The sequence below is a fragment of the Bradysia coprophila genome, unplaced genomic scaffold (genome assembly GCF_014529535.1).
Source record: "Bradysia coprophila strain Holo2 unplaced genomic scaffold, BU_Bcop_v1 contig_232, whole genome shotgun sequence".
Classification (NCBI taxonomy): Eukaryota; Metazoa; Arthropoda; class Insecta; order Diptera; family Sciaridae; genus Bradysia; species Bradysia coprophila.
The window spans coordinates 10,322,534-10,384,922 of NW_023503493.1; the positions used below are offsets into that span (position 1 = coordinate 10,322,534).

Here is a 62,389-nt window from a genome sequence, read left to right on the forward strand (position 1 = left end):
CTTGCCAATGTTTGTTCAAGAAAACCCAATTGCAGAAAAAATAAGTAGAAAATCTGCCGCGCAGCGAAAAAAGAAATTCAGAAGCAAGTAAAGATGGAAAGTTGAATTAGCAAAGATTTAAAGTAAAAATGTAATGTTTCAAATATCCCAGGGTCGCCAGTTTATCCACGGCGGGCTGCGCCTCACCTGGCTACGGCTACGGTTCTTTTCTACACTTTCTCCTTACATAAATCTGTTTTGCACTCACCTTGTTCTTGTTTCTAAGATTTCGAAGCGATATTTACGTGGATTACCGTCCTGCTTGCAGAACCGTTCATTTTCCATTTGTTTAAGATCTTTGCACAGCCATCCATCTGTTTCTTGTGTACCCCTCATCACGCTTCGATACCACTTATGCGAAAAAGAGTGTGAGCACGTTGGGAGTATGCAACCTGGTTGCCAACTACCTCCATTCACGTACAGATCAAGTTGTCCAATCGGATCCCACCTACCTGTGTACGTACAGGAAGTTAAAAGTTAAATTATCTCCGCTCATTGTGCCTTGTATTGTTTCCATTTATCAATTCGATTAACAAAATTTTAATCTTTAATTATAACAACAAGAACGGGTGTTCATACCGAGCGATCCTCCATTCGTGTGAATGGTTTCCACAAATGAAGCATCAGTATCGCACAGTCTGCGAGGGCATTCATAACTTCCAATATATGGACCAGCTGGATCGAGAGCAGTAATATGCCGTAATTTAATTGAATTTGGTCTACTTTCAGCCATATATTTCCCGACAAAGCCGTCAACATGAGCCCCTAAACTGTGGCCAACGATGTGAATAGAATTCGGATCGGATATGACGTTATCTTTAATTGCCGCCATGATAAATCGTCCGACTGCACTTCCAACTATTGAGATTCGAGGCAACACCCGCCAATAATCCAAAATCCATGTTCCGGCTCCCCTAGACCAATCAATTCCAATTAGATTGAGCTTTGTCGTCAAATCAGTCCCATATCCTAGAAATTCGTATTTATACTTGATTGTACAATAAGACCACATTGCAAGCATATTTCAGATACACATCGGTTACTTTTTGTGTGTACTTCAGGTTCGAGGTATGTGGGGAATACACTCTGTAAAAACTAATTTTTTAACATCTCCCTCAACCCTCGCAACTTTGCATGCGGAAACCCCCAAAACTCTGTAATTCTTACAACAGATATGGATGGTAATCTTGCTGCGAACTGTTGAAAAAGGTGAATGATTTATATCAAAAGCCTGAATGCGTAAACGTAACGCACATTTCTCAATAACAACGTACGTCTCGCCGTACGTACCGTACACCATAGAATTTGAATTTATTGTCTCACCAAGGGAAAGAGAAATCGACACCTAATGTAGAATCTGATTAAATTTTCGAATAAATGCAATTAATTGCAAGGAACGAATCAGCTGCTTAAATTAACGAGAAGGAAATGTCATGACATGTCAAACGCGGCATTTTCGATAGATGCACCGTACGCGTAATTGATTAAAATTATTAACAGTAACGTTTTCATTGTGCGCGTCAGTACTGTTTAGTTTATATTTTTAAATGGGACCTCAGCTTGAATGTTTCAGCTACCACACTTCGCTTGATTATGTCTGAAATTATTGATAATCTAGATAGCTTACATATAAATCGAATGGGCTGTTATAAAAAAACTTTCTATGTCACAAAGTCAGCGTTTTTTTTACTTTTATATGCTTTGTAAAATTATTTAAAAAAAAAAATATATTTCTGTTTTTTATCATTTCTAAGACCTTTCATGGCCTTTTTACTGTCATTTCCATTAATTTTTTTAGCACCGTACTTAGTACGAAGGGGCTCATAGGATTACGATGGAATAGATGACGATTCCGCAATAAAAATTTTGTCTGTCTGTCACGTCGATATACTCCTTCGTGAGTTCGGGCCGCCTTAGTGTTTTAAGGTCTTTTGTGGATATTTATGGCAAAATAAACGATGAAACGACAAAAGATAGGTAAACTGAAGAAAAAAAAAATCTTTCAACGGAATGGAATATGAGTCCACCAAGTAGTATTTTAACGCGACTAAATTGTAAAGTATAGTTTCCTTTTGTTCTATTTTACAACTGTCATGTAAACGGAGGCTAAACGGAGTGCTCTTTTTAAGTGGAAACTATACTTAATATAGTCATAATATAATCATTTTCATTATACGGTACTTGTCAACGTAACCCTACTTAATTTTTCGTCAAGTAGTCCTCAACCTCAATCAATTGACGTTAACTGCGTTTACTGATTTTTATATGAAAATCGTTCGTTCGATTCATTCGATATTTTTCGACATGTCTTACAGTTGGGATCGTGTCTGACGTTTACAAGGTCATGAAAATGATCTATGTTCGACCGAACGGTAACATATTCCATCAAATAGTAAAGCATATCCTTGGAATATTATTTTGGGTAATACACTCTGCAGGCATATAATGCGATTCGGTAGTATCTTATCCAATCGAAGTACATGTTGCGTTAATATCCGTCCTAGTGGTATTGTGAAATTCCATCAAGAAGTATTTTAATTGATATTGGTTAGAATATTATGTCACTTAATCGTATTACAAAAACTGATCAAATGCCATTTCAATCGACCTGCAATTTGATGGAATATATTACGATTTGGTTGCACCTAATTTTTCGGAATGTCATTTGTTAGAATTTAAATATGAACATACAATTCTTTGAATTCAGGTGTACACAATACAATGTAGAAAATTGTAATGTAGAAAGTGGGTTTTACTAGATTTATCAACGAGAAGTAACAGGCAAACATAGCTTGAGAGAATTTTTAATGGAATCAATTTTGTCATTGAATGACTCTCAGTATGAACTCAACTAGAACAGTTGTGTTCTTCAACATATATTATTGAAGCATCAACATTTCGGCATATCTTGCCGATCGTCAGTCAAGTCATTCAACTTGATATGTTGATATGGGTACTGAACCGAATATTGTAAGTTCTATATGAACAATATTCGGTAAAACTGGGGCTAGTGAATTTTAACTGAAATGACGGTCTCTGCCTTCTTTACATGCTTTTGTTTTCGACCCAAGGGAAAGTGGCTTATTACACACCGAGACCAGTCCAAGTAAATTGTGACATTTCAAGCTATTTTAACTAAACCTGAACCGATTTCGATGGACCTTTCTCCCATATAGAACCGAACGTTATACTTGCACAATTATATTGACACGAAATTTTATTTTTAGAAGATTTTTGGTTAATTCTGCGGCTAAGTAGCGAAAAGTCATCTCGATCCAACGGCTACCGAAATTCCTTTTGTGCATATGAAAACTGAAGATCAGTGTCATTCGAAAACTACTAGGAGATGCGGGCAAACAGGAAAAGTATCCCCTTCACAGACCTTTAAACACTCAAATTGTGGCAACAACAACTTTCACATCGTTAACTATTTACAACAATTATTTCATCTGAAGATTTAAGTAAGAAAATTTCACGTGCATCTCCGGAACTTTTCGCTCAAAAATTATGGCCGATATGTAAAATGGAAGGGTATTGACGAGAAAAGTTTTAGCACTTGAAAATTGGGTTCGTGGAAAAGTTGTCAGGAAAACTCTTTTTGTGCAATTTTCTCACTGAAATAATTGTTGGAAATAGTTGACGATGTGAAAGTTGTTGTTGTCGTCACAATTTGAGTGTTTAAAGGTCTTTGAAGGGTATACTTTTCCTGTTTTCCCGCATAACGTAAGTTATGTTACACACAACATTCATACATTCTTTCCGCAAAAAAGTTCTTTGTGTTTGGTTGTCTACCCCCTATATTATATCGATAAGTGCAACTGACATTTTCGGTGAGGTTGCAGCCATCAATTTAAAAAAAATATATTTCTGGCAATCCCCCCCTGTAGAATTGTTAGTTGCTAACAAAAGTTGTGGACAAAAATGTAGGATCTGTCAACTCTGCGCAAGAAATGTTAAGAGAAATTGTCGACTACTTCTGCCTTAAAGCATAAGTAGTTAACGATTGTTGGTTGACAAAAAGACATTCAGTGCTGCCATCTGCTACTTTTTTGTCAACTTCTTTTATCTGTCTACTAATTCTACGGGATAAATTGACTCTTAATTGCAAAATCAAATTGATAACAACAGTCAAACTCGCAGTTATATTGATAACACCAATCACTACCAAATTATCATTACGTTTCTGAAAGTACCATACAACGAGCGTCTGATTCTGACAAATTTTCGTAAATCACGAGCTTAAGTAATTAATGTGAATAAATCAATCAGTGTACAAAAATGTAGTGGGGTCATGAACATAAACAGTGCGCGCACGGTGAGCTTGAACATTTTTTATTCGACTTCTCGTGGACAAGAAATGTTTTTTGTGGTTTTTGTAGAGGCAAGTTTCTACACCTGAAAGTATGCAAACTAGCTAAAAATACTTTTTGAGAGAAAATAGAAATCATCCGCGTATTATACCACCTTTTAAATTCGCTGCGACATCGTAGAATGAATTTTCTTTAAAAAAAAACTTACTACAAAAGATGTCCCACAGTAGGGTCCAAACAGTCTTTGAAGCTTCCCGCAGGACAATGAGAATGTGAGGTCGTTGTGCTATAGAAAAAAAGTAAAACTTCAAACTAGCAGCGTTCCAGTGGGTAAAATTTACTAGCCAATTTCTCACATCTAACTCTTTTTCGTTCAAATGGTTTCCAAGTTCTGACTATTATATTACAATCACAGCAGTTCTCTGATTTCTATCGTATGGCGTGGATGGAGTGGACAGTTCTTTGTTCATGAACATACGTCTTTGCACGATGAGGTCAGTAATGAATTACTTTCGCAGCACCCAATGTAATCGACTATTGGTTTATGTCTTAGGTTGTGATTGTTTACTAAACAATGTTTAGAGTTACCTTTCTCCAAGAATTGTGTTCAAATCGGTTTATATGCACTAAACCGATGCCATCACGTAACAGGAGAATAAAATTTAACTAAACAGCAGCTCAACTTCAATTGCTTTGTTTTAATTGCAAGTTATGAGAATTTAGCTCGGAATTTACATGTAACAACTTTTACCATACAACATACAACTATACTTAACGCTTCGTATTCATAACGTTGAGTTAAAATCATTGTCTGACCGATTGTTTCTGCTGTATTTTTGCTTTGTTTTTGACATAGTTTTTAGTGAAAACGTGATTTGCATTCCAGAGAGTAATGTTTCAAACAAATGCAATATGTTTACCGAATCCTATTACGCCACTCGTCATAACCGAGATTCACATCGTATCAAGAGACTTGAATTTAACGAAGCAGCAGTTCAACGTCCATTCCTTTGTTCTAATGGCAGGTTTTGAGAATTCACAGGTATCTACATAAATGGAAACATGTTGCAACCACAGAGTAAGTTATTTTCAATATTTTACAGTCAATGCCTGTAGTGGACTAGTCATTTGAATGGGATGACGATAGCATCAGTGAAAGCAATTTTACGAAATTATTTTCCCATCGTACATCATCATTTTTGAAGTACTATGGGAGCTACTAAGTTTTATGAACGATCTGTGACACTTACAAATCGAAGAGGTGAGCATGTTTGCCAATAACTATACCTTAGGATACCAAATGCACAGAACCATTTGTCCATATATGTTGTTTGTCAGTAAGACATTAATTCACGCCGTAAGTGCGGTCGAAATTCAAAATGGAAAGTGCGGAGGTCTTTCTAACGTAGCGTCATTTTCATACAATGAAGCGTTGAAATGTACTTTTCGGTTCAATTTTTAATCGAATCGTTCACTTAAAATTCAAATTTTAGGCACAATTACGGCGTGAATTCAATCAGAATTGTAGAAACTCTCAGAAATATGACCGAATCTGGCGACCAATCTAGCAATCTAGCAACATGTCACACACTAAGTCAAATGTATATATACTTGTCGCAGAAAACACAGATAAAGGATCCTTAGTTTCCTACCTCAAGCCGTAATTCTTGTACGCACTAAGTTTACGTACTCACTAGGTTAATTGGATACACTAGGTTTACGTCCGTATAAGTTTACATTAGGTTTACGTACGTATTTGGTTTACTTACTCTCTAGGTTTACGTAGCCGTTAGGTTTACGTCGTTTACGTCCGCATTAGGTTTACATTAGGTTTACGTACGTATTTGGTTTACTTACGCGTTAGCTTTACGTACGTGTTAGGTTTACGTACGCGTTAGGTTTACGTACGTGTTAGGCTTACGTACGAACTAGGAATATGGTAGTAAATAAGTAACACGGCAGCAAACCGCTACTTTTCAAACTAGAATTTTTTATTTCAAAATATCATGCTGCTTCATTCAATAGAGAGCAATGTTTTCACTCTAAATTCTGAGAATATTCCTCTTTTTGACAAGATTCTCAATAATCTTATTCAATATATTAAATAGCCTCAATACAACGTACACACACACTTCTCGGAGGGTATATCCACAATATATGATGTTCACCGAATCGTATAGCAAATATCAATCGATCCAATAGTTTTACATTCTTATCTGTACATAAAAGCGTTGTCTAAATAACGTATGTAGAGCAAAATGTTACACACTCCCAGATTCAGTCGTTGTAGTTATTGTGTATAATGGAATGTGTTATTATCATGCATTTCTAGTCTCATAAATGCCAGAAAAATATTTCATATCTTCACTGTAATACACTTAACTGCACCCATTTTCAAAATTGAATAACAGACATTTCTGTTGAACAGCCACAAATGCATTTGATAAACCTCGAGTAATACGTCTTCCATGGAAATCATGGACATAACAAAAAAGGCAAAGAATTTGGTGTAGCGATCTGTAAGACATCGCTGACATTTTGTAAAGCTCAAAAGAAATTCTACTTTAACATATGGCAAGAAAGAAGCGGACACAGTAGTGGAACAGAACTTGCAAAACGAGACAATAATCCAGAAGACAACTTCTTAGTGAACTATAATCCACACTTGTTGTTAAAATATCTTCGTTCCAAATAACTAAATCATATTAAAACTGCTCTGCCATAGACACGGTATCTAACACTTATTTCCATACTTTCTTAAAAATGAAGAAAAAAGAGAGTGGAACTTCAGCTCGATAAATACTTTGTGAATGGTGGCATTGTATTGCAGTTGTAATCTGTCCTAAATTCTTTAGTGCTTTTAAGCCTTTTGTGTATGATTGCATTATTCATGCCGAGTAAAGTATGCCGCTCAACCAAAAAAATAGAAAAATAAAGAAAAACGAGAAAAACTATCACAAGACTTTCGTCTGGTAAATAATAATAGTATTTGGCGTGTCAGAGTGTATTTTAAAGGTATAATACCAAGTTTTAGAGCAATTTCGTTCAATAATGCAACCGAGACCAGACGCTGTTTTGAACTTTATTTTAATATAATACAAGAAGTTTTTCGTTGTTTTGATGGTAGTTTAAACCTGATACGAACAGATTTTCCTTTCACATGCAGCAAGCTTGGTCTTTGGTGGAGAAACTTATTTTTGTTTTTGCTTCAAGTTTTGCCGACATTTATTATATTTAATATTATCGGTGAAACCTTTCTCAGATGGTGAATGGCGATATATCCGCCAGACAATAACAATGCCATTAAGACTCAACACTCAATCCATCTAAAACGAGCCATCAGAACAGTCGGAGCGTTTGCTGCGACTGAGCCCCGTACAAACCCGTATATCTATTGCGTACGTGACCCTAGTGCGTCTGTCACCCTACTTTGACCGTAAGCCTATGCGCCGGTTAAAGTAGTTAAAGTAAAATTATTATGTAATGTGTACATCTTAGAAATTGCGCATAGCGCAATTACGAAGCCCCGTACGACGTTCCTTTCAAATAAAACAAAAATTTCAAATAGCCCTAAAATTTTAATTTATTGAGTATAAATACACGTAGGGCCTAGTATCGGCCTCAGTCCGAGGATCCAAATTTATTTTTTTTTTCAACTACATTCTATTCGGCCTTTGATTACCTTCCAAATGAAACAAAAATTACGAAAAACGGATGAAATTTGCTCGAGTTAAATGTAAAATACACATAGGGCCCTAGTAGCGGCCTTAGTCCGAGGACCCAAATTTAATTTTTTTTCAACAACATTCTATTCGGCCTTTGATTACCTTCCAAATGAAACAAAAATTACGAAAAACGGATGAAATTTGCTCGAGTTAAATGTAAAATACACATAGGGCCCTAGTAGCGGCCTTAGTCCAAGGACCCAAATTTAATTTTTTTTTCAACAACATTCTATTCGGTGTTCGATTATCTTTCAAATGAAACAAAAATTACGAAAAACGGATGAAATTTACTCGAGTTGTATGTAAAATACGCAAAGGGCCCTAGAAGCGGCCTTAGTCCGAGGACCCAAATTTTTTTTTTTTCAACAACATTCTATTCGGCCTTTGATTACCTTCCAAATGAAACAAAAATTACGAAAAACGGATGAAATTTACTCGAGTTCAATGTAAAATACACATAGGGCCCTAGTAGTGGCCTTAGTCCAAGGACCCAAATTTAATTTTTTTTTCAACAACTTTCTATTCGGCGTTCGATTACCTTCCAAATGAAACAAAAATTACGAAAAACGGATTAAATTTACTTGAGTTCTATGTAAAATACACATAGGGCCCTAGTAGCTTTTCAGTTCTAAGGCCCTAACTCACGGTCCACTCACCCGATTTTAAAAAACTTTTTTTTCCTGGATTGGTATTGACAATACCTATCATTTGCCGTGTCATTTACATTTCCATCGTTTATTTTGCCATAAATATCACTAAAAGACCTTAAATCACTTAGGTGGCCCTAACTCACGAAGGGCCGACCCGAATATGCCCATCTTCGAACTTAGCCTCACTATTTTGACTATCTTTCAGGGAAATTTTTTTTTTTTGAAATCGGATTTGATTTACTCAAGATATCGACGTGACAGACAGACGGACAGACGGCCCAAATTTTTATTGCGGATTCGTCATCTATGAACATAGGCAAACACTTTGCCCTTACCGTCTGCTTCGAATTCCATCAATTACACACGGCATCGTAATCCTATAAGCCCCTTCGTACTTCGTACGGGGCTAAAAAAATCTGAGATTCGTTATTTAGTTATTTGTTTACAGAGTGAAGACATTAGGAAATTCCAACAAGAGCGATGTTTCGCTCGAGTTTGAATTGCCTTTTTATTCCAGACGTGAACAAAACGCTTTTTATGCGTCAATATTGTGTTTTGCCGTTTTTTCCACGAAACGAAAACATCGATTCGCCATACCATATCAACTCAATAGTGCAGTGTGTAAGTCGAGACTTTACATTGAATTATTGAATTGCCAGTCGTGGGTTCGAAAGTCAACACATGTTATTCTATTCATCACATTGTTGTCCACAATACCAACGTATGATTGAATCGGCAATTCGCTCTGCGGCTAGAATTTAGTACCAACAACATCTCTCTGTACTGCTTGTAGGCCTCGTTTGTAAATGTCATTCAGTCAGCTGTGCCAAAGCCTGTGACGGTGTTGTGTTGTCTTTTTTTTCAAAGACATGAACAAAGTTACACTTCGAATGAGAAAAGCTCTATTTTGTCCCTACGGGAGAGAAAGTGCTGTACTTTTCTCACTAGAAATGTCATTCGACCAGTCGTCAAGAAAACACAATTTTCTCTGATTACTGAAGGGACTTATGCACTAACCGTCACAAAAAGAAGAATTATGTTAAAAGTAAAAAAATCATTGGTCTGTCGTGATGACATGACGCAACTGACCTTTCAATATAAATGTTTGTAACAGAACATTCCAATAAGAGCAAAGTTTGCCGCCGTAAATCGCTCTAGTTTCTGTTTTCCACATCATTTTTCTCCCATTTCCTTTGTTGTAACAGCTTTTTGGGGTTCGATTGCTCAAACCCACTTCAAAAAATTGTCGTTTGTGCAACGCGGCTAAAGCCGCACAATGATATCATACGACGGTAAAATGCTGAAAACAACATAATAATTTGCCGAAAACGGCCTGACAAATGAACGATTTCGTTGATATACATAGGTAAAAGTAACACAACAACATTTAGCGAATTTTAAGAAATATAAAATATATTTTGTTACATACGATTTGCTTGTCAATTGGAACATCGAAGAACGATTTGATATGTTCGTTTTACGATTAAGCTGTTTGCGTTGCGAATGTGTTATCTTGTGGACATTTTGTACGATTTCTGAAATGTTGGCGAATTTAATGGTTTTTGGTGAATTTCTTTCTCCGTATTCTTGTAAGTGGGCTTTTTCTGTCGAGGAAATGTAATATCAGAGATTGTTATATGAAATGGTAAAAGATCTTTCATCGGGTCTTTCATCGATTTCCTGAATCCATGTGAAAGTAGTCTGTCAGATCTCACAACCTCACAATTCGAAGACTTGTGAGCATTCGTTTATTTCCTTGTTAAACAAAGAAATTTAATTTGTCTGGCACGACAAACCCACCCTCAACTCCTTGCAGAAAAATGATTCATAGGACAAACAATCATCAAACGCGTTATTGACCTCATCCATGAAATATTAATAGTAGCTAGCTGCTTCAGGGCCACTCAAGTCAAGTTACCCAAATTCACTCGATAATACAGATAATGATAAAAATTGAAAATAATTTCAAATTCTAAAATTTCAGTGTACAAAACTATGTTAACCATTCAACAACATTTAACAATTTGAAACTTTCATCCACGGCAAAGTTTTGAAATCTCTGCTGAAACGTAATCGAAATGCTGAACAAAGTTGTTACAATTATCTTGAATCGTATGACTGTTTCGGTATTCGAAATAGTATATGTAATTGCTGTAGAGTGTAGCTTAGGGTGTTCCCGCAACCCGCATACACGTAAAATATTCTTGTGTCTCTAGCCACAAAATATTGTTGGTGTGAATGAAGCTCTTGAGATTTGTTTTTAAAATTTAAAATGTGACCTCGAAAACTCAAAATCTCTTATTACCTTTGGTGAATGTAATTAAACGAGCCAATCAGTATTTTTGTTCACCACAGGCCCTACGTTGTTCTTTATTATTTTTCGAGGTGAAATTTCAAATTAAAGAAGAACTTTAGAACTTCATCAACAACATTTTGTGGCAAGCAAAATACAAGAATGTTTTACATGTAAAAATTGCGGGAACACCCTAATGTTGCTGGTATAGACTCATATGACTTCAACATATTTATTGAAGGTACATTTCAACTGTCAACTTTATCATTGTAACGAAAAACTACCTTCCAGTAGAACGATTCCATTGTATAAAAGTATGTTTCGTTCCTAGTTCGATATTCAATAAATTTTTCTGTGGAAGACATTTTGTTCTTGAAATTTTTGAAATTTATCTGTCTGATGGAACTATAAAAAATAAAAGCAAACATTAAGCTGGAATCGCAGTTCACCGTTTTAGGTCTCCGCAAGCGCATTAACAAAACGGAAGCTCAAAGTTGTGATCTACGTGGAGACGTTAAGATCCTATAATTATAACAATTTATGGGTGAGAATACCTAATGAGGGATTCTTTTGAAAAACGACCTGCCGAAATCGGACCCATTTTCCAGTGGACTATTTTATTTGTGCCTCAATAGGTATAGGTCTCTAGAAGCCAAAAATATTTTTTTTTTAATTCATCGATGTAGATAGCGAGAGCTGATCGAAAACCGAAAACTTGCATTTTTCATCTGGAAATTCCTCCTGCTACACGAAACGTACAAGGTCGTGTGAGGTGTCATTAGAAAGGTAATTGCATGTACTTTCGGGCAAATAGTCGATCATGGAAATACAACCCTGAGGAGTTGCGAACAGTTGAAAGTATGGGTAAAAGTTTGACGGTTCCTGTGCATTCGAAAAACAACAAAAACATCAAAAAAGTGTTTTCCCTAATTGCTACTGGTCTTAGCTTTCTAATGACACTAAACATGCATAGGTAGTGTATCGATTAATGTGGCTTTGAAGTATAAAGAGGTTTTGTTCCGCTAGAATCCAATATCTAGGTGATATTTCGAACCCGAATAAATTTTCTTCGGATCTACAGGTTTATGCAGGTCGGATTCGGGTTAGGGTATCCAAGACACTACTCGCTCATTCACACTGTCTCGATTATAATCGATTAGCCGAATTGAAACGAATATAGCTTTTTGCTACATTCTTTTGAATCCCAATGGATTTTAAATGTTAACAGCAGTACTACTGTACACAGAGCTGTTTGACAAAAATTCTTTTGCTTTCAGGCCTTTTCCAATTGTTTTAATGTTAACTTGCGAAATCTACGCAATTTTGTCGATTGATTCATTTCAATCATCAAAATTGCGTAGCTTTCGCAGCCTACACAGTATCAATCTAATACGACGATGTCAATACTAGAACATTCAAAAGTCGCCAACACCTCTACCTTGCGAATTTATTTTAGCTCAACCTCTGCGATTTGGGGACTTTTTCCTGGTATTACCTTGTTAAAATCAATATACCGTTAAGGCGTGGTAATTGGAAATAAGCTCAAAAGCTTTGTAAATAATAAATCACTTAACGGATGTTTTGTTTCCGATTGACACCAGTCGCCAGTCTCCAAATATCCACATTAATCTTATGCACGTTTTTTTTTTTAATAAAATTCTTAGCGAAAAAAACTCTCGTGTCAATTCTTGTAAGTAACCTCACCAAGTGCATAAAGGAAAATCCACACACAAAGGAACTACATTATAATAACTCTGTTACTTACAGCCATAAATAAAAATTTTTATGGTCTAATTTATTTGACAAATTATACTCGCTATAATAGTGCTGGAGCTTGTAAAGTATGGCAATAAAATCACTCTTTTATCTTCGTAAATATTCTTCAAGATGGTGTGTTAAAGTGTTTCTCCCAGTGACACTGAGATAGAGATATAACGATGACTGTGTGTGTAGGACTATAGGAGACATTTATATTCCATAAATATGCTAGAGGTGGACTATTAAAAATTTAAATCTGTATGTGCACTCTGTGCACAATGCTTTCATTGGGAGTTTCTTTTTACTTCTTCAATTTAATTTCAAGTTGACGTTCTGCAGCATCATATAGGATCATATATAGGATAAGCGCAGCTGACCAGTGGAACTTAACTGGTGGAAGAGCGCTGAGCGCCGATGGTGTGCAATCATTTAAGTTTACAACCTTTCCTAAAGCTGCAATTTATACTAATTTGGTGATGAATCTTATAAGTTGTAACAGCTGAGCGTACGTTTTGTTGCAATGGTCACTACCTTTATGTCTTACTACCAGTCTCTTAATATGTTACCAGTACAGTAGTCGGCCATCAGAAACAATAGTTATTCGACGGCCAAAGAGTGGTGCCAATACACTAACTGAGTTTTTTTTATCTACCAGGCCCGACCTTTTGGTTTGGTCAGGTTCCTTGACTGACAATAAACTTTCCGTCGTAATATTCTACGTCAATCGACTTTCATATTCAAGCTTCTTACTGTAGCTACACAAAACGACACGATGGAGAACAATCATTTTTCTTTTGTTGTACTGACAGACTTGACAGAAGAACAAAAGGAAAATTTGGATTAGGTCTAGTAGAGTAGTACAGTTAGATACAGTTGGACATAAGCCTACGGTAACGGTGGTTAAGTAGCTATTGTAATCAACAAAAATCTGAAGAATCACCGAATAAGAAGGGTGCATCAGTCTCCGAACATGTATCAGTAGTCGAGCATCTATTGTTCTTTTGAAAACAATGAAAGAACAATATGTGTCCGACTACGGTACATGTGCGGAGACTGGTGCGTCTACCTTATCAGAAATCAGCAGCATTTTGCAATAACCATGTTCAAAGACATTTTTTAAATGGTAGAAACCTATTTATTACAAAATGGTGTCCAAATAAGCTGTGACACCCTCAGGGTTACTGTTTACTTAGAGTAAAGAAATAGAAAAATCCTTGGAAACATCCGTCCGATTAACTATGACTTACAAAGTTCGCGGTCTCTTATGTTACATTGACTCGCACCGAATTCCTTTGAAGGATTAGATTTGTGAAATTTGTATGGTTACCGTTACTTTAAAATGGAACGCTCAGACGGGCTTAAAATCAGGACAATCATTCGAAAGATTAACCATTTATTCCGAACGTTTGTCTCTCTTTGTTTCGTTTCCCATTTTCTGCTGTAATTCATTAGCAACTTAAATTCTCCAGCGAGCTAGCTTATATAGAATACAATTCAACGAATTATCTTCAATACAGCAAAATTTAAGCCATTGCTTACTTTTATTGTTGCGAAAAAAAAAGACGGGATCCACTTTCATACATTACTCTAATGGAAAATGACAAAAATATTGAATAAACATGAGAGTTCATTGCGCTTTCTTTCACAATTCACAACAATCGTGTAGAAACATAGTATCTGTACACGTAAAGAGAGGCAAAATGTATAGAACAAAATATTTCTGTTCCACACGAATATTTTCTATGTCATCTCATACTTCATAACATTTACAACAAAACGCTATCTTCGTACGTATACACATCGTAGTATCATAAAATAAACACATTCAACCAACTCCTAAATTGCCGTTCCAATAATACACCCCGAAAAAAAAGGGAAGAAGAACCAAACCACCGACGACGAACTCTGTGTGTGGATATAGAGAGAAAGACTCTTTTTTTGTATTATTTCCATTGGCATAATTCCAAAAAACCCTTAAGAAAATTATTAGTTGGGATATAAGCGCACCGAGCACCCGAGCTCACAGTTAGAATAAGAAATATGCTTCAGTTATTGAAATAAGAAATGATAAAAATAAATAATTTTGTAAAAATATGTTATTTTCCTCTACTTTTCCTTGTTATGGCATTACTATTATTATTGGTATATCTTTTCCTGAGTATATACAGATGTTTATAGCATAATACACATGCGGTTTGTATACGTCGGTTAGACAGAAAATCCGTACTCTCATAGAGCTATATTCTAAGTGGCATATATTTGCTGTTACAAAATAAATAAATTGGCGACGAACAAAATAATATTATTCGCTGTGTGTGAGTGTATAGAGAGCTACAGAGCGTACGGATAGGTCGTTATTGAAGTTAATTTCAGTTAAGAGAATTTCGTCTCTAATGATAGTAAACAATTAGACAAGGAATTTTATCTGGTTGTGACATTGCCTGCATCTTAATTGTTTAATTTATAAATGGTATTCGATCGGATAACAGGGCACTTCCTTTTCAATTGGAACGTTAATTACTTAATTGTATTCGGCGGTTGATTGTTCTTTCCACATTTTTGCTGTGATTTCTGGGATTTTAAGTTTAAGTTTCCGAGCGAACAAATTGAAGTTCTAGTGAGATTGCACACAGGATAATCGTGATTTTGAGTTAGGTTTTTTTTGTCAAATATCAGTAGAAACATAAAAAATAAGAAACTTGTGTCATGGGCTTTCCCTAAATATTTGAAAATTGGAAGAAGAAAGAATTACAGTGAACGACATCTCAAATGTCTCACTGTCATTTTTTTCAGAGAATGTCATTGTGAATTTGCAATGACACAATAAAATTCTCAGAAAAATTTGACAGTGAGACATTTGAGATGTCGTTCACTGTAAAAAAAGAAAATCTATGAAAATAGTACTTCCCACTCAATTTCACATCCAAATCATATCCACCCTTAGTCAAATATAATTTAAGATCATTTTTTGAAAAAGTGAAACCAATAGAGCACGCAAAAATGTGTTACTTTTGAAGAAAAAATTGTTTTTCGGGTGATAACTTTATCCCACGGATTGTGTAAATGTATGTAATCTTCACAGGTTTCTTCAAATGGGTTAAGTTTTGACTCACAAACCAATTTTTCCTTTAAAAGTAACTCACCTGTGCAACACATCTTTTTAAAAAAGATTTTGGTTCAGAGAAATCATCAAGAAACGAATATTTTTTCGCCTAAATGTAGGCTACAAATTTGCAAAGGGTCCATTGCTCTTAACGTAGAAAATCGTCGTTAAAGCCAAGTATACAACCATCTATGGAAATGATATTTGGAGCTTGTGTGGAAGAATGTATGAAAATGTCATTTCACCGACTGATTGTATATTTGACTTAAAGTCGTGAACCATTATATGAAAAGACAACAATGGCATTACCAACGAACAATTACATGTAATACAAAATCCTAGACTCAACCTAATATCCGATTCAATCAGATGTCATTATTGTGGACAACAACCTCATGAAGCGAATTAGTTGTGTTGCGGTTGAGTTTCGAACCCACAACTGGCAATTCAATAATTCAATGACAAGCCTTGACTTACACACTGCGATATTGAGTTGTCACATTCCTTATTTTGACATTAACTATTACTATTACATTACATTACATTTGTTGCTTCTCTTGCCTGGATACAGTAGGCCTCTTCATACAAAAACAATCATTTCAAATTATCTCGACGCAGACCATAAGATTTTGAAGAACAATTTTGTAGAACAAAGTATCATGCCCGCACGTAACGCAAGTCCGCTACTGCAATAAATTAGTGACTAAGGAACATAGTAACACAGTAACTTTTTTAGCACTACCTTGGCTCCAATGACCCCCAAATATATTTAGATATTTAGAATCTGGGCATTCCGAGTTTGGAATGAGGAGGAAGTCATCTAAAGGTGTCAAAAAAGAACTTTTGATATATTGAAAAGAAAGTTGTTGGAATTATCTTTGTCCATGGAAGTGTAAGTCAATGGGGAAAATTATGGATCGTCTGAGCCAATTAACTCAGCTTCCTAGTTCTTCAACTCGATAAAAACTTTTCGATCTGTCAGTTGGATTCCGTTCGTAGTTGCACTTTCAATAAGTCTTCATTGTTCAGTTCACGAGCGCAATACTTAAGTTGCGATTTTATTAGCAATATCTGCAGAATTTGTTTTTTGTGAATATTCGGTAAAATCAGGCAACATTAAAACACATCACTAAGTTCTTCTTCTCCCTGTTGTTCTCCTTGATACCAATCAGGAAAATGAACTGGCATATTTGCGTATTTTATTTGAATAGCATCGATTTGTGCTCCGGCCCATATTCTGATTTCCACTGGTCTATGTCCAAGTAATGCATAATATTGATCATCAAATGGTTCACCACCATCACCACCGTGACCATGTCGTCCAGGACTCGCACCAGTGGTTCCTGGTCTGACACACCGGATTCCAAACTGATTGATTCCATTGGAACTTCTTCCCAATATAGAGTTGATGTACATACCAGGCTCACAGATATCTCGATATTGAGTGCCGCCACCACCTCCACCATACGGTTGCATAGTGGTTTGGCCTAACAGAGACACACACGTAAATTGGAGGAAATCTAACATAGAACCAGCCCTGTACGCAATAGCAGTAATAACTCCTTCGTTTGGACAAGCGAATGCGTTCATTCCTCCACCATTTCCACCATGTTTTGGTCCCCATTCCTCTCTATATTCTATACAACAAAGGAAATAAAATCTACGTAAACAATGCCTAAATAGAATGGTTGAACTTCGTAGACTTACGATAGCAATTAGTGCATAGTGGAGCTAGATAAGTGTTTCCATAATTGATTTGAATTGCATCCAAAAAGTCTCCGGATCTAATTGTTATTCCAATGGGCCTGTTACCAGCGGAAAAGGTCAAATCATCAAAGACTGATCCACCCATTCCGCCAAAGCTTCCACTGTCTATTCCATGCGTGGTCATATCAGTATCATGTCTGCAACGAATTCCGAGTCGATCTAATCTAGCGTCACTCCTCCCGTATATCGAGCTAATATAGTATCGTTCAGGACACCCAATATTTCCTGGACTGCCTCCACCACCGCCATACGGACCAAATGTAGTTCGACCCGCCCATGATGTGCATATAAATGAAAGTTGATCCACTTTCAATCCGACACGATAGTTAATATCTGTAATAGCTCCGTTGAATGGACATGAAAAACTTAATTCATGACCACCGCCACCTCCATGTATTGGTCCTGTGTTTGCGTTCTTTGCTAAAATAATCGCTACAATTAGTTTCGTGTTGCGTTCCAATTAAAACATTTCACAATTCGTCTGGGAACTATTGTCGATAAGAATTTTCCAACTTACGAGTTAGTAGAACAACATCTTTACCGGCTTCAGCAAGTACCACTGCTAAAAGGGCACTTGTAATAATCACTATAATCATTACTATTTTTTCAAGATAATGCAATTCTTCAGTGGGAAATTGGTGTAAATTTCAATAGTTGATTCAGTTAGTTACTGGCTATTGGTAAAAACACAAAGCAAAAAATTTCAATATTTTAAAGCGTTCGGAGATGATATTATTGTCGCTGTGTTCGCACATATCGGTCTATTTCGATGAAAAAAAAAAATTCTTAAATAGATCGAGGACGATCGAAAATCGAATCAAATTTTAATAGCATAAAAAGAAGATGCATAAATAAGGGGTACAAGAAGTTGGATTGATTCTTACCTTTTGCCAAACTCAATCACAAGCTTGAAAAGAAAAATTCACTTTACTACGAACGCTAAAAATTTTCCACACTTAGTAATATATTACTTCCGCACGTCTGGCCTGTTATTGTTATTGCTGAATTTATTTATCATACACTTCGTTATATATGCGAAAGATTGTGATGACATTTATTCCGTATCGTCTTTCCCACTTTTTATCTTTTTTTATTGGATGTTTAGCAGAAATATAGTTACACACCATAGAGGTACGTACCTAGAGTCATTACGAGCAAAATTCAGTGGAAAATCACCTCTAATCATTCTCAATTCAAAATTCTAGTTGATAGAATTTCGGAGAATTGTTTGCTTCTAAAAACGCTTTTTCTTTTCCTTTTTCTGTGAACCATTATCCGAATCCCAATCTTTTAAATCGTTGAGCTGAGAGTTTCATACGAATCTTTACGAATCTTCCCTAGGTAACACACATAATAATCTACATTTTGATAGGATGTTCCACTGCACAAAGTTCATTGGACCTGAAAATTTGGAAACTGAACTCATGAGCAATGTGCGCATTTAAAGTACATTTTTTGCTTGTAATAACACACTCCACTTCAAAATATTTGTTGTTTACTCTCTTATCGAAAAGGTATTTTGTTCAAAATGTGGCTATGGCACAGCAGACTTTCAGTTATATAACCAAAAATTGCAAGTTTACAGCTTTGTTGTTCTCGGCAATAACAAGAGGTAAATAGTTATTTTTCTAACGAATGATAAAAGGTCTTTTTAACGAATTCCAAATTTCCAGCACGAGCCAGAGTCTATTCGATTTCAGAACTCGTCTCCGGCTCGTGCTGGAAGCCTGGAATTCGCTAAAAAAGCTTTATAGCATGAGTTAGCAACAACGTTTTTCCTAAAAGACGACGTCGCGATATTTAAACAATAGTTCGGAAATAGTTATTTAAGCAACATCTCATCGTACAACGTTTCTTGCAACAAGCTGCGAAAAGTGAAAATTTTGAAACGCAAACTTAACACAAATTTATTTTTAATAAAAGTAGTTACAGTGAACGACATCTCAAATGTCTCACTGTCATTTTTAGCCCCGTACGAAGTACTGGGGGCTTATAAGATTAATATGCCGTTTGTAACACGTCGAATTGGAAGCAGACAGTAAGGGCAAAGCATTTGGTTATGTTCATAGGTGACGAATCCGCAATAAAAAAAATGTCCGTCCGTCCGTCCGTCCGTCCGTCTGTGACCCCTCTAGCTTGAGCAAATCACAACCTTTTTTCAAAATTCTTTTTTTCCCCGATTGGTATCGACAAAAGTAAGGTCAAGTTCGAAAATGGGCATGGTAGATTTGCTAGATTTTGTTTTATTTGAGAGATAATTGAATGCCGAACAGAATGATGGCAAAAAAAGTTTCAAATTTGGGCCCTTGGACTAAGGCCGCTACTCGGTCCTAAGTGTTTTTTGCACATAAATCGAGTAAATCTCATCCGATTTTGCTAGATTTAGTGTTTTATGGAAGGTAATTGAATACCGAAAAGAACATGGCGAAAAAAGTTTAAAATTTGGGCCCTTGGACTAAGGCCGCTACTCGGCCCTAAGTGTTTTTTGCACATAAATCGAGTAAATCTCATCCGATTTTGCTAGTTTTTGTTTCATTTGAGAGATAATTGAATGCCGAATAGAATGATGGCAAAAAAAGTTTCAAATTTGGGCCCTTGCACTATGGCCGCTACTCGGTCCTAAGTGTTTTTTGCACATAAATCGAGTAAATCTCATCCGATTTTGCTAGATTTAGTGTTTTATGGAAGGTAATTGAATACCGAAAAGAACATGGCGAAAAAAGTTTAAAATTTGGGCCCTTGGACTAAGGCCGCTACTCGGCCCTAAGTGTTTTTTGCACATAAATCGAGTAAATCTCACCCGATTTTGCTAGATTTAGTTTTTTATGGAAGGTAATTGAATACCGAAAAGAACGTGGCGAAAAAAGTTTAAAATTTGGGCCCTTGGACTAAGGCCGCTACTCGGCCCTAAGTGTTTTTTGCACATAAATCGAGTAAATCTCATCCGATTTTGCTAGTTTTTGTTTCATTTGAGAGATAATTGAATGCCGAATAGAATGATGGCAAAAAAAGTTTCAAATTTGGGCCCTTGCACTAAGGCCGCTACTCGGCCCTAAGTGCTCTTTGCACATAAATCGAGTAAATCTCAACCGATTTTGCTAGTTTTTGTTTCATTTGAGAGGTAATTGAATACCCAATGGAAAGTTGGCAAAAAATTTTGGGTTTCTAAAACAATATCGTAAATTATTGGTTTTATTTGGGAGGTACTTCGTACGGGCTTTCGTAATTGCGCTATGCGCAATTTTAAAAATGAACACTTTCAGTAAATTTGACCATGCCCAACTTGACTTGCATTTTGGTAACAGACGCATTAGAGGGTTGTAGACGTATTAGGGTTCCGGGCGTATTACGGCTACGGACGTATTATGGTTACGGACGAAATAGGATTACGGGTCGTACGGGGCTAAGTCGCAGCAAACGCTCCGACTGTTCTGATGCCTTGTTTTCAGAGAATGTCATTGTGAATTTGCAATGACACAATAAAATTCTCAGAAAAATTTGACAGTGAGACATTTGAGATGTCGTTCACTGTACATAGAAAGTTCACTTTTCGCGAAAATGATTTTATGTAACTCAGCATCAAAATGTGCAAACTGTAGATGCCTCTGTTGTATAAATAGCTGTACAAAGTGTTCATCTTTAGAGAGCCCAATTTTAGATTTATCAGAGTTTCAAAAGTCATCGATGTTTCCAGTCAATGAAGTGCTTTCTAACCTATGATAATCTGGCGCAAAATTTGAACATTCCAAAATATCATAGACTGGAAACACTTAATCGACTGCATAAATCGATGACTTGAGATAAACATGAAACCACAGTTGAAATCATACCATAAGTATTGCACATTTAATACTTGAGCACTTCACAGAATGAAATGTTTTCACTTCCTGGTGCTAAACTATTTTAATATTTAACACAAAGATTTACGGGATGATCGTTACACATCGCATTGTGTGATTTAGCATCAGATAAATTCCGCGAAATGCTTCCCTGGAAGTTGCACTTTAGAAACTGAACTTGAAGCGAGGGGTTAAGCGCTACCGAAAATGTTGGTTATGCTGATAGAATTTGGTAATAAAATGGAATTTGTCGTATTGAGTGGAATTGTTGGAATTTTCAGGGGAATTTTTGGTATTGAGTGGAATTGTTGGAAATGTTGGAATGTTCATTGGAAAGTAATGGGATCTCTGGAAAATGAATACAATTTTTGGTGCTAACTTAAAGCGTTTGAATTGCTGCAATTTTTTGGAAATATTGTAATTTTCAGTGGAATTTTTGGTATTGAATGGAATTAGTTGGGAATAAACCTTCTGTTTATGGAATTGGTATTTGTGGCACACAACTTTGGTGGTACCCCTTGCAGTATTTTTTCTGACAAATTATAGTGCAAGTATCTGCAAGTCCGTAAACGATTTATTCTTAATAAGTAGAGCTCTATACAAGGTTCAATAATCTCTCATAATTGAATTTCGTTTCTATTTGTTTTTTACAAAAGTACTTGATAAAGAGATTTGGCGTACACATACCTTTGAACCGTACGTATACATGCTGGTTTCAAATACAGTTTCAAAATATATGTAACCAAATTTCGAATGTATATAATATTTGTAGACGCATCCATCACGCATGCAGTTGATTATTTTTACGTTTCTCCAAAATACACATAATACAGAGCACATCAGGCCGAATCTTTTTTTTTTGAAGGGACATAAGCTCGGAAAAAATATCAGCAGAAATAAATCGCTTTAATAGTGGAAATAAAGTGTAGAATTACACGAACCGTAAGCATGAAATTGTCATGATGGTATGTGGTGTGTGTGTATTTTGGTAACTATGGGACGATTTGTGAATAGGATTTTTTTTTTTTAAATGAAATTTTCTTTATTTTCGTTGCGACAAAAAGAGTTGCTGGCTATTACAAATGAGAAATGTTGTTTGTCACACACAGTTGGAGTTTATCGCATCGTTGCAATAAAGTAAATCATAAATGAACTGAATTAAACGAAATTATTGTGGTGTAGACTCACTGGGCGTAGACATTCGTAATTTAGATTCCGTTAGGTCAGGGACTTTCATTAGACAGTAGCAATGAAATGAGTCCGAGCTAGGAATATGGTAGCACCTTTGATTATTTAGCATTGGTCAGGAGTTCAAATTCTTATCGATAAGATTTCTATGAATATTAGCAGATTATTGTAACAATGAAATGTATTCTCGCGCTAGTGTGCATGCAAAGGCTAATTTCAGAGCGAAAGTTTTTCACGTATTGGTGCTAGAAAGAAATCATCAATGAAGTATCCAAAGGCAGTACTGACAATTATGTTCCGAGACTGTGACATATTGATCTTAAGTCGACTTAAGTCGAAGGAGGAGGTGATTGATTCTTGTTGAAATAATTAAGTTTTTCACAATGATGAAAACGGAAACTTTTGTGCCATTCTATACGAACACAACTGTTTCGAGCCGTGAAATCCGTAAATGTCATTTTTACTTTGCTTTCGAAAAATTGTGTACAAAATTGATGTGGTTTTTTCGTGGATACAAACGGTTATTCACACCACGCACGGATAAAACATCATGTGTTCACTTCGTGGAGAAATAAGAAATTCCGACTCGAGTTTTCAGTACTGGCTCGCATTTTTTAGTACCCCCAGTCACGAATATAGAAAAAATATGAAAAAGTGTTCCCAACTGAACTGGGCTCAAAATAAGATTTTATATTCTGAATTTTTCTTGTTTCATACGACCCACAGTGCGTTTATAGTCCAGTGACGATAACACGCTTATGCGTAATGGTTAACTCGTTTGCTTGCCATTATTCGATTGAGTTGCCAGTGTGAGGGTTCGAAACTCAACCGCAGCAGAAAAAAAATCGGTTGTCAGACTTGTACACAAATACACAGCTGACTGAATCGGTTCGAATCTGGTGTAGTTGTGTGTGTAGAACCGTACTAGACTGCTATAGGTACTAAGGCGCAATAATCTAAAAATACTTTGAAGGCGTGGTTCGGAATACATGCTAATGCCTTCATTAGCTATAGCAGCATTGGTAGCCGAACCTGACACTTAAGTGTGATCTCCCGGCTGAGCAATACCATACGCTAAATAAAACACGCTTATGACATGCTTATCCAAACAAAAATTTGCAAAATTTATTCAGGAAAAAGATTGTTAATTTCTAACAACATGCTGTCGTCGGATGGGTTGCAATCACATAATGGTTTTTTTTCGTTTCATTTAAATGAATAACAGGCAAGGGTGTATCGTTTTAATCACTGAGTTCATTTGGCTTATCATATTTAACGGAAAGGTATGAAAGGTTTGACTTTCAAAATTGTTGCTCAGTTTCTTTTTGTGTTTGTTGTGCGTTGGTTGTATCAATTCAATCGTTCTTGTGTTCTTTTTAATAAATAAATAGAATAAAAATGACAAATATTGCCCGTTCCATAGATAACTACGACGATATGAGTAAGATACTCACCGAGTAAGTTCTAAAAGTTTTTGTTTTAATTCTTGGAAATTATTTTGAATTTTGAACGACTCGAATTACCTTCGTGTAGCTACATTAAAGACACTAAAAAAGTAGCATTATTACTCGACTACGATGGAACACTTGCACCAATATCTCAGCATTCCGATGAAACTAATATGGACCCATATTCTGTCAAATTTTTGAACAAACTTTCACTTAATCCGAACATTTTTATTGCATTTATTTCGGGTAATTATTCCATTTTTTTACACGATAGTTCGACATATAACATTTAGGTGATTTTTCCTCTACATCTGAAGGTAGGGGTGTGGTTGATGTTAAAAGTACAATTGGTATTCGCAATTGTACATACGCTGGTAATCATGGAATGGAAATAATATTCAGAAATCGTGAAAGATGGGAATACGTGTTGAGCGATCATTTGAAGGAACAATTTCTTGGAATGATTAAGGCAATGGACGAGGCACAGGTTGTTAGAAAGTATTTTTTTAACGAAATTATCAGCGCTTGCTGGTGTATTTCGACTGTTCTTGTAATTAACATGAATTCTTGTATTTATTCTAACCAATTAAAGTTGACCGCACACGGTGCCTATGTTGAAAACAAGGGTACATCAATTTCTTATCACTACAATGAAGTTCCTCTAGAGTATCAAGAAGAGCTCACAAACAAGGCAAGACAAATAATTCGTTCGTTCGATTTTGTGGCTAATGAAGCGAAAGGTGTTATTGAAGGAAATGCTCCGGTCGATTGGAACAAAGGTGTTTGCGATAACGGGTCCATTGTTTTTTGTTCTTACTGACAAAATGTCATCTGTTTTAAGGTAATGCCGCTCTTCTAATATTAGAAAAAGAATTCGGAGACGATTGGAAATCATTTGTTCGAGTAATTTTCGCTGGTGACGATACAACTGATGAGAATGCAATGAAGGTTTTACTTTATTGAAAAATTTTCTTTAAAAAAAGATAAAAATTGAAATTAACTGATAAAATCTCTAATGCGCAGTCACTCAAAGGAAATGCAATCAGCTTTAGAATTTCGGATTTATTGAAAGAAGAAACTGCTGCTGACTACCTCTTACCGTCAACAAACGCTGTTTCATATTTGTTACAGTGGTTAGAAAGTAAATTCTTTCATCACTCTTTCAGCGATCTCCCATCATCTCAACAACGTTAACAAAATACTATCGTTACAATTGGATGATTAGTTTTTAGAGTTACTGATGTTCAAAAGGAGTATACAGAATAAATAGTAGAACTACTGGATATGATTTTCTAAGAATTTTCACTTTTTAGACTGTATCGCATTCTACCGATATGTGAATCAACCATTTTACCGTGTACCGTACATTGTCAAAAATTCATTAGTTGAAAAATTATCAGCTTCAATTGTAAAGCATTTCTTTCATATTCGACGGTAAAGAAAAGGTAACAATCTACTACTTCGATAACTTTAATTTTCTGTACCAACATATCACACGGTGCGGCTGAACAACTTTATTTTAAAAGGTGACGCACCATCGCTGCACTGCTCGGCTCGATATTCCTGAAGAAATGGTGAGCTCTTGAAGAATCGGCTTCTTCAGGAACTAGTCGTTTTTTCAGAAAGTTGTCGTTCCTTGTGTCGTCGATTTTTCAGTTTAACGATGTTCATCGAAATGAAACGCAGAAAAGACGTTCCCAATTCTTTATGACTTATTTATGATTTATGTTTAAAAAAATCTAATTGGAATTAGTAACATAAATCAGTGGTGTGCGATGGTTCGGGTCCGGAAGGGGCCATAGAAAATTGTTGTAAAAAATTTATTTTAAAAAGACCAAAAGAATTTAGTGACTTATTTTCGGCCGAAACATCCATGAAGACATAATAATGACTCATTTGTGTGCAAAGGTAAACAAATTTAGATCATGTTGTCTTGAAAAACGTTTAAAAACAGTAGTAAGTGATTGCATTGGTTGCACGGGCTTTTTTAAGCGTGTAATTTACACATTGTGTGTAAAAACTTTTAAAAAGTGTGTAATCTTACACACTTTTGTGTTTGCACAAAAAATGTGTAATTATACACGTTTTCAGAGAAAAAAAAATCACCAACAGTCTACTTGAAGCAACACTCAAAAACTGTAAAGCCAGTATGCAATATTTGGTCGATGAGAAACTGGGTGTTGGGGAATCTCGCGCCGTGTGAAATTCCTACCTAGTGGTAATTTCGCGCCCATACATTTTTTGAATTTTTGGAAACTGGTGCGAGGTGTGGTTGGAAGTCAGCGCGAATTATGGAATTCGGTGCGAATTTGATTTATGATGGTTTTAGGCAAAGTAAAAGTTGGAAATGGGTGCGATTTAGAGCGTGTACAAAGAAACTGAAAGTTGGAAATTGGTGCGAACTCGATTTAGAGCATGTACAAAGAAACTAAATTTTCCTTTTACGAAATGTTAACAAAGACTGAGGGAATTTTTCTTTTACAAAATTGTGTTCGCACCCCTTTCCAACTTTTACTTTCTTTAAAAATGCTCTAAATCGAGTTCGCACCCATTTCCAACTTTTACTTGACCTAAAATCATCATAAATCAAATTCACACCGAATTCCATAATTCGCGCCGAATTCCAACAACACCAAAAATTCAAGAAATGTATGGGCGCGAAATTACCACTGTAAGCCTGTTGGAATCATCCAGAAAATTTATCTGAAAAAGTTCCGAACAGTTCGGAATACAAAATTTCAGAATTTTTTCGGAATTCTGTTAGAATTATTCGGAATTTTTCCGCATTAAAATTCCCAATAATAACCCTGGTACTGATAGATACTAAAACTAAACCGAAATGATCGATGCACAACGACTGTACGAATTAAGCGAAGAATTTAAAATGAAAATTAATGCGGAGTTGGATGACGTGTCCGACCAAAGTGAAACATTGGATAGACTGAACAGCAAGATCGTCAAAACGGTAATGGATTTTATGGAATCCAAATGCAAATCTGTCCGTGTGAAAGAATCGAAACTCAGTCAGGAAACGCTAGATCTGATATCATGCCGAGTAGAGCTTATAAAAGACGGAAAGAGAGACTCGACAGAGTACCGAAACTTGACAAAGACTATCAACAAGGCAATGAAATCAGACCTCAGAAAGTACAACGTTCAACTGACCCAAAAAACAATCAAGGCAAACTGCAACATGAAGGTCCTGTGATCCAAGCTGACTGAAACCAACGACTACAACCGATGAAGCACAGAATGAGAGACCAACGTTTACAAACGCGGGGTAAGAAGAGGTGACACGTTGTTAAGTGCAATAGCGACTCTGTTCAATAAGTGTCTGGAATTGGAGAAAATACCAAAGGCATGGGAAAATGCAGTGATTGTATTGATGTACAAAAAAGGCGACATTACAAAGCTAGAGAACTACCGATCGATCAGGCTCCTATCGATACTCTATAAGCTGTTCATGAAGATCATCGCAAAGAGGAACACGAAGAAGTTAGACTTCTATCAACCAGTCGAACAAGCTGGATTTCGAGCCGGCTTCAGTACGAACGATCATTTACAGACGATCAGAATGCTTATTGAGAAATGCAACGAGTGCAAGATTGGAATAGTCTTGATATTCATAGACTTCGAAAAAGCTTTCGATTCGATTCAGTGGAGACATGGTCGATATTGGACTCATTGAACGAATGCAGAGTGGACTCGAGGTACTCTAATTCAATTCGATATGTGTACGAAAATGCCACGTTGTGTTTAAGACTTGGTGAGGACACGGATAATTTCAAAATCGGTCGAGGTGTAAGACAAGGAGACACCATCTCTCCGAAGTTATTCACATCAGTCCTCGAAAGTGTTTTTAAGAAATTGAATTGGAGTAAGATGGGAATGAATGTGAACGGCAAGTACCTGAGTCACCTCCGTTTTGGAGACGACATTGTCCTTATAGCAGCTGGTCTGGATCAAGCACAAACAATGCTACAGCAGTTGAACGAAGAATCGAGCAAAGTGGGTTTAAAGATGAACCTAACGAAAACGAAGGTCATGACGAACATCGTCGACGACAGAGAAAATAAAATTGGAGACACAGTGATTGAAAGAGTCGATTGTTACGTATACCTTGGTCACAAGCTGAAATTGGGATTGGACAATCAAACTGCCGAAGTGAAGCGAAGAATTGGTCTAGGTTGGGCAGCATTCGGTAAACTCAGGCTAATCTTCAAGAGCAAGATGAATAACAGCTTGAAACGGAAAGTGTTCGATTCGTGTGTCCTGCCAGTCCTTACATATGGAGCGGAAACGTTGACATTAACGAAAGCATCAGAAAACAAGCTTAGGGTTGCGCAAAGGGCCCTGGAACGAAGTATGTTGGGAATTTCGCTCAGAGACAAAATGACAAACGAATGGATCCGACAACAGACAATAATCGTCGATGTCATGGAAAGGATAGCGTCTCTAAAGTGGAATTGGACAGGTCATATTGCAAGAATGACGGTTGGACAAAATCGATCATGAACTGGAGACCACCAACAACCCGATCTATGTGAAGACAGACCACCAGAACGTTGGACGAATAGCATCAAGAGAGCAGTAGGAGCAAATTGGCAGCAAGTGGCAACAGAGCGTTCAAAATGGAAGGAGGAAGGTAAGGCCTACATCCAGCAGTGGATATACAATGGCTGAAGAAGAAGAAGAAGAAGAAGATGTAAGACGTTTCAGCTAATTTGTTACTTTTCAGAATATTTTCACCAATTAAGTTCCAAACAAATTTTTTTTATTATTTTTTATAGATGGAGAACGTTATTATAAGACACTTTGTCTCGTATCATATGCCAAAAAAAGTTCAAACTTTTTTTATAAATCATTTTGAAAGTCACTAAAAACACGAAAATTCGAAAAAAAAAATTCCCACTCGTCAAAATAGAAATATTGAACAACGGACGACGTAATGTACTATCAACGCACTCGGTATCCCACGAAAATTATTCATAGTGTGATTATCACACCGTGATAGTGGACATGTATTTAATTTGAAGGAAAAATATTCACTATGAGCATGAGCAATACCCTCTCACCTCTCTAGCAACCAAACTACTTTTATTAGGGTGGTGAAAGAATCAAACAGCCTTTGGAAATTACATGTATGTACATACGTACATACAATATGGGACACAGTCAAAACGTGGAATTGTGTTTGTAGAATACAAAGAAACACTCTGTTGCATTGGATACTATGCCTACCCAGGATAGTAGTTGGAATGCCGATCGAGAACGCGAACCACGCATACAAGACAAACGAGGCAGCGGCTGAATTTTTCGATGACTTTGGATGTAGCAATACCAAAAAGCGTCGATCCGTTTGATTTGGCACCAAAATAAAAAATTGGCAGTGGATTTTATGGCCACTGAACGTCATGCGCCAGCGGTACCGATGAAAACCTCAACGTCACGAACATACGTAACGAACGATGGAAAATAATTACTTGAATTCCGTTTTGCAGCCGTAGCAAACCTACCTTTTCGAAACAGAGAAAAGTGTCTGTTCGGGCTGATATGCGTATACGTCTGCGAAGGATGTTTTCTTTTGCGTGCGCGAAAGTTGGAAAAATTTGTGGTAAAGAAACGTAGCTACTAACGGGCAAAGGTGGGCATTGCCCCGTGGGCAAATTTCAAGATGGCCTCAATTTTCTTGAAATATCGAAAAAAAAGAACGAAACTGTACAAGCGACACTTTATCTCAACTCTCTACATGGCGCACAGCCGGAAATATCTAAAAAATACGAAATTACAAGATGGCCGCCATTTTAAAAAAATTATAAATAAAATCAATACAATTTCCAAGATGGTGGCTGTCCGCCATTTTGTTGGACATTTTAACCCTAAACACACGTTCTTCATTGAAACCAACACACCAAATGAATAAATACCTAAAATCCCAAAATGTTCCAAAAGTTATGTGAAGAAACAAATTTTTCAAATTCATAATCTTTGCGCACATTTTATATGAAGCATGGCAACACTGATCTACTACATACACCATCATTATAGCTGTTATATTGTCATAAAAATGAAATATTGGCTTTCATATAAGTGCGTTTTTTGGAAATGTTCATGAAAATGTTTTAATTAAATTTACAGAAATTAATTTATGATTTTCCGGTGAAAAAGTGTTAAGATTGAATTAATATAAGTTTTAATGTAGTGGTTCGATACGTATATTAAACCCATATGAAACATTTCTATTAACTCGAATATGGTGAAAGTGCTGAAAATGTGTGAAGATGCTTCATTTCAAGTAGTGTTTTCTCCGGATGTAGATAACCGTTTTCAATGATCTATAGCTCGCTGAACTCGTATTGAAGAGTACTTTCGTTTAAACATTTTTTTTTTGATTCGGTTCAGTATGGAAAGGTTAAAATGTTCGCCTATATATAGGTTCCTTAGTTCTCCCGTTGGTTGTTCTTTTTTCTTTTTTAGGAAAGTCGAACTAGCGTCACGAACCTCCGCTATCGCTTCGGTTGATGATCGGGAAATGTGGCAATATGGCATAAGGCTCGGAACGGATCGGATTGATCCGATTTTTTTGGGGTTGATCCGAAATTTATTTCATCCCAATCCGATCCGAATCCGAAAATCGACAATCCGAACTCGATCCGAACCGAACGGATACGATCCGAAATTGACCCGAAATCTGAAAATATCAATCGGATATCCGAAATCAATCTGAATTAGCTATACACTTTTGTCAGGAGAAATTTCCTCTTAAACCACCATTTGCTGATAGCTGGCGATTGGTGTCTGATGTATTCGCTCGTTGGATTCGTATATCACATAGCATTAATAATCTTTTTATTAATGTGTCAGCGAATTCGAACTCACGAACTTCCAAAACAATAATTCAGTGTGAGGCTAACGACTTACACACTGCGCTATTGAGTCGACTATATTGGTAAATAACATGAATTCAATAAACTTTTGATTGTAAAGCATAAAAGGTGCTTAAGCGGTAAACCGCTTAAGCTTTTGCGTTCCACTCGTTCCACTCCAATTAAAAATTTGGCTTGTCAGTCATGTTAGACCTGCCAAAGGAACTTTATTTTTCAATTTTTATTTCTCATTTGATTCGAATACCAGAGATATACACCAAGACTACCAGCGTTAAGTCCCTTATTGGGAAATGTGGTAATATGTCACAGATTTCAGGCCGTAGGGACTAGTATTTAATAGAATGCAGGCACTCTATCTTTTCTGCCTGTTAGATAAGGGCTGGCTACCTAAAACTTGCCGATTCTCCAGCTAGCTCGATGTGGCCAGCAGAAACTATATGCACAGGAGCTGTTCATAAATTGCGTAATTCTATAATCTGATTTTTCACTTAAGCCTTTGGTTTTATGAACGGCCCCAAACAGTACAATTTTAGTGAAAAATATTCCCTGTGAGTGTGCTAAGTTTGTCTCTACAATATTCAAGCCAGTCATTGTTTTGCGTATAATCCATAGAATTGGCGATTGTGATGTCTCTGCGATTACCAGCGAAATCGGACAGAAAAACTAAAAATACTTTTTAACACTTCAATTTCATCTCACTGAGCACTGACAGCCATAAAATCCAATATTGTTGAATGATAAGAAAACATTTATTCGTCAAATGAATGAACTCCAAGTGCTCTTTCATTCTAACGAAGCGATAATAATTTTTATCACATAATTGACGCATCGTGCAACCATTAATTTTTCAAATTTATTAATTTTTCTATTCGCGCTCCGTGCATTTATATAATAACGAATCGTATGCCCATTTAATGTGATAACATTTTCAAAACAAGACAATCATTAATAGTCTAGTTACATTTGAATAATGCATTGAACAAATTAGTACACCTGTGGAATTGATTTTTTTCACTTTTATGTTATGTTCGGAAGTATCAGGCAAAAGTCCCGTGAGATTTTTACAGGGGAAATGTCTTAAATCCCGATTTTTGTGCATAACCAGGCACTCGTTTTCGAATGAGTTCCATGTACAAACTGTGACATATATCCCTATAGTATCTGAACAAAAACCGATAATTAAACTTGCAGCAATAATAAAAAAACATTTTGAACGCGAAATTTGCAAATAAAAAAATTACTTGATCAGAATTTGAACCTGCGATCATTGAGTTTGTAAATTGAAAATCTGACATTTTTGGGGTTACGTTACAAAATAATTTTTTGACAGTTCGATCGGAGAGAGATGTGAGACGTCACTAAAGTAGACAAATGTGCGCCTGATTTTTAGTCGTCGATTTTATTCTTGCATTCTACAACTGAATTTCTCATTGATGTTGGTCAACTATAAATCCTAGCAAATAATTTGTTTAAAATTAGTGAAAACAACTGAAAAATGATTGATGAAATTAAAATGTGATATGAAACGTTTAGACGTGTAACAGTGGTGTTTATTTACGAAAAAATCTTTTCGGTAATGCAATTCACGTTGTAAAATTTGATTTGATCTTCCATATAAACAATAAATTACACTAAAAAATCGCATCACAGTGCAGTAACATATTTCGAGAAATTTGAGGATAAAGTGTTGAAACTCAGCCCATTCGAAAAACATCCAAGTGGTGAGTTCATTTTGTGAGATTATTATACCTAAACATTTTGACTGAAAATCTTTTGTTTCACTGTTAAAATAGGCAACAATAGAAAGGTTGCAGGTGATGTTAAATGGGTGATTACAGTCCTGTTTTATCGCGGAATTGAAAGGTAAGACTTTGTTTCGTATTGTCAAATTTAAATGCAAAATTACGCATTAAGTGAAAGTGTCGATTTACGATCTCTTGTCCGTATACCTTAGTGTGTACTGTGCAGGGGTGGTTCCGTACCTGTTCCACGAAAGCATTTCTCATACTTTAGTTTGCTTAAGTTGAGATGTAGTTCAGATTTGTTAATGAATTTTACTAGCAAAACTTCCTCACTTCCACTTTTTTTCCTGTGAAAAATCAACTCAACTCAATAGACCGAAACTTCTCTTTGTAAAAATTAAATAAAACTGGACTCATGTATAGAATCAGTGAATAATAATATATTTTATTGAAAAATATTATTGAAATTGTTTAAATTGGCAACAAGGTGTGTTAAAGTGTAATGTAAAAAAAAACAGAAAATTTCACGATTAAAACGAACTTGAGTTCGAACAAAATTCAATTTCAATTTGACAATAAAAAGTATAGATTTAACCTACATAACAACAAATTGATTAAAATGGTTTGGCCGTTGTCGCTTAAAACTCTTCGTCATCAACATCCTCATCCTCTACAGTGTTACGCGACGAATTCGAACAATCATTTCCCTTACACTCACCACATGCTGAGGTACATGTCATAGAAAACTTTTTGCAGTTGCATCGTTTCGTCTCGCAATTACTTTTGCAATTGCAGCGTATGTTGGAGAGAAGTTTTACAGGAGCTGGATCGAGGTCTGTAGTCTTAGCTCTTAATGTGTTGTTTCGAAGTTCCCAACCATATTGAAGCGGGTTCAACATTCTTGTTCCAAGCCATGTTTGCATTTGATAGTACGTGCGTAGACTGTGGTAGTGAACAGCTGATTCTGTGGGGGGCAAGGTCTGAACTTGAACCGCAGTTGTTTTTGAAGCTACTTTTTCAGTAAACCGTTGATATCGCAGATCATCCAGCTCTTGCGACGCCTTACCATTATATAATATACACAAAGCCTTTTTTCCGGCAGCGATGATTTCAGCAGTTTTACTTTCTTCTCCCAAAAAAACTGCCGAAGCTTCTCTGAAAGCTTCGATTTTGGCGAATTTACTGAGTGCAACTGATGTACTTAATCCGAATGGATGTGAAGTTAAAGTACTGCCGGTCACAACATGCATAAAAATTAAATTCTTCATTACATCTCGGCCAAGTGTTGCATCCATTTTTTTAAGACTCCATAGTTTTGCAGATTTCTGTTTTTTCTCGTCCGACTGGAGCCAAATATTGTAACCCTCGTTATCGAATCTGTTGCACAATACCACCAATTCCTCAATGTTTCCGCCGATCACAATGGTCTCGTTCGAAATGGCCTCACGAATTGCAACGTCTGCGATTGACGATACGGGGTCACTGGAAGCGAAAATAACTTCGCAGTTATTTTCACTTAGTGATTTGCCAAGCAGATTTATAAAACGTTGCATGTTAAATGTATTCGATAAAAAGATCTCCTTCTTGCAGCTAACCAGCATGTTACCAGTGAAAAGTATGTCTTTTCCTGGTATTCCTTTTGTACGACGAAGATTAATTTCATCCCTTACGCTCGGGGATAAATCGTAGTTGCTTTCAAGTACAACGGTAGAGTGTCCATATTGTGACACATATTTGATATATTTTTCAAAAATTGCATCAAAAGTCTCATCTTTCTGCCAAGGAATTTTGTTGATTAATGAACGACCATTGATCACAATATTACAACCATCAAAAGCCGTTGAATTTTTCCCATCAGATCCAACGTTTTTCCATAAAGTATCAAAAAGAGTTGAAGTATTTCCTTCGCGCATAAATCCAAATTCATCGAAAAGAGCTGACGGCTTTTGGGAGAGCTCGTACTTAAACAAATTTCGAATTTCATTGTCATCCATATCTCTTGTTATCAACATTAGCCGTTGAAAAAGCAGCTGAGGATCAATACTCACTATTTCACCATCAATAACGAGAGCACTCTTCGAACTCGGTTTGATGGCACTGTTAGCTTTTTTGAAACAATATTCGCCAACCTTCTTTTCAACCATTGACGAAATAATTTTTTCTCCGATTTCAGATGATGTATCAATGTTTACGTTGCCGGCAGCCTTCGATCCGTTGCAAATATTTCGCAAACCGGAGTCGGGACACTTGAACGGATTACGTTCGTTCAAAAACTCCAGCACGCATTTAGTGTCTTCGTGGTCTCGGGCTTGCCTGAAAATTTAAAAAAGTATTGTTCTGCAGATGATGATGTGCATACGAAGGTAATTTGAATAACTAAAATTTCAACACAGACGCAGTAGGTCTAAAATTTTGCAACAATCTATTCGTGATTTAAGATGGAGTTTGAAATCGCGAGGCAGATCATCAGTCAGAATTGCAATTTTTATGTGACCTTAGACATCTTTTGTAGCTATCCATCACTATTCATAACTGTTTTTGTTGAAAAGCTTCAGGAAACTTGTGAATTTCTTAGAATGATGTCTTGGCCGAATTTAACATCAAACATTACAGTACCAACTTATAAGCTCAAATGAGCACTAAAATAAGCAATGCCTTGCTTAATTACTGAGAGATATTGCACCGGTTTGTTCATGAATGTTTGATGTCGAAATCGGCCAGGCCATTCTCTGCAGATAAAAAAACTATTTCCATTTCATTGATTGTACTTTATGGTCTAATGAATATTTTGTTAAGAATGGACACGACTAATGTTAGGCACCTTGCTTTATTTTCTTTTGAGTAAAACTGTAAAAGTTGATGTCGATTTTCATAAATCCGCAAATTTTATTAGAGTAAAATCCGAACTTCGCGTAGTTTATTTTATTATATTGACAAATGGTTTATACTGTGATACTAGAGGTTCAATCGCGACTTCACGATTTTCAGCAAAAAAGGAACTCACGTATATTAAGTTTATTTTGATTTAAGTGTATTGAAGTCATACCTGGCTAAGCTACAATCTTTGTGTTGTTCCGATGTTTCGTAGTGCAACTCAGTCAGTTGTTGCATAGCAATATTAATTTCGATGCATGCCGGCATTGATTGAACCCAAATTAATCTACTCCTTTCATCAATGCCACTTCCTCTGGTCAATCCTCCTTGAGACTTTATGGATCTCATTAATGTTTGTTCTATTGTGAGGTCACAAGCGATGCCTCCCCAGTATCGGTCCGACCTGCGTATAATGTAGTCACCGTTCATGAATATTGCATACACGTCAGGGTGGGTATGAAGCAATCGTGCCATTTGTTGCAAATATAAATATCCACATTTCGCGTAGTGATTATGTCCGGCAGCGGCGAAATATGGGAGCATTTTTTTCAGTGTAATTAAATGAAGTGTCCAGTTCCCCGTACGCTCGCTTCGAATGAAGGAACGTAAGAGTTGAATCATATCGCTATATTGAATCCACAATTTGGCTGTGCGAGACTTTTCAGACAGACGTTTCTTTGCACGCTCAAATTTTTCTTTCGCCGATTTCACAATTTCATTTGATGTCACATCGTGTAGTCCAACGTCACCGTCAAATACCTGCTCGTACAAAGTGTGTATTTCGGATAGTAAATTATTCCAGCACTCAGTTTCGTTTTCCTCCGAAACCTGAGATTGTACTTCCTTTGTCAACAGTGTGTTTAAAGCGCTATCCACTATTAAATGACCGCGTAAAGCCCGAGAATAGGCTTTTCCACTCATGATATGAGTGACGCTGTTCGGTGCATAAATTGTTTCCAGCGTTTCTCGCAATCCCATTTCTTCCATTAGACTTCCAATGCTCCCTAAAAAGCTCATAACAGCATGGAAGGCACCGAGCAGCACTACAATGTTTTTGAGAATACTTTCTGCCGGCGCATTCGATATAATCAACAAAGCCTTCCAATACAGTGGCTGATCGAATGTTATTATCGGCGGAATCCCGAGATTTTTTGCTCGTTCTGCGACGAAATGAAGAGTTGAATGTATGCATGTGAAGTCTGACGGATTCAAATCGATCATTGGGAGAATGGTAATCGACGACTTGCCAGAGTGGTTCCCATTATTTACCTTCTGCATGAATCCAGCCCAAGATGGCCTCATTTTTGCTTCTTGCCAGGTAACGTTAAACAAAAAATCAATTTTATCTTGCGGGTCACAGCCATCAAGTCTTTCTAATCTTTCGAAAATCAGTTGATCTTCTGTATCATTTCCTTCGTATGGCAGTATAGGAATTGTTCCGATGGCACGAACGTGTTCAAAAGTTACGTCAGCCATTCTCTTAACGGCTTTAGTTTCGGATATTTTAGGCGTAAATGCAGCGATAATTCCCATTCCATGAAAAGTATTCTTTCCGTCTAGAGTTCTTGAATCATGATCGACGTTATCTGCCACAAATTTGCCTACGGTTTTTGTGTTGTCTTGCAAATCAATATTTGTTGGTGTAGTGGCAGCACATAATTTGAACTTTAGGACTTCACTGTACGACGAACAAAATCCTAATTTATTGAGCGTTTGAATCAAATGTTTTGACCCGAAATGATGATGCATCTGAACTCCTAATCCGATCTGCGTAGGGGCGATTATTGCTCGTGGTCGTGTTGCTTGTACTATTGCCTGGCCAATAGCCACAACTTTCAAATGCTGTTTTTCCAATCGTGTAATACCGGTCAAAAGATCAGACAATAATGTCGGAACAAAATCTGACTGTTTCTCGATATTGGCTAAATCGTCTGGGTGTGGGTACTCTTCCTTACATGTCGGCATACTTAGTATCTCGGATCGAATCAATGCGATAGCCAGTTTTATAATTCTGCTCTTCTCAGCCTCACTATTCAAATTCCTTTTGGCTTTGTAGAAGTCCGAAATGATGTGCTCAACGGAATATCTAAAATTAGTGATGAACAGTTTAGGGCGACACAAGACAGCTTCAGCAAATTAACATAAAATCGAAAGGTGCCGAAAAGTGTACGTTTCAATGATGAAAAGTACACTTTTCGTCATTGCACCATTTTATGTTTTCTACGCTAAGTGTTGGTGCTTGTTGAACTTTTAATTACCGAAACAAAACCAAGTCGTTAACTCCGTTCACCTGACTTATTACAATATTGTCGCCAAAATGTTCCAATAGTTTTTGCTTGAAGTATTTTCTTGAGTACGCATTAGTGCTTTCATCGCACTCACTCTCCATTCGTTCACAGAGATCTGATATCGCGAAAACTTCGCCTTCATTTTCCACCATGTATGCACATATTTTGAGGAATGCAGCACCACTTTTTCGATCTGGTGGTCGTCCAACCTTTCTTCCCGAGTTCAATTGTGAACTCGGTTTTGCCGTTCGGAAATTTATGTTGCAAGCCTGATGATACTTTGCTCCCATCAAACTAAAGCTTCCGATTCTCTCGTTAACTTCGTGTGCCCATTGATCATTTCGGTCTTGCATGCAACGGCGGAGAGTAGCTTCAAAGTTTTCCGTCTTGACTTCGTGAACTTCAACGCCTCTTTTTCTCGATTCGGTTAACGTTGCGGGGCTGAAGCAAAACAAGCAGATATTTTGCAAATTGGTGCCTTCGATTTGAACAGTTCCTGATTCCTCTACAGTCTCTTCATTCTGGAGACGTTGAACGGTTGTTGTTGGACGAGTAAAATTTTTTCTGCACACACTATGAACTCTTTGACCTTCTTGCACCTGAAATATAATTTAAGTTCCGAGTTCATACACACATCAACTGTAATCGCTTGAGAATTTTTGCATTTTTTTTGTCATCGTCATCGTCATATACACAATGGGAGGCTCAGCAAAAATTCAGACCTTTGTTCTCGCCTTTGTCATCATATTAGCAAAATCTGAGATCAGTAATTAAATGGAATATGTTTCAGTTGAGGCACAAATATACTGTTTATACACTAAATTAGCAAAGGTTCTTCATATAATCAGAGACTAATCATCCATTGTGCTGCAATTGCGTAACCTCAATCTTGATGTTTTTCGGTCTTGGTAACAAATTAAAATAATTTAAAAAAATATTTATACCGTGATACCACTACACTTCGACTCGCTAACTTTATTTATGCCTTTAACACCTTTTAAGCTTAATGTGACCGAATTTTCGGCGTTTAGAGGTAAGCTGCAAAAGACGCAAGTATCCATTTTGTTTAAAACTTGATACAAAATCGTTAATAAAAAGTTTTTGGCGGTAGATTAGCTTTGTAACATGTATCACATCAATGTATTATGCATACATGGTGATTGGTGATACATATGCATTTGTAGCTGGCCAGGTATGTCATTGCATATTGATATGATATAACTCTCATATCAGAGTTTTTGCCATAGATGTATGTAATTGTCTCAAAACCTCTTGATCAGTATCACACACATTGACTATTTGTTATCCGGTATTGTTTATTGGATAAGGCTAGTACACAGTTCGTAAAAAATGACTGAAAAATCAACACTCTGTAAAATGATTCAAAAATGACTGCGCAAAATTTGTGATGTGCGTGGGGTTGTGCTTGTTTTTTCGGATTTATCGATTATAAAGTTTCGCGCTGACATTTTTCAATCATTTTGCAGCCATTCTTTTAGAAATTGTGCACTGTATGTTGTAATTTTCACTTATACACTCTATTATTTTTTTTTTGGTAATTGCAATTTGGCTATCAATGTTTGCGGATATTATAAAATTACTTGTTGACGATGAGATATCAGATTTTACTTTTCATAAATTTTGTTGATTGTCGTGTCCATTACAACTCATTTCATAAAAAAATTGTCAAATAAATTTAAGCAACTGTATTTTTCGAAATAACTTATGTTTATGCAACTAATAAATTTTGTTACAAAAATAAAAACGTAAATCTTGTTGTGATTTTCAAAAATCAGGCGCACATTTGTCTACTTTAGTGACGTCTCACATCTCTCTCCGATCGAACTGTCAAAAAATTATTGTGTAACGTAACCCCAAAAATGTCAGATTTTCAATTTACAAACTCAATGATCGCAGGTTCAAATTCTGATGAAGTAATTTTTTTATTTGCAAATTTCGCGTTCAAAATGTTTTTTTATTATTGCTGCAAGTTTAATTATCGGTTTTTGTTCAGATACTATAGGGATATATGTCACAGTTTGTACATGGAACTCATTCGAAAACGAGTGCCTGGTTATGCACAAAAATCGGGATTTAAGACATTTCCCCTGTAAAAATCTCACGGGACTTTTGCCTGATACTTCCGAACATAACATAAAAGTGAAAAAAATCAATTCCACAGGTGTACTAATTTGTTCTAAGTTTTAGTGTATCATTATTTAGTATGGCTAGACTATAAATGGTGCTGTAGTGTAAACAGCATACAGTGGATGCAACAATTACGACACAATATAATATCAAAAGTAACCAATGCATCGGATGCCATAAAAAGAATCAATTTATTTGTTGAACTAAGTACGCCGCTTAATTATTAAAAAAAAAGAAAAGAAGAATCAACTCAAGGACACACAAGCAGCGAACAGAGTCAACAGAAGTTGTCTCGGAATACGGAAAAATTCAACAGATTTTTCGAGTATTTGTTGCGAGAGAGAGAGAATGAAAATAATCAAAAATTGCGGAAGGTGCGGGAATGCAGAAAAAAAATTGATCAAATTTAATTTTAGACAGTTCGTCAAACTTATATTTTTCATCAAACAATGGCCAACTCTCCAAACTCATTTGTGTAACATTAATCACCGCATGAAACTGCATTAGGTGTTTGGAAAGCACGAACAGATCTTCTTAATTTGTGAAATTTCTCAATTTATGCCTGGACACAATGCGATTCTAACTTAGATTATTCTTAGAGGATGAGAATCTCCTCTTTCAAATGAGCACACTATGACTTCTAAGAAATTTTAAAAGAACGTTAAACGTAAACATCATTCTTTGTAGGCAAAATAAGACTAGAAATTCTCAAATAATTTTTGTAAAAAAAAATTCAAATGCATTTTTCTAACAATCAAACAATCGTGTGCTAAAAAAATCAGCATTATAACACCTGTAACCATCATGCTTTGTGCCAACCGAGAATTGAAAAAGACAAATGCACAAAAAATCATAATTTTCACACTGCTTTGCGTTTCCTAAAACGAATGTTGTAATAGTTATTTATCTACCAAGGCATACCTACCGTGGTAGATACAACGTTTTTCGCAATTTCGGGCCATAATCACCTTTCCAATGCAAACCATGTCCTACATTTTGTTCCAAAATTCTTGTGTGTACAGAAATTCATTTGAACGATCAAGAAGGCTGCATTATAATACACATTGCAATGTGATGTAAAGAGACGCGTTGAATGAAATCGAGTAGTCAATGCTTAGTATATACGCTTCAACAATACGTTCGGTATAATTGTGTGACTCTATAGCCGAATGGCTATAGTCACTGCTTTGTGCTCAAAAACCTTTTGGTGTCGGGGGTTCGATTTCTGGTCAATGCAAGATTTTTATTTATAAAAATTTAGCCTTCGTTGAAGGTAATAGGTTCTTTAGCGTGCGAAAAAAAAGTTGATAACGCACTGCGTGCGAAAAAAAAGTTCATATTGCGCTGTGTCCGGGAATACAGTGAAATAAATACCTTCAAAACGACATTAAATGGATGCATGGAAAGGTGATGATTATGGACCGGAATTGCGAAAAAACTCATACAATTTCCTACACTGCTTTGAATGCAGAAATAACCAATACGAACTGGTTTGAAAACTATGGACATTTCAATCTAGTGATAGATAAAGAAATCCGTCGTATTTCGGATTTCACTTCGTTTGGGCTACATCTCGCGAAATTGCCTAAAATATACCGTCCACAACAGATACGTAAATAACTAATAACTATACGTAATGATTGAAGGTTCTGTAAATGTAGTAAGTACATGTGAGCTTCCTTTTTTGTACAAAAGTGAAAGAGAAGAACATCTATCGCCACTTTTTTATTTTGTACCAAAGTGAAAGAGGCCTTCCATCGTTCCACATTCGCAAAACTTACTTCGCATCTACTCTGATTAAATTTCACAAAGAGGAAATCAAACAGAATAATAGACAGCTCAAACGAGTGGGAAGTTTGCGGAGCGCGCATGAGTCGCACTTTATTTATGATTTATAAGAAACTTGAGAACTCAAATAGGAGTCAAAAATCATTCAGTCTTACGTTCGATGATTTAATCCAACGAATTTTTTGTCCAATTTTGTTGCCATTCACACCGTAAATGCCTTAAATTTGAATTTTAAGTGAACTATTCAATGAAAAAGCGACGACTAATAGGGTAAACTGGTTGATGTGCGTGTATAAAGCAAAACAAAGAGTTCAGTTGATGCAAAAATTTGTGTAATTATTACGTAAAACGAAGATGCGTTTTTTCAGTTGCTAACATCTAAAAGAAAATTTCCTTCAATTTTTACCGGCCGATTTTACACCTCTTCTGGGACTGTAACATTGAATTTTTTCTCATAATATTCCTTGTATGGAGATAGCACAGTCTGTGTCCCGGTTTCACTATGAACAATTATGTTTGTTTATCTCCTGCAAGCTGATATTTCATACATTACGCGTTTCTGCATATAAACACAAACACATACATAACCACAGCCTATACGATTGGATAATTCACACATAACCCACCTAGGGTAAATTTACTTTCCATCTACATATTTGAAAAAAAAAAAAAATCGCCGAACGGCGGAAGCGAACACGGGACCAGCAGCATATCAACCAAACATGCTGACCACTACGCCAACAAATCACATAAGGCGATGCAATTGGTGTCGTTAGCGGTTCGTTAGTCACTTCTACATCGATCAAATAATCAGAGTAGTCGGAATGATGTGATTTGAACGAAATGTTGAGGTGGATAGTATATGTGTGTGAGTAAGTAAATAAAGGATTCTCTGTATGATGTTTTTTTTGTTGTGAATGCGTTATAAAACAACATGCTTAATTGATTAATTCTAAATCCAAATTTTTGTGGTTATTTCGCTAATGTATGAAATATCAGCTTGCAGGAGATAAAACATTGTTCTACCTTGGTGTATATTTCTCGAATCACTTCTTATGTACAATTGTATATACACTCGCTGGCGCTCGTTATATACAATTGTACATACGAAGTTATTCTCGAAATATACACCAAGGTAGAAAATGTACTATATATTGTTCCTTAGGGGGAAGCAAAAATCTTCTTCGTTGATTAGTGGCGTATTTTCGGGCAATCCATAATCAGCTAACGTTTTCTGTTCGCGACATGCCGTGACAAATCTGTTTTCAGCCTCGCCGGCGCTACTGAAAAAGTTTTTAATGTTGTAAGATTTTTGGCCACCCAAATAACATCCGTTGTTTCCCGATTGATTCCAGATAAAAGTCACAAAGGCATCATCACAACCATAGAATCTCCAAATAGCACAGGGCAGATTAAGGGGATATTCAAAGCTAGCTATGCTTCGGAAATCCTTTGGCATACAGGCATTGCAGATTGGAGACGTCCCGGAAATAGCGTAGTAATCAACGCGATAGTTATAGCAGATATCACCCGATCTGCCACATCCTTCTGTTGGATCGCTGAGACAGCCGGTCATTCCATACAGAGTCGTAAAACCTTTAATGTCTACGTTGCCGGCGTGCACGGCCACACAGAAAGAGCAGAGCACAAAAGCCAACAACCGTAAATGTAGGAAAGTCATTCTAATAAAATACAACTCGATGTTTTAGTCACCTGCAATGATGAAAATTTCTTGTTATCAATTTAGAAAATTTTCTGACAACAAATGACAATTCGCAGTTTTCTCCACTTTTTGGATATTTTTTTCCGAATCGAAAATTCAGAGTTTAGAATTAGATGGGAGATACTAGACTAGAAGACTGGACCAGAAAATCTGGGTTGTCGAATGTGACCACACATGCTTAATAGATTAGCATGGCTGTGAAAGGCTTTAAGTGTTAATCTTGTTAAATTGTCCGCCTTATTTTGATTTCCGAACGGTTATTAGCTTGAAACTTGGACGTATGAGAGTGAAAGTTAACGGCAGCCACTGTACGATATCTAAATATCGTCTAACACAAAACACAACTGACCGAGGATAAATGTTGATCTTATAGTCGACTAAAAGGGGTACGTGTGGGTGGATGGATGCTTCACTTGTTAATAATTAAAAAAACTACTTACCAAATCTCAAAATTGACCTTTTTCCTGTGCAAACTTACTGAATGAGAGAATAAGAATATAACAGTGTGAGTCTTCAAAACTTCACTGAACTAAGTTCTCTTCTCATTACTCGATTTTATATACCACTGGAGGTTCTGCCGATAACCTCCTGTGGCAAAAAAACATCAATTTTTGGAACATTTCCAAATTATTTTTTTAATTTAATTCGTTTTTGGAGGCTCTACTGATAACCCAGAAACAAGAAAATCAGAGCGATTTCTAAGCAACATTTGCTAATTTATTTTTGGCAGACGCTATTCGCACATTGTGCCAATAGTAGCTTTATAATAATTTGGCTGTTCGCACATGTGTGACACACCTTCCTTATTATGAAATGGTGACTTGTAACCAATTTTTAGCCCCGTACGAAGTACTGGGGGCTTATAAGATTAATATGCCGTTTGTAACATGTTGAATTAGAAGCAGATGGTTAATGCAAATTTTCCTATGTTCATAAATGACGCAATCCACAATAAAAAAAAATGTCCGTCCGTCCGAATGAAACGTGGACCTGATGAGGGCTCAAAAGCCGTTACTCGGCCCTTAGTGTTTTTTGCACATAAACCGAGTAAATTTTATCCAATATTGCTAGTTTTTGTTTTATATGGAAAGTACCGGAAAGAATGTGGCTAAAAAAATTAAATTTCAATTTGGGCCCTTGGACTAAGGCTGCTACTCGGCCCTAACTGGTTTTTGCGCATAAGTTGAGTAAATCTCATCCGATTTTGCTAGTTTTTGTTTTATAATTGAATACCGAAAAGAATGTGGCGAAAAACGTTTCAAATTTGGGCATTTGCACTAGGGCCGCTACAAGGGCCCTATGTATATTTTGCATTTAAATCGAGTAAATTTCATCCGATTTTGCTAGTTTTTGTTTTATTTGAGAGATAATCCAACGCCGAATAGAATGGTGGCAGAAAACGTTTTAAATTTGGGTCCTTGGACTAAGGCCGCTGCTAGGCCCTAAGTGTTTTTTGCACATAAATCGAGTAAATCTTATCCGATTTTGCTAGTTTTTATTCCAGTTGAGAGATAATTGAATGCCGAATAGAATGGTGGATAAAAAATGATCCAATTTTGGCCCTTGGACTAGGGCCGCTACTTGGCCCTAAGTGTTTTTTGCACAAAAATCGAGTAAATCTCATCCGATTTTGGTGGTTTTTGTTTCATTTGAGAGATAATTGAATTCCGAATAGAATGGTGGTAAGAAAGTTTCAAATTTTGGCCCTTGGACTAAGGCCGCTACTCGGCTCTATGGGGTTTTTGCACATAAATCGAGAATATTTCAACTGATTTTGCTACTTTTCGTTTCGTTTGACAGATAATTTAATACCGAAAGAAGGGTGGAAAAAAGTTGGAAATTCGGATTCCTAAAATGACATCGTAAACTTTTGATTTGCTTGAGAAGTACTTCGTACGGGCTTTTATAATTGCGCTAAGCGCAATTTTAAAGATGAACACTTTCAGTAAATTTGCAAAAATGGGCAATAATGTCAAATAAGCAATGTCAAGGATAGCCTGTTGTGTACATTTTGCAATCTAACTGAGCATACCACATTTTGAATTGCAATAATTTGATCAACATAAAAATTGAATTACAACAACGAAATATATATGGCGAAGAAATTTTTTTCCAAAATCTACTGGCATGTTAGTAACCGACAATAATTAACTTCAGTCTTCAGTTTTGTTTTATCATTTCGTTTCGAAATAAATAGCAGTAGACAAAAAATAAAAAATAATACGCAATAAAGGTTACGGAAGCAATTTGACAACGGACGAATAAGCTGTTACTTGCTTATTGGGGCTACGGACGTATAATGATTTCGGACAAAATAGGTTTACGGGTCGTACGGGGCTCAGTCGAAGCAAACGCTCCGACTGTTCTGATGCCTTTTTTGAAAATGTGCATGAAAATGTTTTAATTAAAATTACAGAAATTAAGTGCAAAACTTCCTTAAGGCCCGTCATTGGGAAATGACAGGACAGTTTCCCGAAAATGTATGGAAAAATTTTTCACAAAAATTCACCGAAAAGATTCAAAGAAACTCACCCATGATGCTTTCCATTGTATTCGTGCATCGTCTCTTTATGTCCCCAAGGCAAATTTGAACACTAAAACACTTTTTACTCGATGCAAAAACAAAAAGTTTTTTTTTGTTTTGTCGCGATAAAACACAGAAAATATTTCGACACAACTGCGACACTCCGCTACTATAAGTACTAGAATCAATGTTTGCTGTGTTCACTTCGGTGGTAAAATATTTTCATTCAAAAAAGTGTCCGACACTTCAACGATGGTAGATATTTATTAAAATTGTAACCTCTCCCACTTCTTTAGTAAGCTAACAAGACTTCGCTGAGTCTAATTATGCCACCTCTTCGAACAAAAATATCGGCTGAAGTCGAATAATTCTCCGCTGAGCTTTAACAAACCTCCGCTGAGCTCTAATAATTCTCCGCTGAGCTCTAAAAATTCTCCGCTGAGCTTTGACAAACCTCTAATGAGTTCTAATAATTCTCCGCTAGGCTTCAGTAAGAGTCCGTCAGACCTTAGCACGTTGTAGTAAGGCAATGGAGCTAAGCGAACACTCAATAAACATCAGCGGATACCTAATAATTGTTACTATGATTTAATAAAACTCCACTTAGCTTTGGCAGATCTCCGCTGAGTGTCCGATTCGCTCCATTAAGCCTTCCTGCGACTAGCTTAGGCCTAACGGACACTTCCTGAAGCCTAGTGGAGAATTATTAGAGCTCAGCGGAGGTTTGTTAAAGCTCAGCGAAGAATTATTAGAACTCAGCCGATATTTTCATTCAAAGAGGTGGCATAATTAGACTTCGCAAAGTCTTCTTAGCTTACTAAAGAGGAACGAACATTTATTTACGCTCAGCGCAGTCTTAAAAGAGGCTGAATTTTTAATAAATGCTCTCCCATCGTTGAGAGAATGTCCGCTGAGCTCTCGTAAAGTTTTAAAAAATGGTCGATGAACATTATTAAATGTATACGCTACCCTTTGTCAACCGTTTGATGATTGTTTTTAAATGTCCGACACTTTTTTGAATGAAAATATTTTACCACCGAAGTGAACACAGCAAACATTGATTCTAGTACTTATAGTAGCGGAGTGTCGCAGTTGTGTCGAAATATTTTCTGTGTTTTTGTCGCGACAAAACAAAAAAAAACTTCGTTTTTGCATCGAGTAAAAGGTGTTTTAGTGTTCAAATTTGCCTTGGCGACCTAAAGAGACTATGCCCGAATACAATTGAAAGCATAAGAGGTGAGTTTCTTTGAATTTTTTCGGTGAATTTTTGTGATAAAATTTTACATACATTTTCGGGAAACTGTCCTGTCATTTCCCAATGACGGGCCTTAAAGTTTATTGATTTGCCGGTGAAAAAGTGTTAAGATTGAATTAATATAAGTTTTATCAAAATTGCCTGGGCAGTTTTCGTAAACAAATGTAGTGCTACAATACGTGTATCAAACCCACGTGAAACATTTCTATTAACTCGAATATGGTGAAAGTGCTGAAAATGTGTGAAGATGCTTCAATTTCAAGAAGTGTTTTCTCCGGATTTAGGTAACCGTTTTCAATGATCTATAGCTCGTTGAACTCGTATTGAAGATTACTTTCGTTTAAACATTTTTAGCCCCGTACGAAGTACGAAGGGGCTTATAGGATTACGATGCCGTGTGTAATTGATGGAATTCGAAGCAGACGGTAAGGGCAAAGTGTTTGCCTATGTTCATAGATGACGAATCCGCAATAAAAATTTGGGCCGTCTGTTTGTCTGTCTGTCACGTCGATATCTTGAGTAAATCAAATCCGATTTCAAATTTTTTTTTTCCCTGAAAGATAGTCAAAATAGTGAGGCTAAGTTCGAAGATGGGCATATTTGGGTCGGCCCTTCGTCGGCCACCTAAGTGATTTAAGGTCTTTTGGTGATATTTATGGCAAAATAAACGATGGAAATGTAAATGATAGGTATTGTCAATACCAATCCAGGAAAAAAAAGTTTTTTAAAATCGGGTGAGTGGACCGTGAGTTAGGGCCATAGAAGTGAAAAGCTACTAGGGCCCTATGTGTATTTTACATAGAACTCAAGTAAATTTAATCCGTTTTTCGTAATTTTTGTTTCATTTGGAAGGTAATCGAACGCCGAATAGAAAGTTGTTGAAAAAAAATTAAATTTGGGTCCTTGGACTAAGGCCACTACTAGGGCCCTATGTGTATTTTACATTGAACTCGAGTAAATTTCATTCGTTTTTCGTAATTTTTGTGTCATTTGGAAGGTAATCAAAGGCCGAATAGAATGTAGTTGAAAAAAAATTGGATCCTCGGACTGAGGCCGATACTAGGCCCTATGTGTATTTATACTCAATAAATTAAAATTTTAGGGCTATTTGAAATTTTGGTTTTATTTGAAAGGAACGTCGTACGGGGCTTCGTAATTGCGCTATGTGCAATTTCTAAAATGTACACATTACATAATAATTTTACTTTAACTACTTTAACCGGCGCATAGGCTTACGGTCAAAGTAGGGTGACAGACGCACTAGGGTCACGTACGCAATAGATATACGGGTTTGTACGGGGCTCAGTCGCAGCAAACGCTCCGACTGTTCTGATGGCTCGTTTTTTATTCGGTTCAGTATGGAAAAGTTTAAATGTTTCCATGTCGTTGGTTTGTAGGCACACATATAGTGCCTAAAACACATTTAGTTGCATAAATAGCTACTTTTCACTTTATTGTAATGTTGGCTTTCAGAGCAAAACAAGTGAAAGTTTTCTAGACTCATTTTGACATAATTTGGTTGATAAAACTTATATGCCAAATTCCTGGATGGAAGCAACATATTGACACAACTGTTCTCTAGACATATGAAATGGAAACATCTTTCAAATTTTGTTATTCATCACATCACTCAATGGCATGATGATGTTATACGCCATAAAATGGAAGCTTATTCATGATTCCATTGTACTTGACAAAAGTTCTTCATAATTAACTTTTTGCGAAAAGAATTTTGGAAATTAAACATTTTGCAATTTTATAGAACTAATAGCACAATGGATATTGTTGGGTGTGTGTATGTATGGATGTAGGTATAAATTACCATTTCCAATGAAAATCTATTTTAATTCAAAGCTTTCATACCAATTAAAAAGTTAGTTTTCGTAAACTTTTCGACTATCAGGATATTCTGCACATATCTTTTCATTAAAATATGAAATTTCATGATTTTCGTTTTAATTAAATCGCACATTATGCCACTGGGAGTGGTAAACTTTAAAATGCCCTTTTGAGGTAAACGGATAGTGATTTAATTCTATTAGAGATCAATATACGTAAAGTGGCGAGCCAGAATTTTTCTCTGAAGTGGCGCTCTAGAATTGATTGGTGTTTTCGGTCGAAATAATGCGAACGTGAATATTGAATGACTAATTAATGAGTCATTAACGAAATAATGAAGATCGTGGCAAACTGCGTGCTATAATCCCTGTAGAACCTGTACCTGTTGCGATACGGGTCTCTAGTTCGATACATAATATACCTCGAACAAAACATTTACCTAAACGCATACACGCATACGGAATACAAAAGCTACAGACTTTACAATTTCATGTATTGTATTCTACACATGGATCAATAGATGAAAGTTGCAAAATCTAGTACTACATTTGATATTACTTCGATAGAAATGTATGAAAGTGAGTGTCATTATCAAGGCTGTATACTTTGGGGAGGTCACGCAGATACAGATACGCGGGTTACACACCACAGTTGATGATAAAATGGCCGATTTCATACAAAAATTCACCTACTCTGATGATTCTCGTCGTCTTGATGATGTGGTAAATTTTTTACCATGTAAAATCATCAGAAGTGGTGTGTTCTATTATATCTAATAAAATGGCGGTCTGCGTGACCTCCCCAAAGTATACAGCCTTGGTCATTACAGTGGACGTCAGGGCAATTTAGACATGAACTTGAGGCATGTTTTTCAGCTACCAATACAAAAAGAAGTGTTTGTACTTGTTGCGTTTGTGGATTAGTTACATGCACATATGTGTCCCTTGCGGTTCGTAGCGCCCTGGAATTCTTAGATGTTTTGATTTCATTCGTTAGTACACAAACTAGGTGTGGTACACGGCACAGCAACTATAAAAGCCACTGTGTAGCTCTTATGTTTACTGTTTATTATACAAACGACTGAAGTGTGTGTGTGGGGAAATAAAAAAAAATCAATTTTCATTAGACATCATTAGTGTTTCGTTAAGTCGACTGCCTAGTCTCAGATTGTAAAAATCGCTTTTTTAACGAACTTTCAGACAATTTCGCTGAATTTATTCCCCGACTTTAATGACACGATCACGTCTGTATGTTAGGTCTTATAAGCTGCTTTATCCTTAGAATTCACAGCCTTCACAGCTCAAATTACTGCTCGTACCCATAGCGACGTGAAAGAGGTCTAATCTAAATTTGTTACAGATTTCAGATAGCTTCGAATCCAAAAAGTCTGAAAAAGTCATGGTGGGGATCAATTTTTCAAATTTTTCATCGGTGAGTCGATTTTTTTTTTCAAATTTAAAGTATGCCAAATTGAAGCCACAGTCTTTACGAGTAATTATCATATACACTTAACAAATCTGTTTCTACACAGTCAGCAGAACGGATCTCACTATGGCTTTGTGTCGGTTTTCAGAGGTGTTTTTTAAGGCCTGCGGGTATGTTCAATGCAGAATGTTCACCTGATCACGAAAATAACAAAGAAAAATTTGACTTGCGAAGCTTCCAATCGAACTTCATTTTTAGCCCCGTACGAAGTACAAAGGGGCTTATAGGATTACGATGCCGTGTGTAATTGATGGAATTCGAAGCAGACGGTAAGGGCAAAGTGTTTGCCTATGTTCATAGATGACGAATCCGCAATAAAAATTTTGTCTGTCCGTCACGTCGATATCTTGAGTAAATCAAATCCGATTTCAAATTTTTTTTTTTCCCTGAAAGATAGTCAAAATAGTGAGGCTAAGTTCGAAGATGGGCATATTTAGGTCGGCCCTTCGTGAGTTAGGGCCGCCTAAGTGCTTTAAGGTCTTTTGGTGATATTTATGGCAAAATAAACGATGGAAATGTAAATGACACGGCAAAAGATAGGTAATGTTGATACCGATCCAGGAAAAAAAGTTTATTAAAATCGGGTGAATGGCCCGTGAGTTAGGGCCCTAGAAGTGAAAGGCTACTCGGCCCCTCAGTGTATTTTGCATATAACTCGAGTAAATTTCATCCTTTTTTCGTGATTTTTGTTTCATTTGAAAGGTAATCGAAGCCCGAATATAATGTGGCGAAGAACGTTTCAAATTTGGGTCCTTGGACTGAGGCCGCTCCTCGGCCCTAAGTGTATTTTGCATATAAATCGAGTAAATCTCATCCAATTTTGCTAATTTTTGTCTTATATGAAAGGTAATTGAATGCCGAATAGAATGTGGTGAGAAAAATGTTTGAAAATTAGGTCCTTGGACTGAGGCCGCTCCTCGGCCCTAAGTGTATTTTGCATATAACTCGAGTAAATTTGATCCGATTTTCCTAATTTTTGTTTCATTTGAAAAGTAATCGAACGAGGAATAGAATGTTGTTGAAAAAAAATTAAATTTGGGTCCTTTGACTAAGGCCGCTACTCGGCCCTAAGTGTATTTTGCATATAACTCGAGTAAATTTCATCCGTTTTTCCTAATTTTTGTTTCATTTAAAAGGTAATTGAACATCGAATAGAATGTTGTTGAAAAAAAATTTAAAATTTGGGTCCTTGGACTAAGGCCTCTCCACGGCCCTAAGTGTGTTTTGCATATAACTCGAGTAAATTTGATCCGATTTTCCTAAATTTTGTTTCATTTGAAAGGTAATCGAACACCAAATAGAATGTTGTTGGAAAAAAAAAAATTTGGGTCCTCGGACTAAGGCCGCTACTAGGGCCCTATGCGTATTTTACATACAACTCGAGTAAATTTCATCCGTTTTTCGTAATTTTTGTTTCATTTGAAAGATAATCGAACACCGAATAGAATGTTGTTGAAAAAAAAATTAAATTTGGGTCCTTGGACTAAGGCCGCTACTAGGGCCCTATGTGTATTTTACATATAACTCGAGCAAATTTCATCCGTTTTTCGTAATTTTTGTTTCATTTGGAAGGTAATCAAAGGCCGAATAGAATGTTGTTGAAAAAAAATTAAATTTGGGTCCTCGGACTAAGGCCTCTACTAGGGCCCTATGTGTATTTTACATATAACTCGAGCAAATTTCATCCGTTTTTCGTAATTTTTGTTTCATTTGGAAGGTAATCAAAGGCCGAATAGAATGTAGTTGAAAAATAAATTAAATTTGGGTCGTTGGACTAAGGCCGTAACTAGGCCTTAGGCCTCTCAATAAATTAAAATTTTAGGTCAACTTGAAATTTGTGTTACATTTGAAAGGAACGTCGTACGGGGCTTCGTAATTGCGCTATGCGCAATTTGTAAGATGTACACATTTCATAATAATTTGACTTCAACTAGGGTGACAGACGCACTAGGGTCACGTGCGCAATAGATGTACGGGTTCGTACGGGGCTCAGTCGCAGCAAACGCTCCGACTGTTCTGACGGCTGGTTTTTTTTTCGTGATAAGATTCTGCATCGAACCTACCCGCAGGCCTTAAAAGACAAAATACTTTTGTCAAAACGCTACACCCTACTAAACAATTTAATTTAACAAAGTCATCTACCTTACGTGTGAGAGTTTGAGCCAATCAGATGATAGTAGTTGCCTAACAGGAGATAAATCTACTGTTATTTGCATATGCCATATATCCCATATGCCATATATATATCTGTTGCTAAATTCCCTCAGAAAAGCGAGTGACACTGGCTCGGAATCATCGTTTTTCAATTAAAATCATGAAATCGTGCCAGCCCTTGACTACATTCGGCAAAATTGCCGATATCCATTTACCAGCTTAATTGTGTACTTCCTGTGCATTGTATATTTGAATGTGTGTGTTTGAAGTGTTAAGTGTGAGAGAAACTCTTTGACTTACACATGAAATGATAGAGTAACTCTGTAAAAGAGAATAATAGAGAAGTAGGAAAAGTTTTCGGTTTTAAAATATGGAAATCTTCTGAAAATTAACTTTGAAAGTAATTATTTTAAATACAATTATTTTCAATTCTTAAGTGTCTTAAAAGGTGATTATGCTACACACAGTGTATAAATGTATAGTTTCTCGTATGATGATGACGGAAAATGGGTAAATTCGTCTTAAAATAACTTTGTGTTAATTTCAATGGAAAAAGTTAGTTCGCCTTTTTTGTCTTATAATATTTAAAAAGCTCTAAAGAAACTCGCACATTGAACGAACTATTGTGTGCAATTTAATTGGAATTCATTATTGCGATGGGATTAAAAAGATATTTTTCTTTTTTTAATTGGAAATTCTATTCATCGTCGTCAATACCGGCTTTTTATCAGTTTGCTGCCGAATGCAAATATGAATCGCTTTCCGAATTATAGTTGGAAGTTACAAATTTAATGGTGCAATGCAGTTGGGTCAATTGTAAACTAAAAATATTAATACGGAAGGATGCTGCACTTCTTTTAGTCCCATTTAGCTCAAAAAGTACCCCTAAATGTGTACAATACCAGTCATATTTTTGTCCCCGGAGCTGAAGTGCTGACACCTTAGTCATCTTACAGCTACAGCGCTTGTTTCTTTGCATGTTTTTGCAGTAGTGAAATCTCAAACGTTCAATCCACCAAAAAAAAATCCTTCTCTTACACTGCAGAGTGCAGAACACAATAGGGCATGGAGTCAGAGAGATGCTAATATGACGACTGGGTCGTTTCGACGGATAGAGGGAATATGTCGACTGATTTTGAAATTGGTTGAGAGAAAATGTATTGAATTCTCTCTCAAAAACCCAACTGTCATTCGACATCCGTCGAAACGACCCAGTCGTCATATTAGCATCTCTCTGCATGGAGTTTTTTGATTTGATTGACATCGTTGGAAGCGCCAACTCCATCTATTATCATTTCTATGAAGCTGAAAGTCAATGAATTTTTCATGCATGTAGCGACCAAAGACTGTGATAGACGGAGATCCCACATGTATATTAGTGCTTTACAAGGCCTAGGTTTGATCATTGGTTCTACGACTGTTTTTTTTTCAGTTATAGATTTGCCCTGACGATGATAGGCCTAGTAAATAACTCAACCGGTGAACATTGTACAAATCCAAATTGTTATCAAAATGAAGCTATTGGCCCCTCATGATAAATTAAGGTCCGGAACGGTTTCGGGTTGAGACTAAACCTAAAAATTTTCAGGTCAGATTAGGTTGAGTTCAGGGAGCAATAACATTTTACATCAATAACAAAAGTCGCAGACCAAATGTATTTCACCTTGCAAAATATGACAAACGTTACACCAATCCGCGTCATGAGAAACCAACAACAACAACAACAATCTTGTCATCCTCTTAATCAATTTTTTGTTTTTAAGCTCTGGACCTAGCCAGAATACCATACCGAAATACCATATCATAAATGGCCAGCCCCTTCTCTCTGCGCCCGACTTCATCTTTCTCTCTAATTATTATGCAACAATTTCTGAATGAATCTCCAGTCAAACGTTCGGATAAAATTTCCATATCGAGCACAAGAAATTGGTATGCTTGATTGAAGTTGCAATTTCTTTACGATCGATTGATTTTCCTTGTTTCCCAGGAAAAACCAGTCTTCTACTTTCGTTTTAATATCTCGCATATTTGATACAAAAAAAAAACCTGAAATGAAGAGCTGCATTTCCAACCGAAAATAAACAAATACTTTCCGAACAATCTCTACAATCGGGTTGAGATACAGATACTGGATCCCTCCAATTCTCCAATAAAGCAAACAAAAAAATATTTTTCTTTGTATAACTGTTCCTCCATTGTGCATTGCGGTTGGATGCTTCTTGGGACGGAAAACTTTGCCTTTTTTAAATACAATTTTCGAAACACAAATAGAAATGTTGAAAAACTTTCCGTTCCACTGTAGACTGCTATTATGTTCTTTGATGGTCCTGGTTGTCAAACAAAACAGGAGGCGAACACAGAATGTGGGAATAATAGCTTTCAAAGACGAAATGTGCTCTATTATATGCAGGAGTTGCAACACGATATCGGATACAGTAATAAGCGATGGAATAAAAAATGAATTTACCGTTTTTTACTAATGAGGACAGGGAACATTCTCTTTTGTGTTAACTTGCAAAAGTTTGTTGCTTTTAGCATAAAACTTTCAGAAAATGCAACTTTTTGACTTGTTAGACGAGTATGGGTTGGGTTTTCCTTTCTGCCTGCATTGAAGAAAAAAAAACAGAATTTTCGTTAAATTTCGACATTTGCTCTACTTGTAACGACTCAGAAAAAATGTTGGAATTTATTTCACATAAAATTTCGTGCGAATGGTAACGTTGATTCCGCAGGTGGAATCATCATCTTGTCCCACCAAATTGCCTCCATCGCATACGATTCAGCGCCAAGGCTTTCACTTGGCTCCAAGTCTTTCCTTGGTCCTTGGCTTCTTCGATGATTGTTCACACAGGTAAAAACTTGAGATTAAAATTTTAGGTCCGTGAGGGAAAACTGTAGATTTGTTAAGGCCGACTGGGAATTAAAAAATGTATTTTAATCCCACGACAATTTTTTGTCTCTGTAACAATGGTTCGAAATAAGCTCCTACTGTCGGAGTCCGACAGGATTAATAACACTCAGGGTGAAGATTATCGATTGGTGTGCTGTGGGACCTGAGTTCGAACCTCATAAAATTGATGCAAGATTAGGTACATCTAAACATTTCTCATTTCAGATGAATAGGAATATGCGTATTAGATGTCGACGAATCTAAAAAAACCAAAGTTGATTTTTGATTATTATTGTTGCAAAAAAAATGCAAGTCCCAACTACATCGACCAATTTCTGTTGGCAACAGATTTAGATTCTTTGTCTTATCTTAACTCGCAATAAAAAATATTTCTGAGGTTCAGTTGCTCAGAGACCTTACATCAGGTGTTACAGTCAATTAATGAATACATTTTTATGTAGTCAGACGTTCTTAAAATATCACATCCGAAATTTGTTGGCAACATGTCACGTTAGTTGTAATAAAAAAAAATGGTTTGATGGCTACAGGGAAATGCTGCTTGGAGACTAAAGCTCTAATGTAATAGATTTTCATCTGAAAATAAAGCGCAAAGAATGATGTATTAAAAAGAAAAACTGTAACCCATCTGCAGGGCAACCGAGGTTGCGTTTTACATTTATAAAATCCTGAAAAAAAATACTCGACACATCTGACTACCGCTAACCGTGATCCTTTAACCGGATCTTAAGCTGTCACCATTTTATGCATTAGATAAAAGATCACATTTGGGCATAAAGGTGAGTTCCAACAGATTTCATGGTATCCTTATATTTCTATGTGAGGGATTCTTTTGAAAAACAGCCTACCGAAATCGGACGCATTTTCCAGTGGACTTTTTTTATGTGCCTAGAAAGGACTTCAACCCTAGAACCCAAAACCACTTTCAAAAAAATTCTTCGAAGCTTTTGTGACTGGTGAAAGGTGATCAAAAACCGAAAACTTGCACTTTTCTTACCAAAATTTCTCCGGCTACACGAGCCGTACAGGGTCGTGTGGGGTGTCATTAGAAAGGTAATCACATGTACTATTGAGCCGAATAGAGACTCATTGGTTTTAAAATTAATCCACACTGAAATATGTGCAGTTGAAGTTTTCAACCGAAAACTTGCACTTTTCTTACCAATATTTCTCTAGTGTGGGGTATCATTTGAAAGGTAATTTTATGTGCTTTTGGGCCAAATAGGGGCTTATGGGGGTTTGCAAGCATCTACGATGAAATATGAGAAGTTGAAATGTTTAAGTGCCCATATTTCATCGCATATGCATCCAAACCAAATATATAATCCAGGAAAGACCACTCGTTCGATCTCTTACATTCTCGTAAAATGTTGATAAACGAGACTTCTCGGTCAGTCTCCCAAAGTCCAACGAAAAACAATCCAGGAAAGACCACTCATTTGGTCTCTTACATTCGCGTAAAATGTTCAAAAACGAGACTTCTCGGTCAGTTCCCTAAAGTCCAACGGAAAATAATCAAAGAAAGACCACTCGGTCGGTCTCTTACATTCTCGTAAAATATTCAAAACGAGACCACTCGGTCAATCTCCCAAAGTCCAGTGAAAAATAATCCAAGGAAGACCACTCGGTCGCTCTCTTACATTCTCGTAAAATATGGCCCAAAAGCACATAAAATTACCTTTCAAATGATACCCCACACCACCATGTACGGCTCGTGTAACTAGAGAAATATTGGTAAGAAAAGTGAAAGTTTTCTGTTGAAAACTTCAACTGCACATATTTCAGTGTGGATTAATTTTAAAACCAATGAGTCTCTATTCGGCTCAATAGTTCATGTGATTACCTTTCTAATGAGACCCCACACGACCCTGTACGGCTCGTGTACCTGGAGAAATTTTGGTAAGAAAAGTGCAAATTTTCGGCTTTCCATCACCTTTCACCAGCCATAAAAGCTTCGAAGAATTTTTTTGAGAGTGGTTTTGGCTTCTAGGGTCGAAGTCCTTTCTAGGTACCTATAAAAAGTTCCACTAGAAAACACGCCCGATTTCGGTAGGCTGTTTTTCAAAAGAATCCCTCATGTTTGTTTTAACAAAACATTGATCGGTATGACCAGTAAAATATGGATAGCACATACGATCCACTTATCATTTCTCCAGTATTCCCTGAAATTAGGAGTGTTGCAATTTGTTTGGCCTCACAAAATTAGACTACTAAACATGAATTTCGTGAATTTAAATTATCCTTTTTCGACTTATTGCTCATGATTTTATACTACAGGGGACGTCAGTGAAATTTAGACAAGAATTTGCTACAACTGTTTTACCCATACAAAGAAAACTTTCTGTTGGCGTTGATGCAGGTGAAATAGTTACATGCAATCGGGTGGAAGTGGTAAAAACGTGTGAGCCCGATCAGTTTTGCTTGCATGAGTGCACCCACGAAAAAACAGCTGAAACAGATTCATGTATAAATTTTAACTGATGTCCCTGTCGCACAGATGTTCAACAAAAATTAAATTTCTGGCCTCATTAACGCAATTTCACCCCGAAAACAATATTCATCATCCAGAATTAAATTAAATCATTTCTCCAAGATTAACGACCCATCGAACGCTAAATCATTTCACAATGCCACATGTCGTCAAACCGAAAACAATAGTTTTCCCACAGTAAATTTCTTGTCCCATTAACAGTGTTAACTATTCGAAAGCCATTCCATTCGGAGCATTCGTTGCTAATTTTGTCAAGCATTTCCATTTACCGCCGAACTGATTTTATGCGAAGCCTATAAAATAATGCGATAAAGTTGATTAAAATCGAATAATTTTCGGATCTCCCCTCGCACTAGCATACATATCTGACACACACAGAAATCCATTTTACGTTATTCCGATATGTACACCGAAATAGCACGTGAATTTCCAATTTGTGCTAAATTGGCCGTTATTTAAAAAAAATGTTCGCCGTTTTAACAATCAAATTTTATATTTATCCTGATCGCATATAAAACACTCATTCATACATCACACATCCCGCTGAAGGAAGAAAGAAAAAAACATCATTACCAACGTGCTCCCCTGTATTATTTTGAGAGAAATATATACATTACATGGTATAATACAACTTCCACCCTCCACTCCCTCTTCAGAAAAAAATTAGATATACACCGAAAATATTACATTCGCAGAGCGCGCCCGACTTTGACTATCCGACCTAAAATAGTGATTCCATTTTTCATGTTTATCGACGGTCTTGTAAAACACACTCCACGCTGAAACCGTTTTGGGAAACTGAATTCGTTTCAATTACTCATCTGCTGTTGAAATAAAATCGATTTCAATGAGCTGAAATTATTGTATTATTAAATGAAATTGACGGTGTAATAAGATGTACCATAAAATAATTTTCGCATAAAAGGCAAGAAAGAAAGTCTGGAATGAGCAGAGCAGATCGTTTTTTTTAACTCTCCTCTTCTCCTCGTTTTTCTTTCAATTAATTTGTTTACACACGTCTCATTGTTCGCCTTATTAAGGGAATACAAAAAAAAATAGCAAGCAAGGAATTACGACGAGAGAAGAGATTAAAAAGCGAACGGAAGAAAATGAGAAACGCCACCACCCATCAATAAACACGCAGATGAAATTTGCATACTTAATTGATTTGTGCATTTAACAGAAAAGATTGGCAAATTTATTAGAATAAGAACCGTTGAACATGAATATTATACTTTCGTCGAACGCTTATTAGTCAATTCGATTATATAGACAGTCTCGTCTCCCCAATTTCACAAATTTCCCCCCATTTCGGAAAGCTTTCATATCGCCGATAAGATATATCCTTACTACTGCGCATGCTCAAAATTAAGTTTTCTCCTGAAAATGCTGAATCTGTCGTTTCGATAGCTTTTGGAATTCAGCCGTTGGGTGTTATTTAAGGAGACCGATTTTTGTGAAGAACAATTTCTGCTTATTCGACTATTGCCTAACTACAATCTTGGAGCCGTATTCAACAATCAGTTGGATAATATCTGTAAAACATTCACTAACTAAATTATCACGAAATCATTGACCGAACTATCCGTTACCACCGCATTGATTTCTATCATTTTGCCAAAATATCCATTTCTCAACCACCCGAACCACTGAATTTCCCCAGTCCCCGATTCCGGGAAAATATTTGCAAAAATTTTGTGTGTGCTTTTTCTTTGGCACAACGATTTCCCAACGAATACGAACCGATAGAAAATTCCATCTCTGCAAAGGAAAACTTTTTTTCAGTTTCGTGTTAACCGTCGTGAAGGTCGCAGGTGTTTACACTATTGCATGTTTGTGAATTTGACTAAAATTTCCTTCGGGACCGGGTTGGAATATATTTTCTTTCGGTGGTATATACTGGTTCAGCGGTTGAATCAAAATCAAAATAAATTTACTCCGGTGGGTGGCCGGTGTGTATCAGCAAAATTGAATTTTAATTACAATTGTTTATGTGCACTGTCACACCGTATCAGGTGAAACTTTTCGTCGGAATATAAACGAAATTCGTCATACGACAGAGAGAAATTATCATAATATATATAACGTCGCAATCGACCGCTCCTTAGAAAAATTAAGTGTTGTTTCACTATCAAAACTAACGTGGATTGTGTCGCATACACTTTCTGTGCTTGAATACAATATTGTTGTGTACACATTATATTGCATTGATATGAAAAAGAAAAGTTAAGTGAAATTGTTGTGACCTAACGAATAATATATAATACGTTCACACTCGAACGAGCAACGGAAAATAAATACAACAAAGCAAAAGTTGGATATTTTTTCCTTTCTACTGTGGACTTGATGTGTGTATAATACTATAAGTTTTTCGTTCGAGGGGGTGTCTATTTTGTGCTCCATTTGGCAACAAAAATATTCTTTATAAGGAAAATGGCCAATTTAGTGACGAAAATCTAATAAACATAACACACAAAAAAAGGGATACACATACTCGTACAGTCACACACGAATATACGTTCACGTCGCACACACAATTTTTTGTTTTGTCTTCTTGAGATTTTTCGGACTAAGATTTTATCCGTTGGATTGGGTTTGCTGTTTTATAAAATAAATTTCCCAACGAACGAAAACATTTATTCGACGCTTTTTTTCACACTTGGAAATATTTTTTGGATGCTTTCACAGGATTCACGTTTACCATATCACTAACCAGCGAACAGAAAAAAAGGGTATGTATCTCTATATGGCTATGTCTATAACGCTTTCCATTCTATATAATCGTTTTACTTATGTACTTATGTATAATGGTGTATTAGTACTTCGGTGTCGCCATACATTGATTTATAATGTATAGTATTTTGGGCTATAACTAAACATAGCTAGTCGATATATGTATGGATATATAGGACACATTGAGGCATGAGTCGTACATATATATATATATGTATATATAATGTAGCGGAATGTTCAGTGAAGTGATTTTTTATATCACTCGTATCACTCACAACTTCGTTTTTTTTGCGTGTATATTATTATTGATAAATCATTTCGCATCATTGATTTTTATTCAGTAATAATTCAATATTGAATATCCCTTATTTTTGGGGTTTCGAATAATATATATTTTCCATCGAACCATCGCTTTGTCTCTCTCTGTCCCCTGTCACTTTTATCACTGTATTTGGGGCCCAAAAAAAAAATTCTGTATTCAACTTCGGCTAAATATATTTATGGTGATGTATGTTAAAACTTGAAAGTAATAGATTTCGAATTTGGGACAGAAATGGACCGTTATCGACTCGATAAATTTGGAGCGAAATTATTTTTTTAAGAGTCAGGTCATGGCATAAATTTTGTAGAAAGTTCGAAGACAATTTAATCGAGAGGAAGACGTCGTGAATTTTATTACGCAATTTTGTTTCGTTTGAGGATAGTGACTATGACTGAAGAGAAGACACACATGATTTTCCATGAATTAGTTTCTTCATGAATAGGCTCAGTTTAATTGGTGTACTTGGTGTATTTAGTCAATTAACTGCCCTGGTAAATGATCACTCCTAAAAAAACGAGTTCGAGGCCATGAATCTATGATCTTAGCATGTTGTGGATTCTTTTTTTTTAAATAGGGTATAGGGACAAACGCGGACCTGTATTTTTTTTACGTTGACCAATTTTTATTAAATATATTTTCTGGGTAAAAAAATCATAAAATTTAACCTTCTGACCCGAATGATCGCTACGACCACTCACAGGTGGTACCACCTGTAGGACTCAAGTCTTGATCATCCAAAAAATTCTATCTATTCTTCCCAAAGTCTACAAAATTTTACTTTTTCAAACTTCGCACAAGCATCCATTTTTGTTCATAAGGGAACACGGTCACTAGTATTGAACTAGTGTTTAAGGAGAGCGATTTTTGACCACTTTGTTTAAACTTGTCTCGGGGTCACACGTCAAAATGAGAGAAATCACATACAAATTTAAACTGGGCTCAACTCTCAATTTCTTTTCTCATTGATGAATATTTGACAGTTGACCCCGAGACCAATTAAATTTAACTGGTTTTCGCTCTCCTTAAACACTGTATACATACCGCTGAGTTAATCAAGTACAGCGATAATGAAGTCCGCTGAGTATAATTTGGTGAAAGAACCGCAATA

At 36.3% G+C, this 62,389-nt stretch overlaps 2 protein-coding genes and 2 long non-coding RNA genes across 7 annotated transcripts; 2 read left to right on the top strand and 2 right to left on the bottom strand.

The window, feature by feature from the left end:
- Positions 1-16,980: 16,980 nt before the first annotated feature.
- Positions 16,981-19,804, bottom strand: LOC119076531. 3 transcript variants are annotated; one of them, XM_037183317.1, is made up of 4 exons: positions 18,530-18,696; positions 18,163-18,319; positions 17,586-18,065; positions 16,981-17,515 (listed from the first exon to the last, which is right to left on the bottom strand). In XM_037183317.1, exons 2-4 carry the CDS (start codon positions 18,239-18,241, stop codon positions 16,995-16,997), a joined length of 1,080 nt encoding a protein of 359 aa, XP_037039212.1. In that variant the 5' UTR covers positions 18,242-18,319; positions 18,530-18,696; the 3' UTR covers positions 16,981-16,994. The 3 variants fall into 3 exon arrangements, with proteins under 3 accessions (XP_037039212.1, XP_037039215.1, XP_037039214.1); XM_037183320.1 differs by lacking the exons at positions 18,163-18,319; positions 18,530-18,696 and adding an exon at positions 19,798-19,804; XM_037183319.1 differs by lacking the exon at positions 18,163-18,319.
- A 1,916-nt stretch (positions 19,805-21,720) lies between these two features.
- On the top strand, positions 21,721-40,671 carry LOC119076561. The gene is made up of 3 exons (XR_005087653.1): positions 21,721-21,733; positions 31,530-31,539; positions 40,579-40,671. It is a non-coding gene; the product is annotated as an uncharacterized LOC119076561 (long non-coding RNA).
- Positions 23,770-25,397, top strand: LOC119076539 (probable trehalose-phosphate phosphatase H). The gene is made up of 6 exons (XM_037183333.1): positions 23,770-24,129; positions 24,206-24,366; positions 24,438-24,607; positions 24,713-24,899; positions 24,962-25,068; positions 25,144-25,397. Exons 1-6 carry the CDS (start codon positions 24,071-24,073, stop codon positions 25,312-25,314), a joined length of 855 nt encoding a protein of 284 aa, XP_037039228.1. The 5' UTR covers positions 23,770-24,070; the 3' UTR covers positions 25,315-25,397.
- Positions 40,672-43,001: 2,330 nt separating the features above from the next.
- On the bottom strand, positions 43,002-44,167 carry LOC119076552. Of its 2 annotated transcripts, none has more exons than XR_005087644.1 (2): positions 44,011-44,167; positions 43,002-43,560 (listed from the first exon to the last, which is right to left on the bottom strand). It is a non-coding gene; the product is annotated as an uncharacterized LOC119076552 (long non-coding RNA). The 2 variants fall into 2 exon arrangements; XR_005087643.1 differs by having other exon boundaries at positions 43,920-44,167.
- Positions 44,168-62,389: the final 18,222 nt, after the last annotated feature.

Excerpts from the sequence above, each read along its gene's own strand:
- LOC119076531 (XM_037183317.1), bottom strand. The coding sequence starts at position 18,241 with ATGATTATAGTGATTATTACAAGTGCCCTTTTAGCAGTGGTACTTGCT. Across the intron at positions 18,066-18,162 it reads AGATGTTGTTCTACTAACTC|CAAAGAACGCAAACACAGGA; the intron begins GTAAGTTGGAAA and ends CGATTATTTTAG. Across the intron at positions 17,516-17,585 it reads ACTATGCACTAATTGCTATC|AATATAGAGAGGAATGGGGA; the intron begins GTAAGTCTACGA and ends TTTGTTGTATAG.
- LOC119076539 (XM_037183333.1), top strand. The coding sequence starts at position 24,071 with ATGACAAATATTGCCCGTTCCATAGATAACTACGACGATATGAGTAAG. Across the intron at positions 24,367-24,437 it reads TTTTATTGCATTTATTTCGG|GTAGGGGTGTGGTTGATGTT; the intron begins GTAATTATTCCA and ends CTACATCTGAAG. Across the intron at positions 25,069-25,143 it reads CTGATGAGAATGCAATGAAG|TCACTCAAAGGAAATGCAAT; the intron begins GTTTTACTTTAT and ends TCTAATGCGCAG.